Source organism: Hibiscus syriacus, unplaced genomic scaffold, assembly GCF_006381635.1.
Source record: "Hibiscus syriacus cultivar Baekdansim isolate YM2019G1 unplaced genomic scaffold, ASM638163v2 tig00000913_pilon, whole genome shotgun sequence".
Lineage (NCBI taxonomy): Eukaryota > Viridiplantae > Streptophyta > Magnoliopsida > Malvales > Malvaceae > Hibiscus > Hibiscus syriacus.
Window position 1 is genome coordinate 116344 of NW_024061832.1, and position 60948 is coordinate 177291.

A 60948-nucleotide genomic window follows, 5' to 3' on the forward strand; every position below is an offset into this window, starting at 1 on the left:
ACACATTTTGAGACAGAAAACGCAAATTACGGTTCTTAAAGTACCCAAAACAAAAACAAAAAATCAATTGCTTTCCCCACTAATAATGTGTTCTTTAAAGAACCCAAATAATGAACTAATAAATGGTATCAGTGTATAAAAGGAGTATTATTTTCTTTTGAGTTATTGAATTTGAACAGTTACGTTTGTAAGGTGTGTGAATCGTAAATGATTAAAAAAATATGAACATATACATATTCCATCAATTTAGCGAATTAAAACTATTTGATTAAACTAAAATTAGGATAAAACTAATAGAGTATATAAGTTATAGAAATCAAATATGTAATTATACTAAACTTTATAATTGTCACATCACATTCTTCATTAAATATTAAAGATGGGCAAATTCATTAATATTATGTAAATAATTAAATGGTTTGATTGATAAAAATAAAATATCGGTGAACTGATTATAATCATCTCATAATTAAATAATAACGAGTGTAGTTTACCCTGTATATATTATAAACTCTGAAAGAAAAATAGTAAATTGGGAAGACATGTTTCAAGGAAAAGGGCTTCAATTTTGCCAAATTTTCTATTTACCAATTCACTATGGGTAACTTTTGGTTAACAATTTGGACTATAAAAAACAGCTATAAAGATTGAATGAATCTTTTTGAGGGAAAGCGAGTCTTTAGAATCTACAAATTTTTAAGGAAAAAAGAAATTAGAAATCTATGTAATTTTTGAAAAAAAATTAATGTGGATCTCGTATAATTTTTGTTTATTAATGTTGCCCTCCAACTTAGAAAACAAATCTAATGTGACCCTTTAATCAATATTTTTTGTAGTTGACAGTTATAGTACTGGCGTGCCAGTTCACAGTGCTGATGTGATATTTTATGGTGCTAACGTGATAGTTCATCTGCCATATTAGAGGTACCAATTTAATATATATACCATGTCATCAACTACGTTAATCTATCATCCTGGACTGCTATGTCATCGTCATTAACAGTCACAAAAAGGAAATCCAAAAGGAAATCGAATTTTTGGTGTAATTGCCTGGGAATTGAGACAGTTAAATTTCACAAAATTAGTTCTTGAGGTATTATAAGACGATATCCCAATATAGTTCGTCAACATTGTGAGCTGCCACATTAGCATCGTAACAATCAACAACGAAAAAAATTGGATAAAGTACATGAACTTAAAATATGCATTTTTCCCATTTTAACACTCCTCTACGATAGTTGTACAATATATATATATATATATATATATATATATATATATATTATGCTTTAGTATGGACAAATTTACACATTTTGTAAATAATGTTGTTCGATTTCTAAACACCTAAAAAGAACAACAATAAATTAACCGAACCAAACTCAAACGACATTAAACATCCAAATCTAAATCAACCGTAAATAATGATATATCTAGAAATATTTTTGAAAGTATGTAATGTATATTAGGATAAAGTACATGAATGGTCCCTTGACTATAGGGTATTATTTTATTAAGTCTATCGACTATTAAAAGTTACAAAATGGTCATTTGACTATAGAATGTTCCTTTGATGAGTCTCTCATCTATTAAAAGTTACAAAATGGTGATCCGACTATTTATTATGTTTCAAAACTCATCATTTCCTTTAAAAAATGGATTATATTTTGAGTTGAACGTTAACTTGTGACTATGATACACTATAGCAAAACATGTTTTTAACGGTGTTTTGTCAATCATATAGCGACGTTTTTTAGCGCCGTTAAAAATCTTTGTGGCGCAAAAACAAACGCCGCAAAAGGTAGCGGTATTTTTCGTTCACAAACGCAGTTAAAGGTTATGATATTTAGCGCTTTTTTCAAATGCCACTATTTATCTTTTCTTTTGTGACGTTTTGTCTCAAAAATGTCTCTAAATGTTATGTCATATAGTGGCATTTGTTCCCAAAAACACCAATATTGACTACGTATATAGTGGTATTTTTTGTATAAATGCCGTAAAAGATCTATACTTTATTGTCCTTTTTTAAAAATGTCGATATTGACTATGTATTTAGTGGCGTTTTTTATATAAACACCACGAATTAAAACTAATTTTTCAAATGTTGTTTTCTACTATTTTGTTATCCAAATTTAACCTATAACGTTATCCAATAAACTTGACATCCATAACAACAAACTTGAAATCCATAATAATAAATCAAAGTTTACGTTAACGTAAAATATAATGTAGTTCAACATTTTTAACTAGAATAAACAATAATAACACCTAAGATGGTGGACTCTGAGGTTGATTTTGTCGTATCATCTGCATCATAGCATAATAACTACCATATAATCATAAAATCTCAAATGACTATCATATCCTACTCATCATGTTGACGTTCAACTTAAACAATTGTCAAATTTTTAACGAAAAAAGATAAGTTTGAAACATAATGAATAGTCGGATAATCACTTTGTAACTTTTAATAGTTAAAGAACTTGAAAAAACATTCTATAATCAGAGGAGTATTTTATAACTTTTAATAGTCAAACGACTTAGTAAAATAATGCCCTATAGTCAGTGACCATTTGTATACTTTACCCTATATATTAATAACAAAAATTTTGTATGGAATGAACACAAATAAAATTTCAATTCAAACACTATAAGTCAGACGTAGATCCACCACTTATCGTAAATCGTTTGAAATGATAATATATATTATATCCATTATTAAGCTTAAACAACTGCAACAATGGGCACTAAACAAAAGCATCAAACCAAACAAAAAGAAGCATTGATATTTCAACTGTACAACACCAAAATAAGTGCTTCCACCCTCACCACCTTTCACCATTAACAAAACCTCAAATATCTCACCACACTTCGTGCACTCAGCACTCAATCATGATCCAACACACACACATACGTACATACATATACGTAAATACATAATACAGTGTATATATGTTGATTAGGTGCAACTCTTGATTAATTGCATGCCCTCTGATATAGGGCACCCTACAGTTGAAAAGATGAAGGTACGCTCTCTTAGAAGAAGCAATTAAGGTACACGTGTATATAAAATTAAGGGCCTCAAAAGAAGGAACGTTTTGTGGGTGGTCGCCCTACAGCTCTCATCAAATTGGCAATTTCAAGAACCTTTGCGACCTTTGTTCCTCTCTTTGCCTCGGCTGATGCCCTCCTCTCTTCTGCTTTCCTGTGTGATTTTGCGACCTCGTTTTGCATCTTTTCTAGGGCTTTTGCTCTTTTCTCCTCTAGCTTCCTCTACATACACATATGTATATACACACATACACCATGTTAATGTTTTATGTAAGTCTTATTCGACTCGATTTGAATTATGATAAAAATAATAACCCATAATTCAGTTACGCTGTATATATATTTAACTTAAAGTTTTTCAAACTTAATTAGGAATGACCAAATCATTCGAATATGAAGAGTTCTAACCTAACTTGATTATATAAGGTTGATTTTCTTTTAAATTCATGGTAAGGACGAGTTCTGTAAGCAAGGGAGTAGGGATTAGATAAAATCGAGTTTAAAATAAAAAAATATTTGATTCGATCCGACTCAAAACTATAACTCTAATTTTCTCTATATATTTAAGGACAATTATTCATGTTAAGTCCAGGTGGAAAAGAATTTTCATCTACAATTTAAGACGATTTCAGAAAAAATAAAACGCTCTCTAAAATCAGGACGAATCTGAGTTAAGGATAAATTATACATTTTGTAGGTCGAAAATGAGACGGCTGAAAAATCCGACATGTACCATATCCGTCCCTACCCATGGCACTACTGGGCACTAACTATATAGGTCATAATTTAAGGTGTATATAAATCATCATACTCCACTAATAACATAAAGAAAACAAAGCACATGAACTTGATGAAGAATTTGACTCAAAATCAAGAACAAATGATAATCATTACATGAAGATAATTTAGTTATTAAACTGCCATGAAAGTGTCCTAGACACTTGAATCACCAATTAAATAATCCATGATTTAGCTAATTTACGGTTATGGACCACATCAAGTCATTAGCCCATAATTAAACCATTTGAGCAAAGCACAAAAACGAAAACGAAAAAGAAAAAAGATTTTCTCACCATCCAAACATACCTCAAGTTTCTTCATCCAAGAAGTAGCCTTTTGAACTTGTTCACTTTCCCACCCATTGATCACAGCATCTTCCCTCTTAAACCTGTTATTGATCTTCGCAACCTTAGCGTGTTGCCAAGCAGATATTTTCGACTCCACCTCCTCTTTCTTCACCCTCAGCACCGAAACCTCGCCGTGGCTGCTGCCGCCGCCACTCCCCACCGTCTCCGGATGCGAAGGCTCTCCTGACCCGACCCATCTTTGCTGATCCAAACCCTGATCGGAGTAAGTATTATCCGGCACTATAGCAAATGGGTTGGTTTCCTCTTGCGGTTCATGGTCCTCTCCGATCCTCGTCAAGTGATTATTATGATTGTTCAAAGTATGTCTAGAATCCGAATCATTGTTCTCAATGGAAGAGCCAGCAAGGACCAGAGCGTTAAACTCTCGACTCATGGTGGTGAAGTTCTCGCTCGAGGCGACTTCGCTCGAAGAGGAGGCGCGGCTGGCGGTGTCCCAACGGCGGCGGTTTACGGCCGGGGGATGAGGCGGGGTCAAAGCATGGATGTCCCTGATGTGCTCATCGTCATGATCGTCAAGGTTTCGGTCGTTTTCGCCGTTGTTGATGACACTTTGAAGGGTTAACATAGTAGGGTTGGTTTTAGATAGGGAGGAGGAGAATTGTGAGAGATTTTGACATGATCTCTTGTAGCTATTAGAGCTTTGTTTGAGGCTTTTGACTGGTGTTTTGAAATAAACACGAGGCACTAAAACATATGGGGAATAGAACTCCAAGTGAATCATATTGAAAAAGTTTTCAGAGATCAATTATAAAATTGTAAATACAATAATTTTTTGGGTAAATTACACAAATGGTCCCCAACTATAGGATACTACTTTATTGAGTTCATTGACTATGAAAAGTTACAAATTGACCCCTATATGGAGTTGATTTGTTGAGTCCTCGACTATTAAAGGTTATAAATGGTCATTCAATTATTCATTATGTTTCAAACTTGTCCTTTTCCTTTAAAAAAATCAACGACCGTCTGAGCTGGAAGTTAACATATTGATTGAGATATGGTAGTCATTTAAGATTATGAGATCACATATTATCATACTGCCACCAAAATTTTAATAGAAAAGGATGAGTTTGGAACATAATGAATAGTCAGGTGACCATTTAGTAACTTTAATAGTTTAGGGACTCAACAAAGAAACTCTCTATAGTTGATGGTTCATTATGTTTCAAACTTATCATTTTCCTTTAAAAAAATCAACGACCGTCTGAGCTGGAAGTTAACATATTGATTGAGATATGGTAGTCATTTAAGATTATGAGATCACATATTATCATATCTCAAATCATACTGCCACCAAAATTTTAATAGAAAAGGATGAGTTTGGAATATAATGAATAGTCAGGTGACCATTTAGTAACTTTTAATAGTTTAGGGACTCAACAAAGAAACTCTCTATAGTTGATGGATCATTTTATAACTTTTAATAGTCAAGAGACTCAATAAAGCATTATATTATAGTAGAGGGACCATTTGTATATTTTATCCTAATTTTTTAAATAATTTGGAATTATTAAAATGTGACGTTAGTTTATAATATTTATTAATTATCAACACATACCATATTTATATAGACACAACTTTAAATTAATGCTTTGAACCCACTATTATTATTGACAATAAAAGGCTTTGATGTTGTAAGTTTAGTGTAAATTAAATTAAATAATTATTAGGTGATTATAGTAGTGATTTTAATATATTTAAAATTTGATTCAAGATTATTATGATGAATTGTCTCAATTTGAGAATTAGTAATTAATTAATATTTTCAATAATTAATTCTGATGTATTATAATTTTAGTGTAGATTTAATTTAATATCATACACATTCCAATTTATCATTTTGATTTCAATTAATTATTCAATTTTTTTAATAATTGATCTTAATGTATTTTAATCTTGATTATGATTGTAAATTGTAAAGGTTTACATTAGTTTATATGGTAACATAATAAAATATTTTGTAGTTTGAAAAACTATCAATTTAGTAAAAAATCATAATATAAATACTTATTCTGAAGATAAATTGCTCTAAACTTTTAATATGTTTATATTTTAGTCAGTAAGTTTTTAAAACTTACAATTGACACTAAATTTTTAATTATGATTCTTGTCATCGATCATCATACAAAAAACTAACATAACATTTTTTTCTCTAAATTTGGGATGAATGCAATGTAGTATTTATTCGAAAATTATTTTAACCAATTGACAACGAATGCTCATACACCTTTCAGTGTTCGAACCCGAAATCTTTAAGAATATTAATAAGTCCCTTAATTACATAGGTTACTTAGTTCGTGTGACACGACACCTTCAAAAAACCTAACATGAAACATCAATTATTTCGTTTAATATTAACTACAGATGATTAATTGATATCATTTAAATAATTAAATAATATGATTAATAAAATTAAAAAAGTCGATAATAAAATTATAATTATCTAATAATTAAGTGGTTATGATTGTATTTTATCATATTCTTTAACCATGCACAACCTGATTTATGTACACTTCAACTTTAAAATTAATATTATTTATAAAAATATATTATTAAATTATTATTGTGATGGTAGACTGGTAGGAGTCAAGCAATATATATTTAATAAAAAATAAAAACAAAAATAATAACTATATAATGAAAAGAAGGATAAATTACACATATAGTATCTAAACTTTTGTTTTTTAAAAAATATACTTAAAATTTAGTTTTTATTTCATTTTAGTACATGTTGTTAAAAACTTTAGTTTTTATTTCATTTTAGTACTCAATTCAAAATTTAACATTAAATTTTGAAAAAAATTAAAAGTTTAAGTACTAAAACAAATCAAAACTGATCTTTTAGGTACTACACATATTAAGTTTTTAACAGTATGATACAAAATAAAATGAAAACTAAACTTAGGTACTAAAATGAATCAACAATAATAATTTAAGTACTAATTACGAAATTTACTCTAAAAAGAAATGTAGGAACTTTTACTATCAGTGTCGGCAAAAGGGTTTTGAAGAGGAGCCCCACCAACAGGCAACAGTAGGTAAAGGCGTGTAGACCATTGATAATAATACACGTGCGTCACACATAATAATCATCATACAGTTATGATTTCCACGTGTCATTTATCCATAGGTTTAAGGTCCCATCGGGTAAGCTATGTTATTTCCCGACATCCAATCACTGACGTAATATTATAAAATGAGAGCCACGTATACGGTTCAGCCTATTTTCTATATAAAAATATATTTTTTAGGTTTTCAAGATGCCCACGTCTCACGTGAAAAAACTAATAAAACTTTAATTTTTTTATTATCAAAATAAAAAATATCATATCTTGTTTTTTATTATTTTTTTAAAATATAAATTTTGAAAACGTAATTCAATTTATTAAATTATAAAAATATTTTTATAATAATCGATAATCAATATATTAATAAATTGGTTTAGATTAAATATTATTATATAATCTATTATAGGACGAATTTTTTAATAATTCGATTTATTTTTGTCTATAATGATAATATTTAAATTATGATTTTATTTAAGTGATTCAACGTCTGTTAAATCAATTAATAGATAATAATGTTTTTTAAAATATTAATAATAAATAAATGAAATGGTTACTTTTAGGGTAAATTACAAGTTTAGTGTTTAATCTATCAATTTAGTCCATTTTAGTACCTAAACTTTCAATTTTTCAAAATCATATATAATGTTTAGTTTTTGTTTCATTTTAATATCCATTACAAATTTAACATTAAATTTTGAAAAAAAAAGTTTAGGTACTAAACGAACCAAAAATAATAGCTTAGATACTAACGAGTTATATTTTTAATGGCAGGTACTGAAATGAAAAAAAAAGTTAGGTATAAGTTTGAAAAAACCGAAAGTTTAGATACTTAAACAGATTAAAACTTATAGTTTAAGTACTAAACCTGTAGTTTATCCTTTCTTTTATTATAATTATGATAAATAAATCATTCAAATTTAATATAATATTTTTTTTCAAACCTAACCCAATTATAGTGACAGATAAATGCTTAAGATAATTAACTTTTTTTTCTTTTTCTTTTTGAATTTGGTGGGTCAAATTTGTCATTTGATGTAATGGAAGTGTTACATTTTTGTATGATAGTGGAATGTGACAAGTACTCTCCACTATTTTGAGAGCCAAAAGTGTTTAATTTTCAAGGGAAAACTCTTGATTTAATTTACTATATCATATTTATAAATATTTGATTTGAAATTATATAATTTAATATTAATTTGTATTATCATCTTTAATGTAACTAATAATATTTAATTATTAATTGATTAATTTAAATGGGATGCCATAAATATTCATTACGTGAACTATTTTTTTTTATCTAATTTCCTTTACATCATTAAGATTTAAACCTTTAATTTTATTTAAAAGATTTAGTGTCTCGTATTAGATCAACTGGTGGTAGGTTTTTGTTTGAATTAATTTTAAGTGACTTGATGATAAATTGACTAAACTTTTATGAGTCTCGACTTGATTTGACTTAGTTGAATTTGAATTGACTTAATCATTTAGTTAATTTGTCAACTAAAATAAACTCGATAGACATATTATTTATGATATTTTTAAATTATTATTTATTTATACGAAATAATGAATGTTACCCTTCTAATAAATAATAGAGTAAATCACACAATTAGTATCTAAATTATTAGTTTTGGTCCATTTTAGTATCTAAACTTTGAGTTTTTTCAAAATCATTCCTAAAGTTTAGTTTTTATTTAATTTTAGTACTTCACCTTTAAAAACTTTACTTTTTGTTTTATTTTAGTACCCATGTTCAAAACTTAACGTTAAATTTTATAAAAATGGAAAGTTTAGGTATAAAAACATATCAAAACTAATAGTTTAGGTACTAAACGAGTTAAGTTTTTAACGGTGTGATACTAAAATGAAATGAAAACTAAACGTTAGACATGATTTTAAAAAAATTGAAACTTTAGATTACTGAAACGGATCAAAATTGATAATTTAGGTATTAAACGTGTAATCCATCCAAAAATAATATTTCAAACAAGACGTAAGCAAACCAAGTTTATTTAACCAATGAATGGTCTAATTAGTTGAACATTTTCAAGCTAAATTCCAAATCCATCTAACCGTATGGAAAAGTTTTAAGAATAAAAGTAATAATATATAATTAAATGGTCCATAAAAGTGAAAAAGGTATACCTATCATTCAAAAATAACATCATCGAAACCCCATTTTATGAAAGGTAGAATGACATTTTTTGGCCTCCAACTTCATCGGTTTAGCCACTTTAGTCTTTAAACTTTTAATACGTTCCATTTGGCCTTTTGATTTCCATTTTTATCAAAAATGATGTAACAATTGCAACATATATTTATGAATGAAAAGAAAAATAAAAGCTTGAGGCCTAGAAAGAACACATAAAGTTTAAATATCAAAATGGTTAAACTAATAAAGTTAAGGGACCAACAAGTAATTCTATCATTATTGAGTTACATTTTATGAATAAAAAACCTTTAATATTAAGAAACAATTAAGTAACAAACAAGTCATACCAATACCATTAACCAACACACTAACATAATTAAACTAAACTCATATCTAAAGAGATTTGCACATGAAACTAAAGCTTTCAAAAACCTCTTTTCTACCTAATTCACTTTGAATAGGAAATTTATTTATTCATCCCTTAATTCAAACATATATTTAGTGACAGTTAAAAAGATTATAGCGGGCATTATAATTTATAATAAATAGCATCATAATTTCTTTTAAATAGTAGAGGATAATTATAAGTTGGGATTTGTTTAATTTTTCTTACCATGTTGAGAATTAGGGACGAGGAATTCGACCCAATCCGAAAATATATACATTCACATGAAACTCAATTCGATCCGAGTTTAGGAGTGACTTCACCCGACTTGAAATCGATCTAATTTTTTGAGATAAAGTTCGAACCCAACGTGATTTGATCTGAAATAAATATATTTGTAAAAAATATATTATTTTTATTCAATAAAATATAAGTCTAATTGAAAAATAATATATAGAGGGTATTATCGTAATTATTTATAAATATATAAGGTAAATTTATATTATTTTCTTGAATTGGGTTGGGTCGGGTCGGGTATTTTTTAATCCTAAACCCGAACCCGACCCGAATCATTTTAAAAAAATTTAGCTCGATCAAGTATGGTCGGGTTAGAATCGGCAGGTTTAGGTCCCTTGCCCATATCTATTGATAATATACATATGCTTTGTAGACAAAATTAGGGGTGAGCGTTCGTTCAAGTTGAGTCGAGTCAAAAATTTTTAAGTTATTCGAGTTGACGAGTCATATTTTACAACTCGAAGTTGACTTGAAATTTTTTCAAGTCGAGTTTATAAAATTCGAGTCAAGTTGAGTCGAATTTTTTAGTTTCTGTGTAAATTTAATTATAAATATTTATAATATTATAATATTATTGATTATAATTTAAATGGTTTTTTTATAATCATATACAATACATGTGTATTTCTTCATATTTTTTTCATATCTGTTATACATTTATGATACAGAGTCGAGAGACTTAACTCAAACTTGAAAATTAATCCACTAATTACTAAAAATTTTGAGTTATTCGAGTTACTATTCGAGTTGTATTTTTCAACTAAATTTGAACTTGAATTTTTTTAAGTCCTCAAATTTATAAAATTAAAACTCGAAATTAATTCGAATCGAGTTTTCCCTAGACTTGAACATTTAATCAATTGAATCAAATAATGTTAATTATATTGTATTCAACCCCAAATATTCTTTCTAGAGATTTCAAAAGAACTTGAAGAAAATAGAGCAAAACTACAAGTTAGGCCCAAAAACATAGCAGCCTGCATGCCAAATCTACGTGGCATCTGCCCCAGTTCATATGGAGACATAAGGTTGAAGTTGGACAATATAAACACAAACACCAAAGTAGTCAAGCCCATTAAAAGTAATATTCATTATTTATATAATTCTAATATATGTAATATATATATATATATATATAACACGAGATAGTATTCTTGTTACATATGTAAAATTTAAAAATTTAAGGTAAAGTACACAAATGGTCTTCGACTATATGATACAATTTTATTAAGTTTTTCGGTTATTAAAAGTTACAAAATAGTCATTCGACTATTCATTATATTACAAACTTGTTATTATATGTAAAATTGATGGTATTCTGAGCTAAACATTAGTCTGCTGATTGTGATATAGTAAAATCTAATACCAAAATCTTTAACGACTATCATATTACATTTATCATGTTAACGTCCAGCTTAGGCAACCACTAATTTTTTAACGAAAAAGGACGGATTTGAAACATAATGAATAGTCAAGTGATTATTTTGTAACTTTTAATAGTCGAGAGACTCAACAAATAAACACTCTATAGTTAGATGACCATTTTATAGCTTTTAATAGTCGAGAGACTTAATAAAATAATATCCAGTAGTCGGAGGACCATTTGTATAATTTATGCAAAATTTTATTATGATTTAAGATCATTGGATAAATAAAAATAAATGATCATTTAAAGAAATCAAAATACTAATATGTCGAATTTTTAAACAAATTTTTATTTATTTTAAGTGAGTTTCGTAAAAAATTAATTATATAAAAAGAAGAAGAGTAAAATGTAAATGTTTTGGAGTTTATTTTACCATAAAAAGACGAAAGGTGATAGACAATAATTGATTACCAACTATTGGCTAAAAGTAAAATGCTAAAAAGATAATTTGTTTGAAAATTTAGTGAAAAATCAATATAATATTAAAATTTAATGTCTTAAATGATGTCATTTTAGATGTCATTATTCATTATCAAATCAATGACATTATTTTAAGTGGAGCAGGTCACATCAATAATAACTAACCCTATAATTTTTTTTATTTACCCTTAAATTTTAAATTTTTTATTTTAATTAATTTGAATCGATCCAATCAGGTATCTAAATTGACTTGTCTAAATTCAATAAGATGAATAATATTATTATTTTATTTTGTTTTTGGAAAAGGAGAAGTTTCTAAGCAATTTACAAGAAAATAAGAGCCAGCCTATAGGTTTTGGTGAATTGAATGCAAGTTTATAATAAGAAAGATCATGGATTTGAAGCAATACCCTTTTTTTCTCTCATGTTCTTTTTGTTATAATTACCCCTTTTTGCTTTCATAATCTCCCCCAACCAATACAAACTTTGGTTCTTTCTCTTTCACCCTTCTAAAAATAGTAGCGAAGGTATGAACTTTGGTGTCTGGCCAATCTGTTTCCCTTTTTTTTAGTTCTATTGCATGAACTCATTGATTTTCCTAGATATTTTTATCTTTTTTTTTTCTGGGTTTTGAGATTTGGGTTGTTTTGTTGTTTCTTTTTATTTTCTCTTGCCTGGTTATACTTTTTGATTTCCTGCATTTTGATGACCTAGATTGAAATCTAGGTTTTCATTGTTATCTTTTAGCTTACATTATATGATAGATCCAAGAAATTTGAGTTATTTTGATTTGATCCCTTATCTCTCCTTGTCTGTTTACCAGGCTGAATAATTGTATTGGAGGCATTTGTTCTCCATGGTGAGCCATTAAAATCATCATACATATACACACACACATGTATGTATGTATGTATGTATGTATGTATGTATGTACACATGTATATAAACACACATAGTTAGAACTTTTAGCATTGTTGTGATTTGATTTGGGTTTTGTGGTTGTGTTATGATCATTATAGGGAGAAGCCCCGGCATTGTTTGTTGAGGATCTGAAGGAGGGATTTTCAAATGGATTTGGTTTAAGATCGAAAGGCTTCAAGAAATGTACTGATGTTGGGGACAAGACAGTAAGATGTTTTAATGCTTAAATTTGGTGCTTTTGTCCCTCATAAAGTGCTTTATGATTTGTGTGTCTTTATTGTGTTTGTTGATATGTTTCAAACAACTTTTTTCTGATTGAGTATTGGTGTTGGATTTCTCTTTGGCAGTTTGTGATTGGTTGCAATGATTCTGCAGCATCCCTTGAGGTTCACATTTATGACAAATCTAGAGGGGAATGGTTAGTTGATGTGGGGAACCTTTTTTTTACGGCTCCTGATCTTGCTGCCGTTGATTTTTACCGCTATCGCAGTTTGACTCGTTGAGCTTGTTTTACCAAGTGTTGGTTTAGAGTTTTGAGTTGAAATGTTTGTAGTGGTATTTTCAGGGTGATTCCTACTGTGCTGGGAACGAAACCGAAGCCATATGAAGGCCATTCGGCCGTTCTTTTGAATGAAGATCGAATATTGATTATCATAAAGGGTTCCACCCCTGAGGACTGCATTTGGTTTCTCGAGGTTGGTATTTCGAAAAGCTTAAGATCGTTCTAAGCTTTGGTTGGAATAGTTCATTTCTCTTTTGATGCCTGAAAGTGCTTGATCTGAATGAAATACCGTTAGGTGGACACTGAATATGTTAAGCAACCGAGAGAATCGTCGGGGACTGAAGTTGTTGCCTGGAGTAAGGGCGTGATTGGTGATGCCAAGTTGCCGGTTGTTATCTCTGGTCCTTCCGGAGTTGGCAAGGGGACATTAATCAATATGCTTATGAAGGAATTCCCATCCATGTTCGGATTTTCCGTCAGCCATGTGCACCGAGGGGGATGGAAAAGAATGGAGTTCATTACCATTTTACCGAGCGAAGTATAATGGAGAAAGATATCAAAGATGGTAAATTCCTTGAGTTTGCTTCTGTTCATGGAAATCTCTATGGAACCAGTATCGAAGCAGTTGAAGCAGTAGCGGACTCGGGAAAGGTAAACGTTATGCATTTACAATTCTATCGATCATGATTATATATTGCTCCGAGAGTTGAACATCGAAAAATTGCTACTCTGGACTATCGAATCAATTCCAAACATTGCACTTTGTAAATGTAGCATTTTCTGCTTCCAAATTATCTCTTTGCCACATTCAAGTTTTTCAGTTTTTTTGTCTCGGTTTAAATCTAGAGATGCATTCTTGACATTGATGTTCAAGGAGCAAAGTCTGTGCGGGTCAGTTCTCTCGATGCCGTCTTCATCTTTATCAGTCCACCCTCGATGACAGAACTAGAAGAGCGGCTCCGTTTAAGGTCAATCATAACCGTCCATTTGATGTTTTGTATCATTATGCTATTTTCCAAGCATTGTTAAATGTAGAAATGTTGTCAATAGGGGGACTGAAACAGAGGAGCAAGTCCAAAAGCGCCTCCGCAACGCCGAGGCAGAAATCGAGCAAGGGAAATCCTCGGGCATCTTCGATCATATATTATGCAACGATAATCTTGAGAAGTGTTACGAGAATCTTAAGGTGACTTCTGTTCCCCTTGAACTATCACATTCATCTTAAAATTCTTTCGTAATCCATTTCCTAGCATATCAGTTTGCTCGTATAACCTGATCTGATGAGTTCGACTTTTGTTTTAGAAACTGCTTGGACTAGGTGGAAGTGCACCAACCAACACTAAACCATGTAAGAAGGCTACCATTGTCCCAATTTACTTTCAATGCATGTGGACTAATGATTTATATATGTAATCTCAAATGCAGCACCCAAAGGGATCGATCTGCCTCCGAACTATTCGGTGTCAAAGATCGATGATAAGATCCTTATTAAGTGTGAGGCCCCGGACTCGGGAAATGCAACAAAGAATTCGTAAGTTCATATGAAGTTCTCACAACTTACTTGGGGATCTTAACTAAGAATTTGCGGTTGTTTGATTAGGACCGTTCTCGATATATCCTCGCTTAAATGTGGGGCACCTTGTCGGACCAGAGGACTGAACGTTTATGCCATTGACTCATTTTCGGATCACGTAAATGGGTTTCATAAGCCTAGCTAACGACTGCAACACCATACGATGCCTAGCTGATTTTGAAGAATCTCTATTAACTATGATACAAACTCTGCTGCTGGTGTTTTAAGATCTCATTTGCATGCGATTTCTTCCCCCTTCTTTCCCCACTCAGTTTTTTTTGGGCTTGTTTAACAATGAAAAATGTAACATTTTAGTATTCCCACAAGGGCAATGCGAGAGAATTTTTCATTCGAGCAGCGATCGATTGCGATTCTATTAAACGATACAAATTTATCGAGGTTATTCGAGTTTAGGCTGTATTTGAGTTTGTTATACCTCTTCCGGACTTCCTCTACAAACAATATTCGGAAAGGATTTCCGTATTTCGGCCATAGATTTCAGAGTTTTGTACGTTACGATCAAATCTTTTCTTGACAAGACTCTTGATATGGTCTACTCGACTTGTCAATTTACGAGTAGTTATGATAATCTTAATGCCAATCTTTAGTTGGACACTAACACCAATGATTAACATAAAACCCTTGGGCAAATTGAATGAGAAAATCAACTTGCAGATCCAATTTTCCATTGAAGGTACCAAAATGGAAATAGTTGGCAATTGGCATATGCTTTGTAGGCCCTGTGATGGAGACTTAATAAAGCAATAAAATTCCATAGCACAAGTTGGCGCTAGTCATGTACCCGGAATATAAGATTTTAGGGTAAAGTATAAAAATGGTCCATGACTATAAGGTGTTGTTTTATTAAAGTCCTCGACTTTTAAAAGTTACAAAATGATCCTCTGACTATATAATGTTATTTTGTTTAGTCCTTCGACTATTAAAAGTTACAAAATGGTCACTCAACTATTCGTTATGTTCCAAACTCGTCATTTTCCATTAAAAAATGGGCGGTTGTCTAAGCTGGACGTTAACATGATGATTGGGACATGATAGTCGTTTGAGATTCCATGATCAAATTTTATCATGTCACAGTTTGTAAGTTAACGTTCAACTCTGTATGCCGTCAATTTTTAATAAAAAAGGACGAGTTTGGAACATAATGAATATTCGGGTTACAATTTTGTAATTTTTAATAGTCGAATGACTTAACAAAGCAATACTATACAGTCAGAGGATAATTTTATAACGACAATCACTTAAAAATGTAACGTCGAGAATGTTTGACACTTATTTTTAACGAAAAATTCTTTAGGCACCTAAAGCTAACTTTATGTATAATTTGAGCACTTATTTTTGCATTTATTATTTTTCTTAAACAAAAGATGAGTCTTTTTCTTCTTCTTGAAACTTGATGCAATAAGACGTTACGAACTTCGAAAAAAGATGATAATTGCATGACAAGAACATCTTCTCAAATTTCCTGCAAATAAAATGTGGTGATGATGAAACAATTAGTGATATATTTCATTTGAGCTCATGCTGACAAAAAGGAACATTCGTTATTAGATGCTTGCAGTTAATTATTATGCTTTCAAAGTGTAAAAAGCAATTTGATAAACTACCTCCGGTTTCTCTGGGTATAAATTCCCAGAAATACTCAACTGCCCTTCTGTAGGTATTGCACCCGAACCTAAAGATAGAAAACAAGTAAGAGATACAATCGCAGCTTGATAATAGAAAACACAATAAATATATGAATGATTGGAAGGATTGGAGGGCACCTACCCCATTCACCCAAATGCGTGGGATGTGAGCAATCTTATGCCAATCAGCACCATTGTCCATCCCACATCTTTTCTCCAACCGGGGCACTTGACGTATCCATCTCTTCCAAACTGGTTAGGCAGTGCATCTTGTCCGGAAGCGATGTTAAATTAGGCAAATCAATGAGATGAAGCCCTTTAAGATTTGTGACATGTTGAAGCCACTCAGGAAGATGCCGACACTTTGGAAAATTTTCCAGACGTAGATACAGTAGGCTGGTGTAACCTTGGAATATTTGGATGCCATCTGCAGAAAGCTCAAGCTCTGTGCAGTTGATTATTTGAAGATTTTTAATGGAAGTGAGATGTTGGAACACTGGACAGAGTGACTTCAATCCACTGCAATTCTTGATTTCTAATTTTTTCAACTGAACAAGATGTTGAAGGGAAATGGGAAGAGACACCAGCTTTGGAAGTTAATTAATCTCCAAATGCTCAAGAGAAGTCATCTTTTGCAGGAATTCATCTAGCATGTCGGAGTCATCTTTTCTGCAAATCTTGTGCCTGCTCTGCTACTTCTGTTATGATCTTTCAAGGACTTAAAGCTTCGAGTCCGGATTCGAAGTGTCCCATATGCAGAGAGGTTTGAATTCCTCTTTAAAATACTAGTCTTTGGCATCCGACACATTTCGTTTCGATATAGCTTAATGTGTATAGGACTCAAGTACTTCAAAGAAAATTTTAGAATCGGAATAACATACATCGTAGTCTGTGTGTCGATTGTCTCCTAATATTTTGTTTACCCTCCCATGTGCAGGCTAGCTGGAGTTTATACTAATGCAGTACACATGTTATCGAATCCACCGTAAGCGAAGCAAACGACCGCGGCTGCTTGGAAGACCCCTTTGGCTCCATTTGGTAAAAAAAAGGCTTCCAATTCGACGGATCGGCATGAGTAAACCCGGCAATCAGCACAAACACGATCACCAAACCATTCAATGCAGTTGCTATCCAATTCAATTGTGAAGTTCTCAAATTTTACAAGTATTGCATCAAGGATTAGGGATACATAAGATGAAGAATTACTTGGAAAACACACAAAAAAGAAGCAAATAATTGGGGAATCAAAGGTGACGCTTAGTCAATGTGATGGAGAAAGGTAACCTATTATGTACAAAGATTCTGTATTTACAAGCAAATTTTCCATGATGCTGCAGCCATTTCTTTTCAAAAGAAATATTAAATAAACTAAAAGGCTGCCATGTTTTCTTCATTTCATTTGCTTGTTTTTACACACATCCAATATTAAAAGGATTTTGATTCCCTTTCTTTTATATATATATTTATACAGTGAAGTGAAGAAATCTTTGCATTACATGCGTATGCAAATATGTAAAAAAAAATTAAAATGATTATAAGAAGTTGCTTTGTTGATTTCTGATTATAACAGATATAATATAATTCATTAATTATAGTACGTTATTTTATTCGGTCCACCGACTATTAAAAGTTATGAAATAGGGTAAATTATACATTTGGTACATAAACTATCAGTTTTAGTCCGTCAGGACGAGCCGGAGGTCGCCTCATGCGGCAGAGTTGTTCCCGACGGCGCCCGATGTTCCTCCTATGGGGGACGGTATCTTCCATGTGACTCACCCGCAGCACCCGATCACGCAGACCTGCTTGCCGGACATCTTCACATGCGGTGCATGCAAGGAGTATGGTGCCGGCGAACGGTTCTCGTGCACCGAGTGTGACTATCAGCTCCATGATTTTTGTGCTTTGGCTCCTGCAACTCTTAAGAGACATCCCATTCACCCTCTTCACAACATCGTTTTCATCACTAAATCTGGTATTTTCTTTCTCTTTGTTTCATCTTTCCCTCGTAAATATGTAATTAAGTAGCATATATTAAGTGTAATTACGTAGCATATATGTTTTTAATTACTTTTGTTTTCATAATAAATATTTTTTTGAATTTTTATTTAATTATTAGAAACAAAATGGAGTTACTTTAAATTAAATCACTAATAGAGTTACATGTAAGATCAGGATGTCGATTTATATTCCATTTTTTAAAAAATTATTTTGCAAGTTTTATATGAAAATTATTAAAGAAAATTAATTACTTCAAAAATAATTTATGCCTTCGATAATTTATTTATCTTTACTCTGTCACGATTTCAAATCGATCGAATTTAAAATTAACATATTCATTTTTTTGCATAATAAATATCCACAATACTTCTATTAACAAAAAGGGTAAACTACACATTTAGTATCTAAACTATTAGTTTTGATCCATTTTAGTACCTAAACTTTCAATTGTTTCAAAACCATGCCTAACGTTTACTTTTCATGTCATTTTAATATCTCGCTGTTAAAAATTTAGCATGTTTATTGCCTAAACTATCCATTTTGGTCCGTCTTAGTACCTAAACTTTCATTTTTTTAAAATTTAACGTTAAATTACTAGAATGAAACAAAAAGTAAAGTTTTTAACGGCAGAGTACTAAAATTAAACAAAAATTAAACTTTAGGCATGATTTTATAAAAATTAAAAGTTTAAGTACTAAAATGGTCCAAAATTAATAGTTTAAATACTAAACATGATAGAGTCAAATGAACTTTACACTTCAGAATATAGATATTACAAGCAATGTAGGTTTGAAAGAATAATAATTCAATAGCTTAGCTAACTGGCAATTAGATTCCTATATACACACATATAAGTGTGTATATATATATATATATATATATATGCGTACATACGTGGATAAACGTAAGATTTGGACAAACGTAAGATTTTATGTTAAGAGGAAAAAATTATAAAATTTTAAGAGATAAAAATAAATTATCAATAAAAATATAAAAAAATATCTAAATTTATATAAAAATTTAAAATTTTGAGTTACAATTGTTCACTTTTACCTACTTACACACATAAGATATACACGCAGTGGGGTTATGAAAGAATATATATCAAATAATGCAATAGCATATATATATATATATATATATATGTTAGAATATAATTAGATAGTGTAAAACCAAAAGGTTTTACAGTTTTGTTTAGGATCGTTGGATGATGAAAAATTAAAGGTTGAGACTAACATTAGGAAAATGAGAAGATGCTCACCGAAAAAAAAACAAGAAGTTAATTTTAACCTTTGATTTTTTTCAATTCAACGGTCCTGTAAAAATGTAAAACTTTTAATATTATACTGGGTATAAATGGATTCTAACGCTATATATATAAGAACGAATACAAAATTTTATGTATACTAATATCAACGTTTAAGAAGTTACATTAGAAATTTAAGGAATACAAAAATATATAAGGTACGTATTAAATCATCAATGAAAAATATAAAAAAATTCTAAATTACAAAAGAATTAAAATTTCCAAAAATACGACTACTCGATTCATCCATATATTCACATACATAAAAATATAGATGCAATGGAGGTTTGAAAGAAAATATATTTACTTTTCAAAAATAATAATAGAATAGCATAGCTAGCTAATAAAGGGAATTAGATTCCAATGCATACATATATACAAAGATAGAACATAATTAAATATCGAAAGATATTAATTCATGTTTGTATTAGCATATTTTATTTATGATAATATTTAAGATATTATATATGTTTTGATAAAGTGATAATTTTTGTAATATAATTTTTGACAATTTATTATGATATTTTGTAATTTATTTTTATGTATGGCGGTAATGTGTAATAGAATCATATGACATTTTTGATAAATTTTGAAATAAAAAAATTCATTTTTTTGAATTAAAAGTAAAAGATTAAAGGGTAAAGTATATAAATGATCCCCGTCTATAGAATATTGCTTTATTAAGTTCATCAACTATTAAAAGTTATAAAATAGTCCTCCTACTATAGAGTGTTGCTTTGTTGAGTCACTCAACTATAAAAAGTTAAAAAATGGTCACCTGACTATTCATTATGTTCCAAATTCATCCTTCTTCGTTAAAAAATTGGTGTTCGTTTGAGCTGGACGTTAACATGATTATTGAAATATGATAGTCGTTTGAGATTCTGGGATCATTTTTTCATATCATAGTCAACAAGTTAACGTTCAACTCAGAATGTTGTCAATTTTTTTAAATGACGAGCTTGGAACATAATAAATAGTCGGTGACTATTTTGTAACTTTTAATAGTCAAGGGACTCAACAAAGAAACACTCTATAGTTAGAGAATCATTTTGTAACTTTTAATAGTCGAGAGACTTAATAAAGTAGTATCTTATAGTTGAGGGATCATTGGTTTATTTTACCCAAGATTAAAATAATATTAATATTATTGATATAATTTTATGATAAAATATTGAAATTTCAGTTAAAGGTGGAATATTGAAATCTCGGTGCGATATCTGTGCCAAGCCCACCAAAGGCTGCGTTTTCAAATGCAACGCCTGCACAATCCAAATGCACCCATGCTGCGCCATGTTGTCGACCCAAATCAACATATCGGTCCACCTGCACACGCTCCGCCTCTTGCCGGGCCTGTCGCCGAGCTCGGACCCTATCGGCATTGTGTGCAGCGAGTGCAACCGTCGCAGGTCGGGTTGGGTGTACCAATGCACCGTCTGCGATTACCATCTCCACGCGGTGTGTGCCAAGAACATGGTGAACGGACTCGAAGCCAACGAGATCAAAGGGTTGGATAAACCGAGCATGGTGGCGACCGCCGTGAGGGTCGATTCACAAGTGGTGATCGAGTTCATCGGCGGGCTGATCGAGGGGATCGGAGAAGGCATCGGTCAGGTGATAATTCAATCGGCCACGAGAGGAAGGTGCTGCACTAACAGATCAAACAGGACTGCATGAAAATAAATTAAAGGGTAAACTGCGCATTTAATACTTAAACTATCAATTGGTCCGTTTTAGTACTTAAACTTTTTTTTAAATCATATCTAGCATTTAGTTTTTTGTTTCATTTTAGTACATTTCGTTAAAAACTTAACACGTTTAGTACCTAAACTATCAGTTTTGGTCCGTTTAGTACCTAAACTATCAGTTTTGGTCCATTTAGTACCTAAACTTTTAATTTTTTCAAAACTTAACATTAAATTTTAAACATGAGTACTAAAATGAAACAAAAACTAAATTTTAGGTATGGTTTTGAAAAAAATTAAAAGTTTAGGCATTAAAAAGGACCGAAAATAATAGTTTAAGTATTGAACGCATAATTTACCCTAAATTAAAAACAAGAATTTTTTCATTAATTAAAACTATATGTTAATTAAAACAATACTTTTTTTTTTCTTGTTTAACAGATGATTGGAGCTCTTGGTTTACAATTTGAATATGGGAGCTGTTGCAGCTATATTCATATATGATTTGATTGTGTCAAGAATTGTTATATAATATTTAAAGTATGGCTTTTTTTTTGTAAATTATTTTGTATATTCAATATAATTAAGTATTGTTTCTAATTATCTAGGGTTCTGAATTTGTGTGCAATTTTGTTTTTTTATTTTATTTTTTTTTAGAAGTAATTAATTTTATTCAAAATAGGAAATATCTTAAATTACAATGAAAATTTAAAATCGTAAATTAAACACATAATTAGGACAATTTTCTATAACCATTGAAACAAAACTAGTAACTTAAGATCACATAAGGACCATACAAGGAAAGATTAAAAATCTAACAAAAAAACTCGATTAAAGATAGATACAAACATATCTGAGTGCATCAGCAAATGAACTACAAAAGGAGATCAAACTATTGAAAGACCATCGATAAATCGCAAATCAGACTCGAGTGACATGAAAAGCTATCCACGAATGCAAATCGGGTATCCAAATCCAACCCTTAGAAAAAGATAAATGAAAAAACGACCAAACGACTGAAAAATATGCCAAAAGATAGAAGAAAGCATGTCATACAGACAGATGAAAACGTGTCATACAAACAGACTTACTGAAAAGAAAAAGAAAATAGAGATGCAATATAAGAAAAGAAAATGACAATAAAGAATACCGTCGGTTAGCAACCAACATTAAAGTTGATGTCAATGTCGATTAACAAAGACGAAAAATAAAAGAGATGAATGACACATCAATGAGAGAAAATTAATTTTTTTATATAACTATAATCAGTAGTAAATGATTTTTTTGTTATTTTATTATCATTAGATTATTTGAATTTATATATATTTTTATATATTTACCTAACGCATAATTAACCAATATGTTCACTTGAAGGTATTTATTACATTGGATTCCCTTGCCACTTTCCTCTAACGTACACACCATGCCAAAAATATTTTCTTCCTTTTTCCACTACATTTTTATTTGGTTAAAATACAAAAATAGTCCTTGACTATAGGGTATTACCTTATTAAGTCTCTTGATTATTAAAAGTTATGAAATGGTCCTTTGACTTTAGAATGTTGCTTTGTTGAGTCCTTCGACTATTAAAAGTTATAAAGTGATCATCTAACTATTTATTATGTTCTAAACTTGTCCTTTTTCGTTGAAAATTTGACAGTATTCTGAGCTAAGCGTTAACTTGTTCACTGTGATGGGATAAAACCTGATCCCAGAATCTAAAACGATTATCACATCTCAGTCATCATATTAACATCCAGCTTAGACAACGTCAATTTTTTTTAAGGAAAAGGACGAGTTTGGAACATAATGAATAATCGGGTGACCATTTTGTAACTTTTAATAGTCAATGGACTTAACAAAATTATAATCTACAGTCGAAAGACTATTTTGTATCTTTTATTAATCGAGAGACTTAATAAAGTAGTATCCTATAGTCGAGATACCATTTGTATACTTTACCCTTTAATTTTATGTTAACATAGTTAGTCATTAAACTTTAAATTTTGAATCGATTTTAGTATTGAATTTTAAAATATTTTAATGTAAGAGAGTTTTGGTTTTGGGATCAATTGGGTATTCATCCCTTCAATCGCTAATAGCATGATAAGGAGGTCGTTTCGTTTCTTTAGTATTTTTCCACATAATATCGTCAACTCCTTTGATCATCGTTGCTGTTCAGTTGTCGTCGTCATCTCTTTTCATTTGTAGTAAGATAACTTCCAAAACATTCACATTTCAATTATTTTTCTTATTCTTGAATTTGTTTTCTATGAAACCCAATTAAATTGAAGAAAGTTCATTTAAAGATTCAACTTTCTAATGTTCTCATCTTCTTCAAAGATCGTCTGATGAGACTGGTTTCGAGATATGTTATTATTTGTCTTATCGAAAGATCCCTTCTCTTCATTTAAATTTTCAAACAAACACTAAACCCATCAGATTCGAGAAAAGCTTCCAAATTCCTACCAATAATGAATTTTTATGTATAATTTCGTGAATTTTAAATATTGTGTTGTCAAATAAAACACAACAAAGCTAACATGTGCATGAAAGCTAGCACCAACATTATATTTTATGGAGATAAGATTAGTCATTAAATGGTCATAATGTCCCTGTCAAGAGGAAAAAGTTCATGAAGAATATTGAATGAATACATAAGCTCTCATTCAAAAGTAACTTTTCTTTAAGGAGTTGACCCCAACTAAAACTCTATAATTTAAATTTTGTTCTCTAATTTTATAAGCAGAAAGCAACAGCTAACAACTACTTTTCTTCTTTTGAATTTTACCAGATAGCATCGTTAACATGCATGCAGTTGTCAATTTCCCATTTTTTTTGAATGCATATGCATTATTGCCTATTTAGATATTGTTATTTTATGGTTTTGATTTTTGGTCCCTATGTTTATAGTAATTGATCATTATAATTTCTGAAGTTTAGATTATATAAGAATCAACAATGTTACGATGAGTCGAAAGGGTGCCAGCTTTGGAAATTTCAAATTCTAATATGATTTGGATATTTTGTATTCTTTAAAATTTTGTGACTTCATAACTCTTAAATTTTTAATATAACTTCCTAAAAGTTCATACTACTGACCTACTACTTTTCTTTTTTAAATTTTAGATGCAGCGGTGATGTATGATTTTATTCATCGTTAATAAATTAGATGATGAAACACGTCGAACGAAAATTTATTTTTGATAACACACCATCACTTGATTAATCGAATATCATTAGTGCATCAAATAGTAACTCAATAATAAATAAATAAATAAAATCAAGAAGATTCAATATTTAGGGTTGGATTAGGGTTTAGAATTCAAAACCTTAGAGCTTAGGTTAGTATTAAGATTTAGAGAATAATATTTAGAGTTTAGGGTTTAAAATTTTAGACTCGAGTTTTAGAATTGAAATGTTTAAGGATCATCCTAGTGTTAGTTGTTAAAATAAAAGAAAACGCATCATCCATTACCATTACATCAAAGATTTAGACCTTTCTAACAAGCTGAAGTACGTGAAGACTTGATAAAGAACTAATGACATTTTTGAAATGCAAGGAAGAAGAAGATCTCCACATCTTGAGAAGCAATGAAGTTCCTAGTACTCGACGATAGCTTCGGAGCGACTTTGGGTTTCATCGGAGCCGGAGGACAGACCGAAATCTCCGGTATTTCGAACCTTTTCCCCTTTGGGGTACAACATGATCCATTGTCACTCTGCAAAGTATGAACACCATCGTTAACCACCGATGATCCCGTATTGCTATCTCTTTCAACCTCTCGCCGCCGCCGATGACGTCTTCTCAGATTTCTTGTTGCGGTTCGGGCCATTTTCGAGGAACTTAAAATGGGATAGGTATTGCTAGCTTGTTGAGGCTGGTAACGGTGATGAATTGTGTATGAATAAGGAATATTGCTAGGGTTTTATACAATTTTTGTTCAGTAAAACCCAATGATATCTTACAGCAGCAATTAACTACTACCACTGAGAAGAAATTTAATGTTTATTCCAAAACTCTACCGAATCATGATAAGGATGGAACACGTTTTTACGAAGATTGATGAATGCATCAAAGTCAACGTACGAATTATGCCTAAGGTGTCCCATTTTTGCAAACTTTGTGAATAGTTCCATGATGAGTAGTATGCGAGGTAGATAAGATTGATTAATAGTCGAGACTCATTAATTAATCGAGTGGTCAATCATACTCATATTGTTTTATTTTGTCTGAATTTGAATTCCGACATTTGTCGTAAGATATAGAGTCAAGTACACAAATAGTCTCTTGACTATATGATACTGTTTTATTTAGTGTCTTTACTTTTAAAAGTTACAAAATGGTCCCTCAACTATATAGAGTTGCTTTCTTGAGTCCATTGATTATTAAAGGTTATAAAATAGTCATTCGACTATTTTTTTTCATCCAAACTAGTTCTTTTTATTAAAAAAATAACTACCATCTAAGTTGGACGTTAACATGTTGACTGAGATATGATAGTCGTTTGTGATTATGAGATTAAATTTTATTGTATCTCGGTCAGTAACTTTTAATAGTCAATGGACTCAACAAATCAACTACATATAGTCAGAGGATCACTTTATAACTTTTAATAGTCGAGAGATTTAATAAAGTAATACCTTACAGTAAGAGAATCATTTATGTACTTTACTCTAAAATATAATATATCTCTATTTAATAAAAAAAGATTAACCATTACTCTATCCTGAAATCCTAAGTGTGAGTAGGCAAATATGGGAGAAATATTCATAACAAAGGATTACGAGATTAGGTGAGATAGAACGTCATTACAAAAAATAATATAAACTTAATTCGATCAAATTAGGGTCAAGTTCGTATCTATTATTTTTTCTTCTATCGTCATTAAATATAAACCCAATCACGCACGAGTTAAACGATTTTAGTGATTAAATAATGGTTGCTATCTCTAAAACTTTTAAATTCGAGCATGACCTTTACAAAGTATTGCAAAAAAAGCTTCGGCCCTTAGTTAAATGAAATAATTGTTGGTTTGGTCCCTATCAAATAGTATGAACTATAAATAAGTCGATTTAAACTTTGGGCAATATTTTCTGCCATTTTCCCAAGCTTGTGAATTTGTTAGGCCCAAAGTAACCAAACCGACCCCAAGGAATCAGTCGATGACGAAATTTAACTCTTAGCATGGTGGTGGACACGTGACATTACAAGTTGATGGGAGAATAGGTTATTTACTTATCTTGTTATTTTATCTTACTTTGAATTTTTGGATTAATTTTTATACATTAATAGGTGACCACAACCAATTTTTATATAAATAGAAGTAGTTTCATTATAAAATTTAAAATGTTTAAAATTATTATAAAGATTTACGATTCTGATAGTAAATTAAACACAAAATTATAATATATTCATATAACCATTAACACTATAAATTAGTTACATGAAATCCTGAAGGAACATGTAAGAGAAAAATTAAAATTCTATACAAAAACTCAAACATAAAATAGATATGAATAGATTTGACTACATCAACAAACAAACCCAATATGTGATCAAACTACTATAAGACACCTGTCAAGCGTAAATTAGAGTCGAACACAGTGAGAAAACTATATTCGAATGAGAAGCATGTATCTAGGGATGACAACATGTCGAGTTAGGGTCGGGTTTATAGTTAAACCGACACGAAAATATATATCTTCCACCTAACTCCGACTTGATTCAAATTTTTAGGGTATAAATTCGACCCGACCTAACCTAACCTAACATAACCTAATATAAAATAAGGACTTAATATTTTTTAAGAAAATTATATTATTATCCCCGAATCAAATCGAATTGAAATTTTTTCACCCTCACCCAAACTCGACCTGACCTTATGGACGGGAATGTAGTCAAAATAGTAGTGTATGAATAGTGGTATTAAATACCAATTCAACATGTGAAAATCTTTAGGAATATAAAAGAGAGAGGGGGGGGCATGAGAAAGAGGTGGAGGGCGGGAATCAGGTGTGGAGAATGGCAGTAAAACATGTGATGGTTGGCCCGTGAATGTCTCCAATGTTTGTGAGGTTGATTTCCTACACGCACGCACTTATTCACATTTTTCACTTATTTACTACACTCCAAATTCCTCATAGAATCCTAGGCACATTTTCTCCGACCCCCATCCATCCCTCAACGATTCCGTTTTATTCGATTATTAAAAGTTATAAAATAATTCTTTAATTATAGAATAATATTTTACTGAATTTTATGATTATTAAAATTTACAAAATAATCATTCGTCTATTTATATGCTCCAAACTCGTCTTTTTTAATAAAAAGATCAACAATCGTTCGAGTTTAACGTTAATATGTGGACTGAAATATGATCAAAATCTGATTTCAGATTAATCGACTTTTCTTTTACATTATGTCGTCGAGCCAATACTTGAAACATTATAACATCAAGTCAGTACTCGAAAATAACAATAATTCTAATAGATGTCATTAAAATATATTTTTTATGAACAAATCTCAAAAGACTCAAACTTCTAATTTAATAAATAAAGCATAATGAGAAAAAAAAATTAATAAACACTTTAGCTTATATATATTTTTCTTTTGGAGCATTATGATCTCAACGTTTTATTTTAAAATAAAAATACTAATTAATTGATGAAAACATTAGTCAATAAATGATAAACGTAATAAAATAAGATTTTTTTTTGTCATAAAGTGAAATGTTTGTTTCAAAATACGCTCAAAACAAAGAATAATGACTAAAGCAATTTTTTAATAAAATGTTAGGCGTCCTTTGATCTTCAAATAAAACGTACAATAAAACACTCAAAAAAGAATTAAAGATCAAAATAAATATTTAATTAAATATTAAAAATAAATTTTTGACATTAAAACTTTAAATAATCTAAACTTAAAATATTTTGGGTAAAATCTACAAATAAGATATTATTTTATTGTGTCCATTGATAATTAAAAGTTATAAAAGAGTCCTCTAATTATAGAGATTTGCTTTGTTTAGTCCCTCAACTATTAAAAATTACAAAATGATCACTCGATTATTCATTATATTTCAAACTTGTCATTTTCTATTAAAAAAATTAGTGGTCACCCGAGTTGGACGTTAACATATTGACTGAGATATGCTAGTCGTTTGAGATTATGAGATTAAATTTTATCATATCTCAGATAACATATTAACGTATAGCTCATATTGTCGTCAAGATTTTAACAAAAATGGATTAGTTTAGAACATAATTAATAGTCGAATGACCATTTTATAACTTTTAGCAATCAAATGTCTCACTAAAGCAACTCCGTATAGTCAGAGGACCATTTTGTAACTTTTAATAGTCGATGGACTCAATAAATCAGTATCTTATAGTCAAGGAACCAGTTGTGTACTTAACCCAAATAATTTTAACTAGAAAATGAATTGAATCTTGCTTCCGGTCTAAAATGAATTAATATCGGGTTTCCATTGACAAAATCTTGAAAAAATATTTCTGGCTCCTGCTAACGGTCACAAGAGCTTGAATGAACGTGAAAACATTTAAACCAAAATACACCTTTCTCCCATTGCCTACAAATCCCGCGCCTTTCACTCCCATGCTTCACTCACTCAACTCCACTCTTATCATCTTCTTCCTCCCCATGGACACCTACAAACGATCGCCATTGAAGCCGTGGAAGAAAGGTCCAACCCGAGGCAAAGGCGGCCCTCAAAACGCTTCCTGCCAGTACCGAGGCGTCCGCCAACGCACCTGGGGCAAATGGGTGGCCGAAATACGAGAGCCCAAGAAACGAAACCGCCTCTGGTTGGGCTCTTTCGCCACCGCGGAGGAAGCCGCCATGGCGTACGACGAGGCGGCGAGGCGACTCTACGGCTCCGAAGCTTACCTTAACCTCCCCCACCTTCAACAAGTCCCGATCAATAACCCGTCCAACAGATTGCACAAGTTCAAGTGGATCCCTTCCAAGAACTTCATCTCAATGTTCCCTTCTTCTACCGGTTTGCTCAACATCAACGCTCAACCGAGCGTTCATGTTATTCACCAGCGGCTCCAAGAACTCAAGCAAAATGGGGTTTCGAAACCGAGCTCGTCTTCATCAGAAGATCATCGGATGAAGGAGAAAGACGTCGAGGTTTCGCAGGAGAAGCCGCAGATTGATCTGCATGAGTTTCTTCAGCAGCTGGGGATAAAGAAGGAAGAAAAGAAATCTGAAGAATCAGATGATGATAACGATAATATAGAAAGTTCAACAGCAATGGATTCATCAATGAAAGATTACGATGATTTTGCAGCATTCGCAGAGAATAATTTCAACTGGGTCGCTATGATTGACATGCATGGAGGAGTTGAGTCCAGCTTCCAAGTTCATGATGATCACTCTTATGAAGAAGAGCTAGCTTTTCCTACTTCTATCTGGAACTTCTAAAAATGGTTTTAAATGTTCATCAAATCTTTTAGTTTGTCGACATTTGAGGTTGGAATATAAAGATTTGATCGATGCTAGTTTTAGAAATGTTTTGAGCTGGTTGTATATTGTAATGCTATGCAATAATGGTAGAAAGCTTTGTCTACATTCATTTCCTTTTTGGCCTCTAAATTGTTATCTATAGCCTTCCTCTTACATCATGTAGATAACAACAAGAATCAAGCGTTGGACCCATTTAGCAAGGGAGAAAGTGTTGATTTGTTATATCTCATATAACTTTTTTTAGTCTATATACAAGCTATCTCCTCTATCATGTTAAATATCATTTTTGGACTCTAACTCAGGTTAGATTCATAAATTAGCTCTTGTAATTAAGTTGATTAGAGTATCCGTTTAGTATGTAAGAGGTTTTGAGTTCAACTCTCAGCAAGAACAAAGTGTCACTCTCTCATCTTAAATATCTTTTAAACAAAAGTGTAACATACAATACTTTTAAAGAGCACATTTTAGATAAAGAATTTTAAAGTATAGTTTTATTTGAATCTATGAACAAGTTACCTCATCTCTCATGAAATATATTTTTTAGACTCTTAACTTCTGTTAAATTTATTAATTAGCTATTGTAGCTCAGTTGGTTAGAGCACTCGTTTAGTAAGTGAGAGGTCTTGAGTTTAACTCTCAACAAGAAAAAATTATTACTCTATAATCATAAATATCTTTCTAAACTTTAATTAATGATAAATTTATTAGCTCGCTCTTGTAACTCCGTTGGTTAGAGCACTCATTTAGTATGCGGGAGGTCTTGAGCTTAACACTCAATAAAAGCAAAGTGTTACTCTCTTATCTTATCTTAAGTATCTTTCAAAACAATAATGTACCATAACAATACTTTTAAAGAGCACTTTAGGTAAAGAATTTTAAAGAATAACTTTATTTGAAACTATGAACAAGCTATTGCATCTCTCATCTTAAATATATTTCTTATACTTTCACTCGTGTCATATTTACTTATTAGCTCTTATAGCTCATATGGTTAGAGCACTTGTTTAACTCTTGAGTTCAACTCTCATCAATAACAAAGTATCTCTCATCTAAAATATATTTCTTATACTCTAACTCGTGTTACATTTATTAATTAGCTCATGTTAAATTTATTAATTAACTCTCGTAGTTCAGTTGGTTAGAACACTCATTTAATAAGCGGGAAGTCTTGAATTTAACTCTCAACAAGAGTAATACTCTATCATCATAAATATCTTTCTACACTCTTCTATGCTTATATCCATGATGCTTAACCTTAAAACTTCAAAGAATATCAATATTTTCTTAATTACCGAGCTCCATAATTGAAATTTTTTAAACATCTTTTTAAAATTTAAGTAGAGGTAAAAGTCAATATAATTAACTCAAAAAAATAAGAAAATGAATGAGATTAGTATATAAAATTATAAATTATAATTAATATATTAATATAATTATTATCAAAACTAATCAATATAATATACAATAAATTAAATTTAAACGATAACAAGAACTACTTGATCTAGTGACACGAGGTAGTAGGTTTCTTAAATAAGTTTAGTGGTTTGAATCCTAATAATTGTAAATGGAGGAAATTGGGTTAGTAGAGTCACCGTTGACTTTGCTGTACTCAATCCAGATTAGTCAATCTATAGATCAGATACCGGTGACTATATAATTTTTTAAACAATTAAATTAAAATAGATTTTAAAAAAAACTCAACAATCTAATATTTGATTTGGGCTAAACAAGCCCAATTAGTTTCTAAACTCCTTGCCCAATAAAAAACAGCCACGTAATATAAAAAAATTAATGACACAAATTGCAGTGAGTCAAGCATCAATAACTCAGTGGAAAAGCATTCGCTGGCAGCGAAAAAGTTGCGGTCTTTATAAATAAAAGCAAAAAGGAAAATAGGAAAAAATCGAAATTCAAAAAAATAAAAAATAAAAATCATACAATTACAGATCGTCTTCCTCGTCTGGATTTCTCCGATTATTATACATAAGCTCTTCGATTAAGGTATGGGTTTTTTTTCCCTTTGTTTATTTAGATGATGCGAAACTTTAATCTTTTTTTGGGGGGGTTGGTTGTTTGATTTTTTGAATGAAGTTTGGTGGAAATTAGATATGAGAAAGGGATGAATTTTTAATATTTATATTTTTAAATTTTGTTTTTTTCATTTAATTTGCATGAAATAGGAACCCCCAGGTTCGATTTTGTCGGACAAGATCGGCCAAATAAAATTTCAGGTAAGGGGTTTTCTTAATTAATTGTTTCCTCTTTTTGAAGAAATTTAATTCGCCAATTAGTTTTTCTCTTCGTTTTGATAATTTAGGTTGCTTTTTGTGCTGATTATAATTTGATTTGCGCTTCGGAATTTTTTGGGTCAATTGGATTTTTAGGGCTTTTTTGCTAAATTTGGTTTGCTGTTGATGTTAGGTGTTAATTATGAGCTAGAAGGTACAGTGGATTATATGCTTGCTTCTGACGCTAATAATATTCATAAAAATGAAAAAAAAATGGGAAATATTTGATACGGAAGATATAGGGTAGAACCCTAAATTGTTTTTTCTGCTTTGAGTGAACTAATTTTCATTGTAGTTGGGAAATTATTGCCTTTTAACAATGGCGAAGATGCTTCTGTTCCACGACTCGATGGGAAACTAATAACAAAGCACTATCCTATCGACTGATTGTTCAGCATGTGAGCTGTGTAAAATAGATGCAACGGACGTGATTGTCGTAGTATCGTCTATTGGATTTTTGCCTGGAAGGTTTGGTCAATGGGAAACCTGTCATCCCAATGACACCAGCATGTTACCTTGCTAAACTAGTGCAAGGATCGTGTATGTTAGACAGATGTATGCAGTATTGGCGTTTGCCTCCACTTGATGTTATCGCTTGCTTCCGTTCCCTTGGCACGTTGATGTTCGCACGTCCTTGTAGACTGCTCGTACCTGTTCTTTTAATCAGTTTTTTTTTCTCTTGTTTGCTTTTATTGTCAGATGACTCGGTATTGCCTCTTTTAAGGTTTCATCGTAAATAAACTAGTTATCCTCATTTCCTTATATCTCTACAACTAGCAATGACATTTATGCTTGATTCTGATATATTGTTGTATCGTGCAAATTGATGATTACATGCTTAGTATATGTGTCCTTTAGGTACCTAAATCTCTCTTCCTGTTTCTGACTGAGATTTACTCATATCCATCTTGAAGAGTTGAATCACTTCTGGCCCTTCCACTCGTTTTTTCTTATATTTTATTTTAGGTTCCTCCTTTTGTTTCAGAATACTCGTAATAAGGTAGCATCCTTGCAGGGGATTAGAGAATATGGAGTCTCACGATGAGACAGGGTGCAAAGCCCCTGAAGGCCCCATCCTTTGCATCAACAACTGTGGCTTCTTCGGGAGTGCGGCTACCATGAATATGTGCTCCAAATGTCACAAGGAGATGATCCTGAAGCAGGAACAGGCGCAACTCGCAGCAGCATCCATTGGAAGCATTGTGAACGGCTGCTCAACTGGGAATGGTAAGGAACCAGCTGTGGCTGCTGCTTTGGATGTACACTCCGGAAATGCTGACTCAAAGATAGTCTCGGCTGAACTAACCGTTGATCCATCCGGAATGACTTCAAGTGGGATGAAGTCGAAAGAGGGTCCCAATAGGTGTACCAAATGCTGCAAACGTGTTGGTTTGACAGGATTTAACTGCAAGTGTGGGAACCTCTTCTGTGTTGCTCACCGTTACTCTGACAAACATGAATGCCCTTTCGATTACCAAGCTGCCGGTCGTGATGCTATCGCAAAGGCCAACCCCTTGGTCCGGGCGGAGAAGCTCGATAAGATCTGAGAGACCCGGATCAAGATGAGTGTGAAGGTTTTATGTGAGTTGGTTGTTTGTCTCGTCAGTTGTCCCCTTGTTCGATATTACATGTTGGAGTCCATCATAGGAAGGGACACGATTGAAGTGTAAGTCTATATTTCCCCAGTTTGTGTAAGTCTTTATTTGTGCTGGTTTGATGGACATCGATACGATAACCTTGTAATGCTTCTTTGTGGTATGCATTTCTTTCTAATTTAAGATGCCTACTAGTTCAAAAACTATGTTCATATTTTGGTCTTCTGTTATTCTGGTTTGGAGGTAAGTTCGAAAGATAACGACTCTATGGGGACTCAATCAGTACAATGCCAGCCAACATTGAAAAACTTTTCTATTCCGATTTTCCTTCTTGAGTTTCTTTTTAGCAAACCTAGCCAAAGTCTAAAGTCCACAAAAGTAAGAAATAAACATCGAGGGTAAACATAATTTTTTAAATTCGAGTGATGCAAGCTTAATCTTTATTAATAGTCCAGTGACTCTAGTTGTAGTTTAACCAAATTAAAATAACGATTTCATATTCAACCAATAATGGCTGTGCACCATTGAAAGCTTTTATGTCGTCTTCTAAGGTCAAAGGGCCTACTTCGGTGCAACTATTACTAGTGGGAGAAACACCCCATGTGCGTTAGGTGATGAGTCATTGTCTTCAATGAAATTATTTATAATATACTATGAACTTATGGACAACAGCACTTTGCCTTAGTTTCCATTTGAAGCAGCATCACCGAGCGATGGTGGAATCAATTGCTTTCGACATCATTACTACATTGAGCTCCCCTCTTGTGCAGCAACTTGGCTTATGATGGAATTTCAAAGATGACCTCGTGGACCTCAGAAGCATCGTCTCCGCAATCTCTGCTGTGCTTCTTGATGCCGAAGGGCGATCTGTGAGTAGCAATCTTGTCAAAGACTGTCTTGAAAAGCTGAAAGATGCACTTTATAATGCCGATGACCTTTTGGATGACATCCACACTGAAGCTTTGAGGAAAGATCTGCTGAGTGGGAACAAGCTGACGAAAGAGGTACGCGTTTTCTTCTCAAACTCAAACCAGTTTGCTTATGGTCCCAAAATGAGACCAAGATGTTGAATTTGGTAGAGCGTTGCCATCCTGAGGAAACGCCTTTCATGGCCAAAAGGAGGCAGCAGACGCATTCTTTTGTGCATAAAGATGAAATAATAGGGAGGGATGGTGATAAAGCAGCTCTTCTAAAACTCTTGTTAGAGTTTGAAAGTGAAGAGAATGTTTATTTCATTCCCATTGTGGGGATTGTTAGAGTTAAGGATGTGGGTTTGTGTTTCTGATGTGAAATTAATAGTAGCAAACATTATTAAATCTGTGACTAATCATGCACCCGGTCAAAATCTCGACATGGATCAGTTGAAAAATCAACTTTGAGATAAAATTGATGGGAAAAAAATATTTGTTTTGGATGACATTTGGAACGAGGGAAGAGAACAATGGTCTAGCTTAAAGAAGTTACTGATGGGTGGGGCTAAAGGAAGTAGGATAATAGTAACTAGTCGTTCTTTGAGGGTTGCTAAGTTAACTAGTAAATGTCAACCCCATGTTCTGAGAGGCTGGTCTGATGATAATGCATGTTTTTGTTCAAAGAGAGAGCATTTGAGCAAAGATCTGCAGACTCGAAAAATTCAGCCTTTGTGGAAGTAGGAAAGCAGATTTTGTAGAAGTGTGGTGGAGTTCCCTTAGTCATAAAGGCGATAGCCGGTACATTATCTTTTAAAGAAATGGAAAACGAGTGGCTTTCTTTCAAAGATAATGAACTTGCTAGAATATCCCAAAATGGAGGTGAAATTCTGCCTACTCTTAAGTTGAGTTAAGATTGAAGCATTGTTTTGCTTACTGTAGACTCTATCCAAAAGATCATAGGTTTAATGCAAAAAGATGTGTTCGATTTTGGACCGCACAAGGTTTTGTAAAGCAATTAAATCCAAATCAATCTCTTGAAGAGATCGGGTTTGGGTATTTTAGAAGTTTAGTTGAAAGAAGTTTCTTTCAAGAGGTAGAAGATGAAGTCTGGGGAACGACATTTAAAATGCATGATTTTATGCATGATCTTGCTGAATTGGTAGCAGGGAGAGAGATTAGTGTTTTATATTCAAACTGAAGTGCAAGTGAGGTTGATGAGAAATCATATATCATCGATTAACATTTCGTTAATTCCTTTGTCAGCGAGAAAGAAGTTGCGGACTTTATTACTTTCTCAATGGGTTGAAAACATGAGTGATTCAATTTGGGATTGGATAATTTCAAGTTGTAGATGCTTGCGTGTTTTAAAATTGGGTATGTTAAATCTCAATACAGTTCCAGAGTCCATTCATAAGCTGAAACATTTGAGGTACCTTGATCTTTCTTGGAATACTGATCTTAAGATCCTTCCAAAGAGTATTTGCAAGTTACAAAATTTGCAAGTGCTGAAACTTGATCATTGTTACCGACTTGAAGAATTGCCAAAAAAGATTGAAAAATTGGTGAATCTTACACATCTTCCGTGTGCTGGTTGTAATGGGTTAACTCATATGCCACGTGGAATAGGAAGCTGACTTCACTTCAGACGTTAAGCATGTTTGTTGTGGATAAAGATGTTCCCATGGTGCTGCTCCTGCAGATCTAAGTGAACTGGGTGAGCTCAACAACTTAAGGGGAGAGAAGTTTAAAGCTGCTAATTGAAAGGGAAGCAGCATCTTCAAACATTGGTTTTAGAATGGAGCGGTGATAATGAAGATGAAGAGAAGTCACTTGAAGACCTCCAGCCACATCCTAATATGAAGAAATTGGTTGTGAACAGGTGGAACGGTAATGCCAAATTTCCAAGTTGACTTTCTTTGCTCACAGACCTCACTGTTGTTGTAATAATGGATCCTGGTAACTTCAAACATCTCCCTTCCTTTGCTCGATTGTCACATCTTCAACAGTTGAGTATTTGTGAGTTAGATGAGCTCAAGTACATGGACGATAGGGACCCCATTGGAGGACAAGGAGAGTCAGAATCATTCTTCCCATTCGCTTAAGAATGATGGATGAAAATAGTAACAACGACGGGACAATCATAGGAAACATTAAGAATGGCATTTCCTTGTCTTTCCGAGCTATGTATTCAAGATTGTCCTTTGACTTCTATGCCGCTGTATTATCCATCACTTGATAAGAAGCTAAAGTTGGTGAATACCAGTTTAAGGCCGTTAAAGCATACCATTCATATGAATATAACACCCTCGACCTCTCCCATTCCTCTCTCCAAATCGAAATCTCTCAAAGTGGAGAATTTTGAGGAACTGGACCCTGATGTGCTAGAGAAATGCCTCCAAAATATGACTTCTCTTGATCATTTGGACATTACCTCTTGCCATTGGCTAAAGTCTTTATATGGGTGGTTGCAACACTTGGCCAGTCTCAAAAGTTTAAAAATAAGAGATTGCAAGGAGCTCAATTTAGAGGGCATGCAATGGGAACTCCTTATGAATCTCTTTCGTTTGGTGATTGTTAATATTCCACAACTAGTGTCTCCCCCCCTTTCCCTTCAACATCTTGTTCAGTTGAGAAGGTTAGAAATTGGGAATTGCAGTGGATTGAAGTCACTCTTTCCTAGCTTCCAACATATCACTTCGCTTGAAGAGTTATGGATACATCAAATGCCCCATTTGGAGAAAAGATGCGGGAAGGACATTGGCACTGATTGGCATAAGATCGCTCGCATCCCGAAGATTTGGGTGAATGGGGTTGGTGCTTCTTATCTTTTGAATCATTCATTCATTCATTTATCCACTTTTACAACAATATGTTGTCTTTTCTATTTCCAGGCTGTGAATATGATTAACTTGTTTTCTATGTTCAGAGAGAGGTGCAGTGGCTACCGGAGCACAGTTGAGTATTTCTGGGAATTTAGATGCAGAAAGAGGAGGTAGTTAATCTAATTGCTTTTTACACTTTTAAATCAGAATGATCTTACAATTAACTGCAATCATCTAACGATGAATGTTCCTTTTTGTCAGCATGAGCTCAATGGAAGACATGCATTCCTCAAGAACTGATCCGTTTCTCAGCATTCGTCTCCGGTTTTGTTAAGTCTAATTTTGTCGCTGAAGCAGAGGCCCACTGCATGTGTCTTGTTTGGGTTATGGAACAGTGGTGCAAGGTTAAATGTAGCAATGTTCAATGCTATTTTTCAGGAGTCGGCCAATGAGATCCGAGCAGATCCTGGATCTGATCCTATCGTAGAGTTCTCCCAATTCCAGCCGAAGATCTTAGCTTCGGATCAGGCGCTCAGCTAAAAAATTATGTATGTATCATGTCACGGTAGTTTTCTATATGCAAAGTCTTAAAGAGGGATGCTAATTTCTGCGGGTTGGAGTTTGGCACTGATAGTAATAAGGCTTTAAAAGAAAACCAGCATTGCAGTCGAGATGATTCCAGACAAAATCGAGATGAACATAAAGTGTCCGTTTTTCTTAATGCCCTGAGTGATATTCTCTGCAACTTTACTCCGGATGAGTTTTGTCCCGATCCTGTACCGGAAGCTGTACTGGAAGCCCAGCATGCTCGAGCTCAACACAAAGCTCAGTTTCTTTCTTGAAAGGAAATCACCCAAGGTGTAAAATTTGTTCAACATGATTAAAGCTTCAATATACATAATTCTAATAGAAAAGTTATTTTCTTTCTTTTCAAGATTTAACTAGGCAATTACTTGCGGGACAATGCACTACAATTGCATCCGATAAACCTCATATATGGGAGGGATTCATTTACGCTAGTGTAAAATTAAGTGAGTTTAAGGTTTCAAGAGAATGTGTCAATCTTCTGAAGTGCTGGAGGAACTTTGTAAGCATGAGCTGATTAATCAAGTCACACAACTTATGAAAATGAACAGTCGGATTACTGTATCCCAGCCAATATACAATGTATGCTAATTTCCTTGATTATTGGTCAGCGATTAGCTATATTCATATTTCACTGCCTGTTAAATGACAATTTGATTGTTCCATGTTGTTTGCGCTTGGCAGGGCTTGATAGGATTACTTGTCAAGCTTTCTTCTACGTCTTTTGTAGCTTTTATGAATCTCTATGAGCTAAAACATAAGCAGCACGCTGAAAGATGTTTTGTCTACTTATGACCTCTCTCATGGAATATCTTCTCCACACTTGGTTGATGACAATTGCAATAAGGTTTGCATCTTACCGTGGGCTTATCTGAATGGATTTCTATTTTGGTTTGTAATGGTTTAGTGTTTATTTTGAGTCTACCCTTGTAGCGTACAACAATTTTTATTCGGATAGGGGCATAAAATTATTATCTCACCATCCTTCACTCTCGGCGAAATAAAAAAGGCCATCCCCCCACACACTGTTTCCAGCGCTCACTCTTCCGCTCATTCTCCTATCTCATTTACGACTTCATCTTGATCTCTCTCTTCTAATATGAAGCCACCACTTACATCCCCTACCTTCCACGGCCCCTTTCTTTCGTCGCCTGGGCCGTTTATTGGGCAGTCCAAGACTCGGTCATGACCGGCGTCTGGGTCATCGCCCATGAGTGCGGACACCACGCTTTCAGCGACTACCAATGGGTCGATGACACCGTCGGTCTCATCCTTCACTCGGCCGTCCTTGTCCCATATTTCTCGTGGAAGTACAGCCACTGTCGTCACCATTCCAACACCGGTTCCCTTGAACGCGACGAGGTGTTCGTCCCGAAGAAACGTGGCTCCATTAGATGGTGGGTGAAGTACCTCAACAATCCACTAGGCCTATTCTTCTCCGTCACAATTAAACTCACCCTCGGCTGGCCTCTTTACTTGATGTTCAATGTGGCAGGCAGGCCTTACGACGGATTCGCGTGCCACTACAATCCTTACGGTCCCATCTACAACGACCGATAACTTCTGCAAATCTACGTATCTGAAGTCGGTGTCCTCGCCGTCTCATACGGGCTGTACCATCTCGTCTTGGCCAAAGGGTTGGCTTGGGTTGTTTGCGCGTATGGTGTCCCCTTGCTCATCGTCAACGCCTTCCTTGTCATGATAACTTACTTGCAACACACTCATCCAGCATTGCCGCACTATGACTCGTCGGAATGGGACTGGTTACGGGGAGCGCTCGCGACCGTCGTCCGTGATTACGGGATATTGAACGAGGTCTTCCATAACATAACAGACACTCACGTGGCTCGCCATTTGTTTTCTACGATGCCGCATTACTACGCGATGGAGGCAACGAGGGCGATCAAGCCACTATTGGGAGAGTACTATTCGTTCGATGGTGCACCGGTCTACAAGGCGATATTTAGAGAGGCGAAGGAGTGTATTTTCGTAGAACCAGACGAAGGGGAGCAGAGCAGCAAGGGTGTATTTTGGTTTAGGAACAAGTTTTAAATTGCCCATGGCGGTTGCGTGTAAAAGGTTTCTATTAGTTTGTCAGTCGTATCATCGTTAAGGATTTGGGTTTTTGCAGTTTTCCGTGACTTCAGTTTTAGCTGTTTTTTTAATTTGAGACTATCTTTGTTTCGTCCTCATCATTGACATTGTTGATGGCTTAAAAAATGGTTCAAGCTTTGTCGTAGTTGATCTGAATTCAAACAATGAGAAATTCGAGTTCAGTCTATTTAATTTTGATCTATAACTATCCAACCTTAAGCCGAATTAGCTCTCGCTGAACTCGATTATATCCTATCGAATTCGCACCTCATCCTCTCTTGATTGTCGAATGCCGATCGAGAAACGACCTTTGTATCTTGTGTAATTCGTTTTCCTATTTTCCTCTAGACATTAGCAAGTAAAGGACTTAAAATTCCACAACAGCCATAAGGAGGTACCTTAGCAGCTTCCTCGGGGAGCAAAATCGAAGAAAGATGTCAAGCAATATAGATATGGTTTGGGGTCTACACTTTAATCTTTTCAAAATTATACTTAAAATTTGGTTTTTGTTTTATTTTAATACCTATCAGTCACCATTAAAAGCTTTAGTTTTTATTTCATTTTAATATCTATTCAAAATGTAACGTTAAGTTTTGAAAAATTAAAAGTTTGGGTATTAAAACAGGTCAAAATTGATAGCTTAGGTACTAAATGCGTTAAGTTTTTAACGACGGGTACTAAAATGAAATAAAAATTAAACGTTAGGTATGATTTTGAAGATAATAAAAAATTTAAATACTAAAACAAATCAAAACTGATAGCTTATGTACTAAATGCATAATTTACCCATAAATTAAATAAAATATATTTATTTATTATTTTTTGATTAATATAAGATAAGTAGTATGCATGTCTATGTTGAAAGATAACCTTTAATCATTTGATATTGTCAATATTCGAACTTGAGACCTCCATAAATATAAATAAACTTGACAAATTTTTATTAAAAATAATTTATTCAAATAAATAAACCTCAAATATAGAATTATATATATTTTTTAATTTAATAAATATAAAAATAATAACATATAAACGGACTTACAAATGAATAACATTATGTTAGATTACATGTAAGAAAAATCTTTAGTCTATGTGCAGAGAAGTAACCTCATTTGACAGCTAAATAATCTACACTTGACCCCAATTTCGCCACATAGTCATCTACTTCTCTCTCTAATCATCATCACCGTTGACTATCACCCAATCATGGATTTATATAAAATGAGTACAAATACAGAGAATCTTCCCTCCCTCCTCTTAGGCCCTCTGCTTGAATTTCTCTAAAATTTTCTCCCAAAAATTTCTTCCTAATTTCCAATTTTTCTTTCTGCTTTTCTTCACTCTGTTCTCTCCGAACAAGATGAAAGATCGCTGACCCAATCCATGGCGAGCCAAGCCGAACTCAGAAACAGCTCCCGTCACCCAACTCAGTGACTCGAGAGCATTTGAAAGAGCTCCGAGTTTGCTGGTCAAGATCGTCGGCTGTTAAGGCCAGGCCTTTCTTTTTCTTCGATAAGTTCTAATTTTACCGTAATTTTTCAATGTTTATCTGTTCTCCTATTTAAAGTCTTCGGCTTGATGACATAACGCTAGGATGAATTTGGGTTTTAGATCCGGGTTTCATGAAATTCGTGAAGAAATTAGTGTTTTACCTTTTGGTTTCGATGAATTTGTGATCGAGGAAGGGCTTTTTTGGATTTGGGTTTTATCGGTTATTAGGGTAACAGAAAATTTAGGGGTTTTGATGAATTTTGTTTAGTTTTATGATCCTGTGATATGGCATTCTTCAATTTTAGGGTAAATTTAAGGTTTTTATATGAGGGTGCGTTGAATTTGTGAAGATTATTAAGGAGGGTTTATCTGTTGTTAGAAAATAAGAGGGTTTTTTTTTGGGAGCATTTGTGATGGGTGAGGAAACGTCTGATACAATGAACCTTGATTTGAATCTGGGTCCGGCTCCTGACACCGGGTCCGGATCACTGTCGAATGAAGGTGTAAATTTGGATGGTTTAGTTGATAACCCGTTCCATAGGATCCGGGAAGTGGTTAGGCGGAGGCGATGGAGATGGCATCAGGTTCCGATTCCTGCCGAGACTCGGAGCCTCTCGGCGGAATTCAATCAATTAAGAGGGGATTCTGGCGGTGTGAATACGATGCAGGCAGGTGAGGGCAGAGTGGCCGCCGAGGAAAGAACGAGTGATGTGCCGAAAGCATGTGAAGCCACCAATGGGTTTTTGGAGGATGTGGTTTCGGAAGATAGAAAGGATGATGTTGAGAAGGGTGTTAGCAGTGATGGGAGTTTTTTCGATTGTAATATATGCTTGGATTTGTCTCGGGAACCTGTTGTAACGTGTTGCGGTCACTTGTTTTGTTGGTCGTGCCTCTACCGATGGTTGCATATGCATTCGGATGCAAATGAGTGCCCCGTCTGCAAAGGAGAGGTGACGGTTAAAACTCTAACCCCGATATTTGGTCGTGGGAATGTTGTCCACGAGCCTGGAGAGGACTATGGTTTTAAGATCCCTCCTCGCCCCAACGGACGGCGAGTGGATAGTTGGAGGCAAACTATTCAACGGACTCCTTTAAATCTCCCTGTGGAGGAGATGATTCGCCGGATTGGAAGCAGATTTGATCTGGTTCGTGACCTGACTCCACCACGCGAGGTCAATGTTTCCCTGGGAACTGCAGTAAGAACTGGTTCCATGCTTAACCGGATTTTTGACTTCTCAAGAATTCCGAGGAGAGCAAAATGCAGTCGTGCCACTCGATGATGTTGACCAGACACCGAGCAGTACAGCCGGTACCGATGTTACATTCTCCAGGATTCATTATTTGTACCTTCAACGACAACCGCACTTGCAAAGAGCAGCAAGATTGACTTCTCTGTCATCCTCACTGAGTTCAGCGGAAAGGATGGCGGAGGCATATTTCCGAGGCAACTCGGTGGGAAGAAATCAGGAGCAGCCACCGGCAGTCATCGACGATAGAGACTCGTTCTCGAGCATTGCTGCTGTAATAAACTCAGAGAGTCAAATGGACACCGCCATCGAGATAGATTCCGTGGTATCGCTTTCAGCTTCATCTTCTAGGAGAAGAAACGACGTTTTGCTGGTTTCCGACGTCGACAGCGGCAACTCTCGTGCGCAGAGGAGAAGACGACTGAACTAGGAGCTAGAAGCCTCCATAATAGTGTTCTTTTTTAACTGCATTTCCATTTTTATATTGCTTTCACTTTTTGCAAAGATTTCTCAGACTTATATGGATTGAAATGTTATCATCCTTTCCTATCTTATCTTTGCCTTTTTTATCTTCACATTTTAGATTAATCCCTAAAGTTTAAAATATTTTATATAAGTCCCCAAACTATGACTTCCATTCTAAAGTAATCCTAAAACTTTAAAGTGTTTTATATTAATACTCAAATTATCTCCTTCCCCAGGCCTTCCCAAGTTTGGTCCCTTCGAATTGTACTTGTTATTTGCTTTAATTTTCAACCATTAAAATGAGCATCTAAATAATATATTTTTGAAAAAAAACCAATGATGGATCTTGATATAGATCCCTTTGACAATCATTTGTTTATTTTGTTTGACTTTTATCTATGAGGGTTCATGTTATCATATTATTGAAAAATTAAATTTATATAATTATTAAATTATTTAGAAATAAAATAATGATCAAATGATAAAATTTTAGGGTAAAGAATGTAGATGTATTGACTAAGGTGTTACTTTATTAAGTCCTCAACTATTAAAAATTATAAAATGGTCCTTCAACTATGGAGTGTTACTTTGTTGAGTTCATTGACTATTATAAGTTACAAAATAGTCACTTGACTATTCATTATGTTCCAGACTCGTCATTTTCCATCAAAAATATTGATGGTTATTTAAGTTAGATGTCAACATGCTGACTGAGATATGATAGTCGTTTGAGATTTTGGAATCAAATTTTATCATATCACAATCAACAAGTTAATGTTCAGCTCAGAATATCGTCTATTTTAATATAAAATTACGACTTTGGAACATAATGAATAGTCGGGTGGTCATTTTGTAACTTTTAATAGTCAAGGGACTTAACAAAGAAATATTCTATAGTCGAATGACCATATTGTAACTTTTAACAATTGAGGAACTTAATAAAATAATACTCTCTATTTAGGGATCATTTGAGTTCTTTACCCAAAATTTTAATATTAAATTTTATTAAAATATTTTAAATTAGAATTAAATTGACAGAAGATATAAGTTTTAGTAATTAAAATGATTATTATATCATTCTAGGTCAAATTTTTCGTTAAATCAACGATTGACAACAATGTTAAGTGACCAAAATAAAAAAATATATATATAACGTTAAGCATAAATTATTAGAAAATAATTAAAATATGAAAATTATACTACGGTGTAAATAACTTTTTTTAGTACAAGATAGTACTCTTCAAAGATAACTTAATTGTTTGACATTAAACGTTCACACTCATAATATTCTTAGTGCTCGAACTCGAGACCTAAAGAAATAACAATAATTTATTTACCACTGAATTGCTCGATTCGTGACGGTTTAAATAACCTAACTTGTTTAAAAATGAGATCAATTTTCACCTTCTACATATTTATATTAAATATTACCACTAGTTAATTTTTCCAACTAGACCACTTGATATACAAAATTTTCCTTACCAAATTCTCAATTATATTATATTGTTTGAAAGTAATTGGTTTATTAGGCACAACTAACCAACATTTCATAGTCAAAACGTAAACACTATATATATTGCCTATAATCTACGTAAACTTTTCATTTTTCATTGCGTCTACCATGGCGGAGCTCCTCCTAAAACTCCCTCCGCCGCCGTCTTCCTCCTCACGGTTCTCTCGTTAACTTCCTCCTTCGCCGCCTTGGAATCAAAGCCTTTCTCTCGAAGCCTCTCCCCATTGACCCTGGGGATAAACAAACCAGAGAAACTGAGCCACCTCCATTTCTACTTCCACGACATCGTCGCCGGCAAAAACGCCACTGCTGTCCGCGTGGCCAAGGCGAAAACGACTTCCGCGTCGTCGCCGTTCGGTGCTGTGGTGGTGATAGACGACCCGTTGACGGTCGGCCCCGATATAGGGTCCAAACTCGTGGTAAGAGCTCAAGGGATTTATGCTTTAACGTCACAGCAGAAAGTAGCTTGTTGATGGCGTATAACTTCGCTTTCATAGAAGGGAAATACAATGGAAGCAGCCTCACCGTTATGGGGCGGAACCCGGTGTTTTCAGCCGTCAGAGAGATGCCGGTGATCGGTGGCAGTGGGGTTTTCCGGCTCGCTAGTGGATATGTCGAAGCAAGGACTCATTCATTTGATCTCAAGACTGGCAACGCTTGTGTTGAATATGATGTTTATGTTTTCCATTATTAGTGACTTATTTTCTTCTCTTTTAGAGGTCTAATTATACTTTTAGTCCCTCTACTATGTTAAATTTGAAATTTATCCCTTTTAATTCGATACAATTTATTTAGTGATTAAGAGATTTGTTGTTATCCCTTTAAGTCTAAAATTCGAGCACCAACGCGTATGCAGATATATAAACATTTATTATCAAATGTCTGAGTCTTTGAATAGTTATTATCTTGTATTTTTTCCCATATTTATCAACAACAAAAAAATCTAAATCGATAAAAGTTGACATTATTGTTACTCTTAATCGGTGTTAGTTAGTGAACGAACCAAGTTAATTTTATGGTAAATGATTGTTGTTATTTTTTAAGGACTCGAGTTCGAGTACATTGAATGTTAGGGGTGTGAACCTTTAATGTTAAAAGGTTTGACTTTTTTGGATAAACTACGCATTTAGGGGTTGTTTGTTTGCCTCTTAATGGAATAATTCGGCGCGTTTGTTTCGCACCTCTGAATGATTCAGTGCTGACTGATTCAACAAAACAGTGTTGAATGATTCAGCACAAAAGTACATTCTGAATGACTCAGAGCCATTATCAAACAGCATGTCACATTCAGAGTTAATTCATACAGAGCCTCTGAATCATTCAGCGCTTAATCATTCTGAAGTAGACAAAAACCCCTTAATATCTAAATTATTAGTTTTGGCTTGTTTTAATATTAAACTTTTAAAAGTTCCAAAATCATACATAATATTTAGTTGTTGTTTAATTTTAGTATTCATCGTTAAAAACTTAATGCATTTAGTACAATTTTGATCCGTTTTAATACCTAAACTTTTATTTTTTTTATTTGCAAATGAGTCAGAACATCAGCTAAATTCTTCGTTTTACTCCAATCAAATTAATCGAATCATCATTATTTTAGTTAAATTGTATAAGCAATCAATTTAATTCAAGTCTAACAATGATGAATGAGACTAATAATTTAATTACATTACTCCAAAGTCCAAGCTCTCAATTTGTTTCTTTGTAAACAACAACAACAACAGAAAGGTAATAAACATGGTTGATGAAGCGTACTAAAACCAGATTTTATACACGGATTAGTTCAAGTATTAAACAACTTTATACTGTTTAAGTAAGTCTAAAGTCTAAATCATTGTGAAATCAGAAAATTTCCACTGAGAGACCTCACACACCAAAATTAAGTGTGCAATTCGGGTCTGTCAGGATTAATCAAGACGAAACCTTGAAAACCGACAGGACAAAAAAACACGAGAGTTTTATATAAATTATTGATTTTCTTTTTAAAAAATTGAAATACCAAAGTTATAGGTGATCCACTCACTCTCACAATCTATTCTTTCAATTTTTAAAGAAAGGGTCAAATGTAGTCCCTTTGACTTTTTAATTAAACTTTAATTAATTTTCGAAACCAAATAATTTATTTTTTAGAATTAACTACTCGAGATCTATTTTCATAAAATGAATAGGTCTTTCATCTAATAAATTTATATTATAATATATTTTATAAAAATAAATTAATCAAGATATATTAAATTAAAGATTAAAAACAATGCGATAACTACATCATTATTTTTTATTAATCTGGGTAAGTACAAGATGATATACGTTCAAGGATAACTCTCAACCATCTGACATCACATGCTCACACCCCTGACATTTAAGGTGCTCGAACTCGGGACTTTAAAGAATAACAACAATTCTTTTATCGTTGAAGTATCTCGGTTCGTGCTACATTATTCAACTTGTAAATATGAAATATATGTAAACATGTAAATTTAATAATATGAGTTAAATGATATTTTAAAGTTGGGTTTGATGTAGTAAGTAAATATGAGTTAGATTCAACTTGTATTAAATATTTAAAGTTAAAGTCAATAAGATACAAAAAATAGTTGAGTGTCTATCAATACAATTTACCCTTATTTCTGGGTTTAGAAAATTGAGACGAAATTTCACCAACTATAAAAAATTAAAGGGTAAAATGATAATTTTGACTGTGAAATTATACATTGATATCATTTTGATACTTGGAAATTTTTATGGTTCAATTTAATCCCTAAATTTTCTAACATGATACATGTCGTCCCAGTTAGTTACAAAAAATTCATATGACATTCTAGAAACATGTAACGTGATACATAATATATGCTAAATCTAGAGTGTCACACGGCACATTGTATATGTTAAATCGAAAAGGTTTAAATAAAATCATTTAAAAAAACTTTAAGAACCTTTGAGAAAATATTTGATTTTCTTTATATTTTTTTTAAAATAAGGATTTATTATATTTTAATTTTATATGATTTTCTTAAGTTTTTTTTAAAATTTAATGTCATGTGTCACGTGACACGTTCCTAGAATGTCACATGAATTTTTTAAACGAGAAATTGAACTAAAATAATGTGCATCACACTTTAAAATTTTAAGGTTAAATTGAATTTATGTATCGAAATGATAATTAGATATAACTTCAAGGGTCAAAAAATGATTTAACCATTTGATAATAGAAAATTTTTCTCTCACCAACTTTTCCAAGTCAAGTCATAAACAGTACATGTGTTGCATATAATCTACGTTATTTTTCGTACACAAGAGAATAACATTTTTTTTAACATTCGATTTTAAGCTTTCGTCTTATTTAATTTGGATTGATTAGTATTGTATACTTAAATTTAGTAGGTGAGACTCTCGAAATAAATTTCTGCATATATAAAGACTCGAACTTGAGACCTTAATTAAGTAATATCAAACTGATTACCACTTAAATCAACTTCTATTAGTAGAATAACACTTTTTTAATTACCGAAACCACTTAATAAATTTAATCTTTTAAAAAATTAATTTCTCTTATAATTTATTAATATAAAAGTGTGAAATTATAAAATTTCAAGAGGCACGATTCCATCTTTGATACTCCCCAATTCATCTATGGGGGTAAAACTGAATCGGAAACTTAGTCAATCTTTAGGACAACCAAAACTCAATCGGAAACTCGATCAATCTTTAGGACATAACCAACGTTTTCCGACGTACGATTCCATCTCTGGTACTTCTCAATTCATCTCTGGGGTAAAGCCTAATCGAAAACTCGATCAATCTTTAGGACACAACCAATGTTTTCCGACATAAGAGAGATGTTGTTATCAATGTCGGATCCATCCTCAGGGGTGGACATTGAATTTTCTTCAGATAATTATCTGTTTTACTTGTAGTGTTCACCTTAAGATTTTATTTATATTTATCATGAACAAAAATATTTATATATACGTGTCCATCTTCAAAAATATTTCTAAATCGTTATATATATATATATATATATATATATATAATGCCATGCTTATTCAATCTTGTAGGTATGGTATTTAGATCTTTTTCATGGTAAGCCAAAATCTTTACCCACTATTAAAATCAATAAGGATCAAATTGAACTAAAATAAAGAATAAAGACCAAATATTATTCACTCAGTAAAATAAAAACATATTAACACAGTAAAGACCAGCAAATGCCATCTTTTCTTTCATCACTCTACTTATAATTGGGTTGCAAAAACACTGCTTTCATTTTACTTTTGCATCCTAGGCTCTTACCTATATTTTCTCGCCGAACCGAGCACGCAAAAGCGCAGACGCACCCGAGCCTAACCGGGTTAGTTTCGTATTTCACCGGCCGAACTACGACTTGTTATCCACGACCAGCAGACAGGCTTAAAAGGTTAGTTTTATCAATCCTACATACTTGAGAAACACGAAAAATTGATTCAGTGTGGAGTAGGGGACCTAATCCCATGCACTTATTACGCCGGGAGCATATGCTCCGCCGTAATCAGCAGGAACTCCGAATGCAGTACCACTACTTCCTCCGCCGTAGTAATCCAGGTTTTTACCGAACGACTCCTCCCGCCTGAAATCACAACCACCGAAACGCCCTCCGGATCGTCGATTCTTGTTACTACTATAGGGAGCCCGAGAGGCATAATGGGTGAGCCATGGAGGTACATCTTGATTTGCTTCTTGCATTAGCTCAGCTAGTGGCCTTGCCAGCGACAAATTGCTCTCGTCAAAGAAAGCTGTAGCCAACCCTGTTTTACCAGCACGCCCGGTCCTACCGATCCGGTGGACATAATCATCGATGTCGTTAGGAAGATCGAAGTTGACAACGTGAGCTACATGGGGTATATCGAGACCCCGAGCGGCCACATCAGTTGCTACTAAAATCGGGGTCTTCCCGCTCTTGAAAGATCTCAATGCTAGTTCCCTTTCCTGTATACAAGCAAACTCGCAGCAATATGTAAAGACATACTAACATAATGTAAACTCACTGAAACGGAAGTAATGCTCAATACAACAACTAGAAGAAGTACATCATTTCACACAAGTTCAAAGGCCTCATTCTTTCACTTCTCTTCAGCAAATTTATTTCTCAACAAATTACCTGTTGACTCCGATCACCATGGATCGTCGTCGATGGGAATCCATTAATGCACAGCCAGTGTTCCAATGAGTCGGCCCCTTTTTTTGTCTCCACGAAAACTAAAGTCAACGCTTGCTGCTATGTCAAAGACACAACTATTAGTTATCACGCCGGACAGAAATTTTTCATCAAACAAATACACCGAGTAATACAGTGACCAGATTCGATTGAAAGATATATGGATAAAGGAACATAAGCAAGTCCATACATGGTAGCCTTGCATTACCTTTCCATGCTCCCCATTTTCCCTCTGTGCATGCAGAAGATCCATGAGATGGCTTCTCTTATCCGACTCGGGAACAAATTCAACCCTTTGAACGATTAAATCCGTACTCGAGCCAACCCTCCCAACAGCCAAGAATATGTAATTCGAAAGAAAATCGGAAGCAAGCCTCTGCACGGTAACCATTTTTAAAAGGATTATGTACTAGTGGAATATGTCAGAAAATACAACTTCAACATTCAAATAACAGAAAGCATGGATCAACAAAAGAAACCATATTTAACAATCATAACCAACCTGTATCTCTCTTGGAAAGGTGGCACTAAACAACATTGTTTGCCTGACACCCCGATTCGGCATATCCATTTGTTCTACTATCTTCCTGATTTGTGGCTCAAACCCCATATCAAGCATGCGATCCGCCTCGTCAAGGGCCAAGTACCTAATCGACTGCAATGACACTCTAGCCCTCTCCAGCAAATCAACCAGTCGTCCTGGAGTTGCCACAAGAATATCGACTCCTCTCTCCAGCTCCCGCAACTATGGAACAAAACATTAGCAAACAAAGCCGAAATAAAGAGGAAACAATCAGAAATCAGATAAGAAAAAAAATCCATTAAAACATATAGTGAAAAGCCAAACAACATGACCAGATATAAAGACATAAACTTTAGAAAAATTAAATGCACCCGCCACCGACATATATACCTGTATCTGACAATACAATACACTCAAGTAACATATAACTAAAGTTCTAAAAAGCTAATATCCATATTAGCACAATTCAGCAAAATCACATCTTCAACACTGAATGCATCTAATTGGTTTATGAAACATACAGACTCCTTCCTTCCACACTCTTAATGAAGATGTTGAAATTAGACAAAAGCGACATCAAACTACATCACATTCGAAAAAAACCAAGAACTAGTTGAGTCAAAATCTAAATTGATATAAAATAGAACAGCTAAATGCATCAAGTAATATGGATTGAGAATTCTTTGTAAATCCCAAATTGATGCAATAACAACCTGCTGGTTAATCGGTGCTCCACCGTAGGCGACAACCACTTTGACACCGGTTTGATACGAGAACTTCTTGGCCTCATCGTGTATCTGAAAGTGTATTATCATTAGAACAAAGCCACATTAAACCATTCAAAGAGATTACATGTTTACAAGAACCTCACCTGACATGAAAGCTCCCTTGTGGGAGATAGAATGAGACCGAAGGGGTAAACGGTTCGTCCCCCTCGAGATCTCTGTCCGTACTGCTCCCGCATAATTCCACTAATAATAGGAAAGCAAAATGCAGCTGTCTTCCCTGACCCGGTTTGAGCACAAGCCATCAAATCTCTTCCGGCCAATGCGATGGGGATCGCATATCGCTGAACCGGAGTCGGTTTCGCATACTTACACCTCCTAATGTTTTGGTTCATCATTTCACCTAAATCTATCTCGGAAAACGTATTAACAGGCGGCGGCACATTCTCGCCGCTAATCTCCACCGGAATATCTTCGTATGCATCGAAATTGATCACGGTGTTCTCGTGTTCAGTAAAACCTTGTTTCATATACTCAACTTTATCATCGTTAACAAATGGGTTTAGCTCCCTTTCTCTCCTATCCCAGCCGCCACTTCGGTTATTCCTACCGCTGCCGCCGCCGTCTCTTCCGCCTGCAGCATAACCATTCCCCTGCATCTGACGCCCGTATTCAGGCTTAGTCCCAGTGTTCCCGCCCCGACGGGAACCACCAGCGGTATTGCCGCCAAAACTCGCCCTCTCAGTGGGTGGACCAGACGGCGTCGGCGCGTCGGAAAACGCGCTGTTGCGGAGGTGGGGAGGGACATAAGTGGGTCGAGCTGGACGAGGTACGAGATTGTTGGCAGAATCTGCCCATGAAGTTTTCATAATTCCTCAAAACTGATAAAAACCCAGGAAAAAGAAAAGAAAAATCCTAACAAAAAACCCAGTCAAACCTAAATTAAAAAAACCCAGAATTTGAAATCCTCTAAAATGCCTTCTTAGCCATCCACTTTTCCGAAAGATCACACTTAATCAAACAAAAAGAAAATCCAATTAATATAAGCAAAAAATATCCCCAAAAAAAATGGGAAAACAAGTAAGATTAGATTCTTGGCTGGCTGTCCTCTTTTCTTTTTATTTTCTTTGGATTTTCTAAGGCCTTGGATTGCAGCTCAGAAAAAACGAGAGAGTGTGAGAAAAAATCTACGAATCTTGGGTTGGTGACCGTACAAAATGGGGGGGCTTCCCTTCAAATTAAAATCATTACCCTAAATAATGGACCGTTGCCCTTTGCCGCCTTAAATATATGCATAAGTTAATAATAAGATTGTTAAACTAGGGTAATAGATTAATTTATATCTACCATACAACATAACTAAAATACATAACATATTTAAAATAAGATCCATATGAATCTATTAAGTGGCTTCAGTCGTAAAAGAAAATGTTATTCTCCTTAAAAGATTCAAGGTCGAATAATTACGTTGGTGAGATATATATATGTTGTCAATAGATTAAGAAAATTTATAAATATATATCACTCAATATGTTTGTATTGACCCTAAACCATTTAAAAAATATGGCCGATATATTTAAATATACTTGCTTGGTCTATCATGCACAAACCAAGTGATATTGGTAGTAAAAAAAATTATTGTTGTTATTTGAGATTTAGGGTCCAAGCACCAGAAACACTAGGGATGTAAGCATTAAATGTCAAATAATTAGGAATTTATCTTTGAACATATGCTACCTTATAATTACCTTATATTAATAAAAAAAATACTCCATATAAATTCAAGATGATATTTAATTTTCAAGTGGATTGTTAAACAAACAATTTTTATTATTATTTATTGAAATGTTATTGATATTGAGGTCTAATTTAAAATCCAAATATAATTGTACATGCTTGGTGCAATTAACTCATAAACTTATAAAATATTTAATTGCTTTTCTAAAAAAAACAGATAATTAGAACGGAATTTTGTTGGAAGCTTCTTTGTTTGGAACTCTATTTTTATATTTCCCGCTCTAATTCAAAATATTTTATTATTTTTATAAAAATAAATAACATATATGCTATAAAATCCCGTAAAATTTTAAATTATTTAATTAAAACATATAAAATAGTCCAAAATAATTATAAAACTAAAAGATATATATATATATATATATATATATATATATATATATATATATATATATATATATATATTAAATTAACCAACAGCAACCAGTAAAAAAATTCTTTTCTGCGAAACATTTATTTTAGATAATTTTCAATATATAAAACACAACCTTAATCTTTGGATAATTTTATTATTTAAACATTTTATTTAATAATGCTTACAAATAAGTTTATTTATTTTTTTGGTTTTTTAATATATTTATTTTGGAATATGCTAATAAAAACCCAAACTTGATCCCTTGAACACGTTGGGTAATTTAACAACTCCTTCAAATCAAAATTAACTGCTCAAGGAAGTGAAAATGTTAAGAGAATCCCATGTAATTTTACAGTCTGCAAGTGAGTCCTCATCAATAAAAAAGAAAATAACCACAAGTTGGAGCATGTTAAGGCTTTTAACTACAACTCTGGATCTATTTAAGACTCCAATAATTAAAGTAAAATGCAGGCTCGGTTTACGGAATCAACCTCATGAAAGAAACGATTCGCAGTTCGAGCTCGAGCCCAGTGTACTACTGTCCATCTAAGGTCGCAAGTGATTCTTTCAGCAGTCTTTGTGCTTCTTCTCGCCTCCTGGACAAGCAATGAAACAAAGTTTAAGCAAAGTAAATTCTGTCATTTGCTAGCGGGACAGATAGATCACGTGACGGCTTTCAACACAATGAGTTCTTGTCCCGTAAGACCAAAGAGAAGAAATTTCAACCATATACCAAAACTGGTAACGTTGAAATTTGGCGAGGGCATTGACAATGATAACATCTTATGACCCCATAGTTCCGAGGGGAATGCCTTGTCTCCGGTGAAAGGGAAATGCAATTAAGTTGATCAACGATAAGAGGATAATTCTTCTACATTCTCGGATTCATCCTAGGCCATTAAACATTATCGAAAGTATATGTAACCGAGGCATTATTGTAATCTTCATAATTATAGCAAAAGTTTCAGATAGGCATCGATGATAATATTTCGTATAATACTTCTAAGCAGCTCTTTCTTAAATGCACGCTCAAAGAACAAATTCTTCTTCATCGGAAAAAAATAGCTTGGAGCAGTTTCTCCGATATTTTTAGGAACATACCTCTTAATATCCTCCAGAGCCTCTTTACGGCGCTGTATCTGAAGTTCTAGAATGTGAATTAGTGTTGCTCTAGCCTGCAGTAACAAAATATAACCATAGAAGAACCAAATGAATTCAAAAGCATTAAACAAGCAGGGGGGGAAATATTCAGATAATGGTACAATGGTTTTTTTACCTGATGAGGACGCAATGAGTTCAGCAAGTGATGCAAGTTCTTGAATATAAGAGAGATCTCCTCCACTCGTCTTGCGTATTGTGATGGTCTCTCGACGAGAACATCCGCAAGCTCCAAAATGTGTAGTTGCAATTCTCTGTTAAGTGACCTCAATTCCTTCTTGAAATCTAGAAGTGGTTAGAATGTTCATCAATATGCATACCGGGAAAGAGAAAAAAGAAACGATCAGAGACTTGGATTATCCAAGGGTTCTATAGCCACATAAACACACAGAAAATAACATATTAAGTACTAAAAAAGTCACTCGAAAACAGCCTCCTAATTTCCACCTCATGAAATTAGATTATGCTCTAACATATTCTCGTCACTCATCATAATTTATAGAATGTTTGGATTTCCATAAGACCCCTTCCAAAAACTAATAGTGAAAAATATTAGCTTAGCTGAATGAAGCATAAAAAATCAACTATAACCAGCTAACAACCGTGAAAAGCAAGCTAACATGAACTCCATTCATCGATTTCGCAAAATCAAAAGGCAAGATATAAAAATTACCAATATTAGGTCCATTAGGGTAGAGCTGGCGAACCCCTTGGTCTTCCAAACTCGGAAGCACATCATCAGTCTACATCCAAAAGAAACAACATAAACAATTTAAAAACTGAAGTAAGTAATTTGAAAAATAAAATGAGAAAACTCACAGTGTAGTTGCCACCGAAGCAAACGTAAGTGCCTTCGATCGGCGGTGGAGGCTCTGGCGCTGATTTAGGGTTTTGTAAGTAATCTTTGTAGAGCCTGTAATACGGTGGTGGCGGCGGGTATGTAGCTGTAGCCATCTCTAGTCACCCCAACACTGAAGACAATCATCTTAAAGATTTTAACACAAATTCCAAATAAAACAAGAGCTTAGTAGCCGAGAGAACACTGAAAAAGTGGTGATTATTATTAGCCTGAACCAGAAGAAAAACCCAATAAGCCTATAATTTGCCCCGAGTAATTCTAAACCAAAGAGTTCCATTATCAACTTAATTTCCTTTCCCCTTTACCGGAGACATAAGCATTCCCCACTGAATTTTAAGGTCACGAAATCTTATCAACGTCACTGCCTTACTAAATGCACTTCCCAATTATCAACCTAACTAGATTAGGCTTATTTCGGGAGTTCCTTATCATAATTCACATAAATAAAGAGATATTTTTTCTTAATTTCCAGTTGAGTCGTAAACAAGAAACATAGAAGTATGCCGATAAGGTTTTCTATTTCTAGACAATTCGAAAACCTAAAACACATAAAAAGGCGAAAAAAACGCCGCCATCGACGGCTGAAGCACAAATTTTAAACGGAGAAATAAGAGTTACCTGGATGACGGAGATGCGATGGCGTTTCGCCGGCGAGTTTATTGATCTGAGATTTAAATCGGATAATGCAGTGGCCAGTGAGTGAAGGCTGAGGGTTCGATCTTGAGCTACCAGTGACTATATTAATAGGGGGAAAGTGGTAAATAAAATAATCTTTCGCTATGCTAGATAAAGAGGATGAAAATGTTCGTAATTTAATTTGGTCTTGAGATATTCCTTTTAGGTTTCATGCCAAATGAAATTTTGTTAAGTGCTTGTGTGGCCTCTCGCTAGTAAGGGCATCTCCAATGCTTCTCCATATTTGTAGCCATTGTGGAGAAAAAAATCCCTCCAGCCCATCGCCACATCTCTCGCTAAAATAACGAAACGTTACAGTTCGCGCCATATCTGACACGGTACTGTAGCATGCGTTATAATTTTTTTAATTCAAATAAATTAAATTACAAAATAAAAAATACATTAAAATTATATATATAAAAATACTAATTGTTTTGTAATTTTTATGATTTTTTGTATTTTTTATGATTTTTTTAAATTCAAGTAGATTAATTTGTAAGATAGATAAAAATATATTAAAATTAGATAAATAAACATACTAATTTTTTAAAACATACAAACTACAACAAACATAAAAACATAAAAAATACTAATAAAACTCGAACACCATTTTAACCAACAACTCAAACACAACAATTTAACTAATAATCAGACAAACCCCCTCCACTCCCTCCAAGATCATCAAAGTTCATTCCAACAATATATAATTATGTAACTCATGTTTTTTTCGCAATATTATTATGAAATGTAATTTTCTTATTTATTTATATTTCGCATTGCTATTTATGAATGTTTTATTTATGTTTTTTATCTTGATATTTATTAGAAATATATATGTTTTATTTTATATTTTTAAAATCAATATTATAATAGTTAAATATTATGAATAAAGTAGATTTAGTAGTAATATAGAGATAGCGCTGGAGTTGAATTACTGTTTCATCTTTACAGTAGAGATAGAGATGCCCTAGAGTAAAGATGAGCATTGGAGATGGCCTAAGACCATGAAAGGTACGAAATAGATGTATAAGTCCCATTTTGAGTTGAAATGTGTTTCACCTTGAGGAAAAGCGATACAGAGTGGTTATTATACCGCAGGAGCTGCGACAAGTTCGCGGATGGTTTGATCGGCCATTGATTTTGGGTGTTATACATCGTGTGTTGGATCAGCAATGGGTGTGTGATAGGCGTCGATTGGATGGGTGGAATGTGTGAAATTCGTCGATTCGTCGTATGTGGCTTCAGTTGAATCTTCGGAATTCGTCTGCTCTTGTTGTTTCTTTATTTTCTCCCGAAGTGTTTAACCGCTAATTTGTCTGGCTCGTACTTCGATTTTTAGATCAAATTCTTCTAATGTGTCTGGATTTTTCCTGGTCATAAATCAAAAAATAAGAAAATTAAATCAATAACTCGTCGTAGTCCCCGACAACAATGTCAATTTTGACATCATGTTATGATGTAAAAATAAAAATAACCTTAATTTCAAAATAATATTAAATAATGAATAATATAGAGAAAGTAAGGATCGATCCACAGAGACTATGAGACTGATGAATTTCTCGTTCTTGATTCTTATTTAGGCGTTCAATAAAGGGGTTTGATGAGAAATTGAAGTAATTAAAGATGAAAACAATTAAATAAATAAAAGAAAGTAAAAATAAAATTAAAGACGAAGATTCAATATGATTAAAATAGCCTTGGGCTAAAGCTTCTACCTTGATTCAAATCGATCATTGAATAGGATTTTACCTCCGGGCTCATGTCAGTTACAATCTATAGGGTCCAACCTCTATAACTTGTTTTTCTCTCAAATGAATCGAGAATCTAAAATCAATTTTTAGATCTCAACTCTTTTGTGAAACAATTGCGACAAACACTTACTAATTCAACGCTTTTAAGTTCTTGAAAAACTCGACTCTGATTCTATTGTCTCAATTGAGAATCTAACCTGATTTCAGCTTTCCTTAGCAGATTGTCGCTAAGTGTGTTCACAAGAAGTCGAATATTCCACAGGCCGATCATTACTCTCAACTATTAATCGAAACCGAAATTCAATTCTAACGTGCACTTTTTGAAATGAAATTGCTTTGATTGTAAAAGGATGGTCGATTACCGATCATTGATTTCTGAAAACTAAAAATGTAACCCTTGAGGGTATGATGTACTTTTCGATTCTCACTACTTAGAATCGAGTCATTGCTTCAGCCTTCGGCTACGGAAAACTTAACTAAGCATGGTAGAAACCATACTTAGCATTTTGAAAGAAAAATAAAATAAAAATTAGAAAGGAAAATAGGAAAAAAAAACTTAATTAAACTAAGAGAGAAGAAACAAGAGTTGAAAAATGAATTATGAATGATCGAGTTGATATTTGAGGCTTACCCCAATAGGATATTTATAGTCCTCAAAAACCCTAAAAGATAACATTTAAAACTAAAAAGATACTTCGTAAAATAAAAATAAAATAAATCCTAATTTGAATTCAAAAATCCGGCTGAGTCTTTGGTCTTCACGCCATTGCTGACTGACCCTTCTAGAAGCTACTGACTGGATGTAACGTCAACGATGTCATGCCCACTGCTCTTGTCATGAATCAAGAAAATAAAAATTGCACAATTTCATTAGTTTTAGTATAATTTCCAGAATTCAATATCTTGTATCGAAAATGAGCGAAAAAGGGGCAAGTTAGCAACTTAAAATAGCTAATAAAGGAGTAATTGATCATAAAATAATGTATAATTTAAGTACTCAACGTGCAAAGCTGAGTGGTATCTGGTGAAGTTTACCCAAAATATTATTAGGTGGAATAGATATGAAGAATTAAATATTATGAATTTGATACCATGATGGTGACCCTATTTTAGTCACACATGAAAGCTCATGGGATCGTGAGAACCAAGGCTCCAACAATGATCCGAATAGTGATGAACCTACGAGTTACTAGCGTGTAAGGATTGTCGATGTAATAATGAAAGGTAATAACAAATGTAAAACGATAATAAATTAAAGACTTAACGTGAAAAAAATCTTTTCAATCAAAAATCACTATATCAAAAAAAGATAATTTAAACAAGTTACTTTTAAACGCTATTACCTAATGAACATTTATAGAAATAAATTCCTTGTCTATATAAAAAAACTTGCGTAGAAAGGAATCTACTTAAATTGAGCCTTCAAAGGAAGGAAAATAGAGTTTGTTGAAAATTAAAGAACAAGTTGGGCTGCTAAGTAGCAGCCGGCTGCTAAAACAAATTGGGGAGGAGGCTGCCCAAAATATTTTTATTTTTAATTATAATATTAGTTCCTAAGTTTTAACTATAAATACCCTAGCTCATTTAGCTTCAAAATCATCACAAAATCTTCCAGTTCTCTCTCAAGTGTGTTTTATATACACTTGTAATTTTTCTCTTCAGTAAAAGATCTGCAGCAGTCCGGAGACGTAAGCACAATTGGCTGAACTCCGTTATCAATTTTTCGGGTATTATTTTTCCGCTTTTATTTCGTATTCTCACTAATCTGGCTATAGGAAAATTACTTGTTCTCGTTATATTTCCTAACAACTGGTATCATGAGCTTTTGGTTGTAAATTTTGTCAATTTTTCTGTGAGGTTACTATTTACGTGAATAGTGGATTTCATGAATAGTGAAATTTTGTCGGCGATACGAATTTGTCGACGGAGGTGTTCAAATACACGGCGGTTCGCAGAAATTATCAAAAACGATTCAAAGAAGCCTGATTCGAGTGGGAGCGATGACTGCAGACGAAGGGAATGTGAAAATTGAAAAGTTCGATGGTGCGGACTTTGGCTTTTGGAAGATGCAGATCGAAGATTTTCTGTACCAAAAAAATCTATATCAACCCCTCTCAGGAAAGCAACCAGAGGGCATGAAGGATGAAGATTGGGCTCTTCTCGACAGACAAGCCCTCGGAGTTATCCGACTGACGTTATCCCGCAATGTTGCTTTCAACATAGCAAAGGAAAAGACCACGACGGGTCTTATGGCGGCTCTCTCTAGTATGTATGAGAAGCCATCGGCCTCAAACAAAGTTCATTTGATGAGGCGATTATTCAATTTGCGGATGACGGAAGGGGCATCGGTGGCACAACACCTAAATGAACTCAACACAATCACAACCCAGTTGAGTTCAGTGGAAATTAAGTTCGATGATGAAGTTCGAGCTTTAATTCTCTTATCATCTCTACCAGACAGTTGGAATGCTACTGTTACAGCAGTCAGCAGCTCGTTGGGAAACAGCAAATTGAAATTCGACTATGTTCGGGATCTGGTATTGAGTGAAGAAATTTGACGGAGAGAATCGGGTGAAACATCAACCTCCTCAGCCTTGCACACGGAGTCTAGAGGAAGAACTTCAGAAAGATATTCAAATCATGGCAGATCAAAATCCAGACGGGAAAAATCCAGAACGGGAAAGAAAGATTTTACCTGTTATAATTGTGGCAAGAAAGGTCACTTTAAAAGAGATTGACGAGCACTGAAGAAAGATACCGGTGCACAGGAATCTGTAAACGTGACAGAGGAGACAGGTGATGCCATGATTCTAAGCGTCAACAGTCCGATTGAA

The 60948-nt window shown here is 33.5% G+C and overlaps 6 protein-coding genes and 4 pseudogenes across 8 annotated transcripts; 7 read left to right on the forward strand and 3 right to left on the reverse strand.

Annotated features, from left to right (window-relative positions):
- Nucleotides 1-2760: 2760 nt before the first annotated feature.
- LOC120116285 (remorin 4.2-like) lies at nt 2761-4849 on the reverse strand. The gene is made up of 2 exons (XM_039136813.1): nt 4135-4849; nt 2761-3270 (listed from the first exon to the last, which is right to left on the reverse strand). The coding sequence occupies exons 1-2, from the start codon at nt 4759-4761 to the stop codon at nt 3079-3081; spliced, it is 819 nt and encodes a 272-aa protein (XP_038992744.1). The 5' UTR covers nt 4762-4849; the 3' UTR covers nt 2761-3078.
- A 7487-nt stretch (nt 4850-12336) lies between these two features.
- LOC120116263 lies at nt 12337-15299 on the forward strand (annotated as a pseudogene).
- Nucleotides 15300-17543: 2244 nt separating this feature from the next.
- Nucleotides 17544-21570, forward strand: LOC120116147. The gene is made up of 3 exons (XM_039136704.1): nt 17544-17624; nt 18267-18561; nt 21080-21570. Exons 1-3 carry the CDS (start codon nt 17544-17546, stop codon nt 21568-21570), a joined length of 867 nt encoding a protein of 288 aa, XP_038992635.1.
- A 6162-nt stretch (nt 21571-27732) lies between these two features.
- LOC120116241 (DEAD-box ATP-dependent RNA helicase 37-like) lies at nt 27733-52572 on the reverse strand. Its single transcript, XM_039136785.1, has 8 exons — nt 51666-52572; nt 51508-51591; nt 50774-51016; nt 50480-50647; nt 50215-50328; nt 49245-50042; nt 29317-29321; nt 27733-27742 (listed from the first exon to the last, which is right to left on the reverse strand). Exons 1-6 carry the CDS (start codon nt 52386-52388, stop codon nt 49560-49562), a joined length of 1815 nt encoding a protein of 604 aa, XP_038992716.1. The 5' UTR covers nt 52389-52572; the 3' UTR covers nt 27733-27742; nt 29317-29321; nt 49245-49559.
- Nucleotides 29230-30027, forward strand: LOC120116296 (dehydration-responsive element-binding protein 2F-like). The gene has a single exon (XM_039136819.1). The coding sequence runs from the start codon at nt 29242-29244 to the stop codon at nt 30025-30027; it is 786 nt and encodes a 261-aa protein (XP_038992750.1). The 5' UTR covers nt 29230-29241.
- On the forward strand, nt 31918-34164 carry LOC120116304 (zinc finger A20 and AN1 domain-containing stress-associated protein 8-like). 3 transcript variants are annotated; one of them, XM_039136824.1, is made up of 3 exons: nt 31918-32070; nt 32250-32300; nt 33373-34164. In XM_039136824.1, exon 3 carries the CDS (start codon nt 33386-33388, stop codon nt 33902-33904), a length of 519 nt encoding a protein of 172 aa, XP_038992755.1. In that variant the 5' UTR covers nt 31918-32070; nt 32250-32300; nt 33373-33385; the 3' UTR covers nt 33905-34164. The 3 variants fall into 3 exon arrangements, with proteins under 3 accessions (XP_038992755.1, XP_038992760.1, XP_038992764.1); XM_039136829.1 differs by lacking the exon at nt 32250-32300 and having other exon boundaries at nt 31921-32074; nt 33377-34164; XM_039136833.1 differs by lacking the exon at nt 32250-32300 and having other exon boundaries at nt 31921-32070.
- LOC120116274 lies at nt 39275-40335 on the forward strand (annotated as a pseudogene).
- On the forward strand, nt 42235-43651 carry LOC120116253 (annotated as a pseudogene).
- LOC120116157 lies at nt 45177-45844 on the forward strand (annotated as a pseudogene).
- A 1449-nt stretch (nt 52573-54021) lies between the features above and the next one.
- LOC120116326 (mediator of RNA polymerase II transcription subunit 7a-like) lies at nt 54022-56509 on the reverse strand. Its single transcript, XM_039136841.1, has 6 exons — nt 56307-56509; nt 55649-55800; nt 55503-55572; nt 54948-55114; nt 54773-54846; nt 54022-54267 (listed from the first exon to the last, which is right to left on the reverse strand). Exons 2-6 carry the CDS (start codon nt 55781-55783, stop codon nt 54207-54209), a joined length of 507 nt encoding a protein of 168 aa, XP_038992772.1. The 5' UTR covers nt 55784-55800; nt 56307-56509; the 3' UTR covers nt 54022-54206.
- Between the last annotated feature and the right edge of the window lie 4439 nt (nt 56510-60948).

Bases quoted from the DNA above. Each gene is read 5' to 3' on its own strand.
- LOC120116147 (XM_039136704.1), top strand. From the start codon at position 17,544: ATGCAGTACACATGTTATCGAATCCACCGTAAGCGAAGCAAACGACCG. The intron at 17,625-18,266 runs GTAAAAAAAAGG...TATCAGTTTTAG, and splicing joins GACCCCTTTGGCTCCATTTG to TCCGTCAGGACGAGCCGGAG. The intron at 18,562-21,079 runs GTATTTTCTTTC...TTGAAATTTCAG, and splicing joins CGTTTTCATCACTAAATCTG to TTAAAGGTGGAATATTGAAA.
- LOC120116241 (XM_039136785.1), bottom strand. From the start codon at position 52,388: ATGAAAACTTCATGGGCAGATTCTGCCAACAATCTCGTACCTCGTCCA. The intron at 51,592-51,665 runs GTGAGGTTCTTG...ATACACTTTCAG, and splicing joins CAAGGGAGCTTTCATGTCAG to ATACACGATGAGGCCAAGAA. The intron at 50,648-50,773 runs GTTGGTTATGAT...GTTACCGTGCAG, and splicing joins CCTTTCCAAGAGAGATACAG to AGGCTTGCTTCCGATTTTCT.
- LOC120116296 (XM_039136819.1), top strand. From the start codon at position 29,242: ATGGACACCTACAAACGATCGCCATTGAAGCCGTGGAAGAAAGGTCCA.
- LOC120116326 (XM_039136841.1), bottom strand. From the start codon at position 55,783: ATGGCTACAGCTACATACCCGCCGCCACCACCGTATTACAGGCTCTAC. The intron at 55,115-55,502 runs GTAATTTTTATA...AACCACTTCTAG, and splicing joins CCCTAATGGACCTAATATTG to ATTTCAAGAAGGAATTGAGG. The intron at 54,847-54,947 runs GTAAAAAAACCA...TTGTTACTGCAG, and splicing joins ACTCATTGCGTCCTCATCAG to GCTAGAGCAACACTAATTCA.
- LOC120116285 (XM_039136813.1), bottom strand. From the start codon at position 4,761: ATGTTAACCCTTCAAAGTGTCATCAACAACGGCGAAAACGACCGAAAC. The intron at 3,271-4,134 runs GTATGTTTGGAT...ATGTGTATGTAG, and splicing joins CTTGGATGAAGAAACTTGAG to AGGAAGCTAGAGGAGAAAAG.
- LOC120116304 (XM_039136824.1), top strand. From the start codon at position 33,386: ATGGAGTCTCACGATGAGACAGGGTGCAAAGCCCCTGAAGGCCCCATC.